The sequence below is a fragment of the Nicotiana tomentosiformis genome, chromosome 2, assembly GCF_000390325.3.
Source record: "Nicotiana tomentosiformis chromosome 2, ASM39032v3, whole genome shotgun sequence".
NCBI classification, from domain to species: Eukaryota; Viridiplantae; Streptophyta; class Magnoliopsida; order Solanales; family Solanaceae; genus Nicotiana; species Nicotiana tomentosiformis.
In genome coordinates, this window is record NC_090813.1 from 76440018 (window position 1) to 76512106 (window position 72089).

A 72089-nucleotide genomic window follows, 5' to 3' on the forward strand; every position below is an offset into this window, starting at 1 on the left:
CACTAAGGGACCAGTCCGGTCCCGGGCCGATCCCGATCTCTGGCGGGCCAAATGGTTCCGGACCTGGCGGGCCCAAAGCATAGGACCGACTCACAAGACCGGTCCAGACCTACTAAAACCGGCCCATACGGTCTTAGCCCGTTTGACCCCCGGTCCCGGGCCTGGACCGGCCCACTCGCCATTAATATTGAGTGTGAAATAAGCAGTTTGCCAGGTAAGACACGGGTGTCTAAAAGAGTATACTTTTGCCAAGTAAAAGTATTTATATGGTCACTAGCCAAGTTTAAATATCTAACTTACTATTTGTGCCAACTTTAAGGGGGCTATCTAGGTATTTGCCCTTAAAAATATTAAATTAAAATAGAAAGTACTAGACAATTTCTGGGTATATAAATGACTTAAATTATGAGGTAAATTAGGTAACGAAAGCAACACCATCTGCTTCTCTGCTTTTTCTTTGACAAAGTATACTTTACAAATCTTTTTCTGTCAAAACTCAAAGCATGATATGTATCAAACAACGTATTGCATATTCTTTTTTGTTCATTCTCGAAAGTGCAAAGAACAAATTGAAACAGTGAATCATCAACATCTAGAACAGCTTCTATTGTTCTAGCTTTTATTATTTTTTATTCAAATCTTTTGTTGTTACAAGAAATATCAAATTACGTTGGATGTCTACTCTTCCTTCATGATCTTCATCTCAAATGTTTAATGACATATTCAATGACATATTTTCTTCACTTTTCATGCCTATATAAAGGCCTTGTAATAGATAGAAAAATACACACAATTGAAGAAGAAATAAGAATCTCTTCTTTTTATCTCCATATATCTCTTAGCTTGTTTTCCTTGTTCCATATTGTTACTTTGAGTTATATTTTATAACACGTTATTAGCACGAAATTCTAGCCAACTGAGTTGTTATGATGTGGCTAGTGCCGGTAGCGTCATTTAATATTAATAATATGGTAAGAACGATGACGGTATAAGGTGTACAACGCCAGCATATATTCGGCCATCACGGTTAGCTTTTTCTAATTAGTTTTCAAGTTTTTTTACGCTTTGCTATTTATATTTCCATACATGAACAAACTTGCTTTACGGAAAAGTTTTTCTTGAAAGTTCATCAAATCATGTAAGGATTTTTGGTGTAAAGAACGATAAATATTTTTTCTATAACAAGTATTATGTTCCTATGTGTTAATATTAAGAAACACGAAGTGAACACTTTTGAGAGAGCACATATTTTTCCTTTCTATTTTGTCACATATCTCTTCCATCTTAAAGTGGGATAATTATCACAAAGAACATGTATATTTTAATTGATTATGTGTTTTTCTATATTTGCTTGATACTTTTTATTTGATTGAGTCCAGTTAATGAAAGTTCGCATATGCAAATTAAATTCAATCGCCACCAATAGTGGAAACCCATCCTATAAGTCTAAAATAAGACATGATGTTACCGTGGATGTATGAATGGATGTGGACGTGGTAATGGACGAAATTATAATCATCATCATTATGGTAATGAGAACAATAATTGCTTTTAAAATAATGCTTCACTTTGTGAAAGTGATGTTTGCCATTTATATGACATAAGATTTTATAAAACACGCATGGATTATTATGTTCCATTCCTGAAGTGAATGTGAAAACAGTGTGACAATCATTATGAATACATATTCATTCTTGCAAGAATATGAACGTGCTAGTGGTAGTAAATATACCACACTCACCACGAGAAGAGGGTTTAAGATGAAATAAGAAAATAATATCATTATTATGGCATGAATGGTCATTGGTCACGTACCCATTGTACGCCAAAATATTTTGGTAATGTGATTATTAAAGGACAACAATAATGCAAGAAATAGATCTTGCATGTAATTTTGACCATGACCATAATGGTATAACTTTCTCTTTAAAAGAGATATTCACCATATAGATGTTGATCAATATATGGTAGTACAAAATTAATTGAAGGCTCTGGAAGAGCTACTATAACTCTGCCTAAGGGAACAATACTTATCATAGAGAATGCAATGTTCTCCTCCAAGTCCAAGAGGAACTTGTTGAGTTTTAAAGATATCCGCCGAAATAGATTTCACATTGAGACAATAGATGAGAATAATCTCGAATATCTCATCGTTACCAAGAATGTCTCTGGCCAGAAAAGGGTTATTGAGAAGTTCCCATTTTTATCTTGTGGCCTGTATTGGACAAGAATTAGTGCAATTGAGGCACATTCTATCGTAAACCAAAAGGTTACTAATTCCAATACTTTTGTATTTTGGCATGATCGATTGGGACATCCAGGATTAATTATGATGAAACGAATTATAGAGAACTCAAATGGGCATCCATTAAAGAATTTAAAGATTCTTTTAAATAATAAATTTTCTTGCACTTCTTGTTATCAAGGTAAGTTGATTATTAGACCATTACCAACAAAGGTTAGGATTGAGTCCCCTGCATTTTTGGAACGTATATAAGGAAATATTTGTGGAACTATTCGCCTACCTAGTGAGTCGTTTAGATATTTTATGATCTTAATAGATGCATCTTCTAGATGGTCTCATGTATGTCTATTGTCATCTCGCAACCTGGCATTTACAAAATTAATGGCATAAATAATCCGATTACGGGCACAATTTCTCGATAATCCAATGAAGTGTATTAGACTTGATAATACCACTGAGTTTTCATCACAAGCATTTAATGATTATTGCTTATCAATTTGGATAAAAGTGAAATATTTTGTAGCTCATGTTCACACTCAAAATGGCCTTGCAGAGTCTTTGATTAAACGTCTGCAATTGATAGCAAGATCATTACTCATGAAAACCAAATTACCTACTTCAGTTTGTGTTCATGCCATTTTGCATGCAACAATACTAATTCGTCTAAAACCGATAAATTATCATAAATATTTTCCGTTGCAATTAGTTTTGGGTCATGAACCTAATATATCCCATCTAAGAATTTTTGGATGCGTTGTATATGTGCATGTAGCACCGCCATATTGCACCAAGATGGGTCCCCAAAGAAGGTTAGGAATATATTTTGGGTTTGAATTGCCCTCCATTATTCGCTACCTTGAAACATTAACGGGAGATTTGTTCACTGCTCGATTTATAGATTGTCGATTCGATGAGGCATTTTTTCAAAAATTAGGGGGAGAAATTGGTGAAACCAAACGTGAAATTTTGTGGAAAATACATCATTGTCTCATCTTGATCCACGTTCCTCTATTAATTTTGTGAAAAAATACATCATTGTCTCATCTTGATCCACGTGCCTCTATTTGTGAAAAAGAGGTGCAAAAGATTATACATTTACAGAAAATAGCAAATCAAATTCTAGATGCATTTACGGATCTGAAAAGGATAACGAAATCACATATCCCTGCAGAGAATGTTCCAATCCGTATTGATATCCATGTTGGACAATCTTCTAGTATCATAGCTAATTAGTCAAAAGCACGCCTAAAGCGTAGCAGGCCGTTGGGTTCTAAGGATCGAAATCCTAGAAAAATAAAAATAAATGATCAAGATGACACTACGAATGAATCTCATAAAGAAACCCATGATTTAACCAATCCTGAAATTCATGAGGAAATCAATGAGTCTGAGACTCAAGAAAATAAGGAATTATCAATAAACCCAATCGATATTGAGACAGATTTGAATCGATTGAATATAGTTGTGAATTATGTATTTGCATATAATGTTGCATCTAGCATTATGCAAGATAATGAGGATCTTGAACCTCAATCCATTGGAGAATGTCGACAAAGATGTGATTGGCCAAAATAGCAAGAAGCAATCCAATCTGAGTTGGATTCACTTGCGAAACGTGAAATTTTTGGGTCTGTAGTCCAAACACCTAATGGTGTTAAACCTGTTGGCTATAAATGGGTCTTTGTACGTAAAATGAATGAGAAAAATGAGGTACAAAGAAATAAGGCACGCCTTGTTACACAAGGATTTTCACAAAGGCCTGGTATCGATTATGAAGAGACGTATTATCCTGTTATAGATGGTATAACGTTCCGGTATCTCATTAGTCTTGTTGTCCATGAAAAGCTTGGCATACATTTAATGGATGTGGTTACAGCCTACCTTTACAGCTCACTTGATAATGAAATATACATGAAAATTTTCGATGGATTTAAAATGCCTGACGCACATAATTCAAAGTCCAGAGAAATATTTTCAATCAAATTGCAAAGATCTTTGTATGCTTTAAAGCAATCAGGAAGAATGTGGTATAACCGCCTTAGTGAATATTTATTAAAGGAAGGTTATATAAATGATGTCATTTGTCCATGTATTTTTATAAAGAAAACAACATCAGAGTTTGTTGTACTTGCCGTATATGTTGATGATATAAACCTTATTGGAACTCCTACAGAACTCCAAAAGGCAATTGATTATTTAAAGAAGGAATTCGAGATGAAAGATCTCGGAAAGATAAAATTATGTCTCGGTTTGCAAATTGAACATTTGGCAAATAGGATTTTTGTTCATCAATCTGCCTACATAGAAAAGATATTGAAACGGTTTTACATGGATGGAGCACATCCATTGAGTACTCCGATGGTTGTTCGATCACTTGATGTGAATAAGGACCCGTTCCGACCTCAAGAAAAGAATGAAGAGCTTCTTGGTCCTGAAGTACCATATCTTAGTGCAATTGGTGCACTAATGTATCTTGCTAACACTACAAGGCCTGACATAACTTTTTCAGTTAATGTCTTAGCAAGATATAGCTCTGATCCTACAAGGAGACATTGGAATGGAATCAAACACATATTGCGGTATCTAAAAGGGACTACCGATATGGGCTTATTTTATGGCAATAATTGCAGTCCCGATCTTGTTAGTTATGCCGATGCTGGGTATTTATCTGACCCACACAAGGCTTGATCTCAAATAGGTTATGTGTTTATATGTGGAGGCACTGCAATATCTTGGCGATCGACTAAGCAATCAATCGTGACTATTTCATCTAATCATGCTGAGATAATTGCTATTCATGAAGCAAGTCGAGAATGTGTATGGTTGAGGTCTGTAATACACCTAATTCGAGACAAATGTGGTTTGATGTGTGACAAACTACCCACAATTTTATATGAAGACAATGCAGCATGCATCGCTCAATTGAAGGGAGGATTCATAAAAGGAGATGGAACAAAACACATTTCACCAAAGTTATTTTTTCACACATAATCTTCAAAAGAATGGTGATATCAGTGTGCAACAGATCCGTTCAAGTGATAATATGGCTGATTTGTTCACCAAATCTTTATCAACGTCAACCTTCAAGAAACTAGTGTACAAGATTGGGATGCGAAGGCTCAAGGATGTGAATTGATGCTCTCATCAGGGGGAAGTTAATACGCGGTGTACTCTTTTTCCCTTATAAGGTTTTGTCCCACTGGGTTTTCCTTGCAAGGTTTTTAATGAGGCAACCAAGAAGTGTATTCCTAAACATGTGTACTCTTTTTTCTTCACTAGAATTTTTTTTTCTAATAAGGTTTTAACAAGACACATTATCTATGGACATCCAAGGGGGAGTGTTATAAGAAATATCAAATTATGGTGGATATTTTCTCTTCCTCCATGATCTTCTTCTCAAATACTTAATGACATATTCAATGACATATTTTCTATGTTTAATGACATATTTTCTTCACTTTTCATGCCTATATAAATGCCTTGTAATAGATAGGAAAATACACACAATTGAAGAAGAAATAAGAATCTCTTCTTTTTTTCTCCATATATCTCTTAGCTTATTTTCCTTGTTACATATTGTTACTTTGAGTTATATTTTATAACATTTGTGATATTTTTACTTGGTAGATATTTATAGCCTTTTTATATATTAGGATTTAATATGTCAATTAAAAAATATGAACCGAGTTGCTAAAAAATCGTAGATAAATTTTTAATAAACCACAAGTTAGAAAATACGTAAAATTTTCATATGGTGCCCAGTTTTGCGCCACCCATTGAATTTGTATATAGTTTTAAAAAAAGTTTAACTGATACCCAATTTCTGATAACTTCAGATACATACACTTTTCTCTTCTTCTTTATTGTTGTTTTCTTCTTCTTTGTGCTTAGAATTTCGTTGCTTAGAATTTCGTCTTCTTCTTATTTTTAGTTGTAAAATGAGTTTGTTAATGTATTATTATTTTGACTATTTGATGATTGAGATATATTCTTTATGATATTTGATGGTTATGTATCAAATTTGAGCTCATTAAGAGTAGATTTGGGCATTGAATTGTGTATTAAATTGTTAAAATTCGAAAAAATAAATTTATGTTTAAGAATTTAAGGTTTAAAATCTGAAGTTGCATTTGAAAGATAAAAGAACTTCATAATTGATTTCTGAAGTTGCATTTGAAAAGATAGAAGAACTTCAGAATTTATTTGTGAAATTGCATTAAAGAGATTGAACTATTTCAGATCCGAGCGGGTATACTTTACCAAATTTTGTACAATGTGGGTACAATTTCAATGGCGGCCCTAAAAGTAGGTATACATGAAAATGCCCAGAAAATACGAGCAAGTTACTAATATACTTGAGTCAATATAGTCCAAAAGAAAATATTAGTGAAAAATCAAATTTAGATACTCAAGAAAATCATAAATTTATAAATGATTCAAGGCCTCTGTTTTAGATTTCATTGTAGGCCACCGAATAGGTGAAGTGCGCAAGCTTGGCTGGTATACCTTTGATATAAAAAATCAAAATTGCCTTTACGGGGCATGACCCTGCTTAATCAAAATCCAAAAGAACCCTTTCAACCTCTCAGCTAAACTTTCTTTCCGTTTATTATTAAAAAATTTATTAAATTAAATCATTTCCCAGACACCACCACAACAAGCTAAAAGCCATGTAAAATTAATCCAATTATCTTCAACCTGGGATAGGCTTGCTTGTGTTATTTCATAACCACTATTCATTGTTATTTCATAAATGTACTATTTATAGTGTAGTAATGGTTGAGGATTTACCCCCTAAAATAGCCAATAATTTGAGCATGGCATTCAATTTTTCAACATACCAACCCAAAATAAAATACCTCAATGCATCATATAATATAATAGTGAAAAATAACTCACTGTCAGAGTGCCCCTTTTCTTCTCAGCAGCAACAGCAAGTGCAAAAGCTATTACATCAATCACAAAAACCACAACCAGTAACAGTGTTGAAGCCATCTTCCTAATGCCAACTTTATCTTTTTCCTCTGTACAACCAAAATCAAAGAGAAATATATTTATTGGCTAAGAAAGACAAAGAAGACCAAGACTTGACTTTTTTTAAAAAAAAATGGGCCCCGTTTTATTTTTCTTTTACTCGCTTAAACGACCTTAAACACCAAGTAAAATGAAAGCCAATTACAATATTCAAAATTTGGAGAAAATTTGGCCCCTTTATATTTGTTTTCTCTGTATCTTGTTGTTATTACTGCTTCTTAGACTTTTTCACTACTGCATATCTTTTCTCTATATTGTTGTTTGCTTTGAGTTGAGGATCTATCGGAAACAGTTTCTTTACCTGCATAAGGTAAAGTAAGGATGCATACTTTCTACCCTTCGCATACCCCACTTGTGAAATTACACTGGGTATGTTATTTATTTCTTTCGTTCTCTCTTCTTTGCTCTTGTGGACCTAAGTGTCACAGAACCGTTTTTCTGAGGGTTCGGTGAGGGCAACGAAGTTAGCTTGACCGCTACTTAGCTTCAGCCCTTTGACAATAAATAACACAATTGTGCTAAAGCGATGGCAATCACACAAAACAAGCAAGAAAGCTATGAAAGAAAGAGACTCAGATTTGGGAGGCAAGTGCCAATTTTTGGTTGTATTATGCAATATCTGATGCTTACAAAGAATGAGTATAAAGCCTATTTATAGAAATTAAAATGGCTATACAAAGGGGTGGTTGGCAGGGATGGTAAGGCTGTCCAGCAGCCTGGTGCATTCCAGCATGGAAAGCTGCCTGGTGTATTCCAGCATGGAAAGCTGGAAAGGCAGACTTAGAGGGATCCTGCTGTCAACCATGGCCCAGAAGGTCAAAGATGCCTTCCCACTTTCGGCTACTTGTCCTTTGGTCTGCTGGCTTTCTGCCAAAGGTGCCTTCTGATGGCATCTCATGATTTATGTATGGCCCTAAGTGTTTTTCCACAGATGGTTGTCTGAGATTTGGGCTCGGGCAAGCCACGCTGTCGCTGGAATTGTGGAAAATTAATAGGTATGACAGCAGGAACCAGTGGGCGAAGTCCCATCACTGTCCGAGAAACAAGTATTGAGGCTCCTAAACCCAAAGAGTTTCGGGGTGAAAAAAGCGCTCAAGACGTGGAAAACTTCTTGTGGTAGCTGGATGCTTATTTCGAACATGTAAGCATAACCAGCGATGCTGCCAAAATTCGAACGGCAGCCATGTACCTAGAAGAGACCGCCATACTTTGGTGGCGCAGGAATAAGGCAGATATGGAGAAAGGAACGTGCTCCATTGACACATGGAAGCAGTTCTAAGAGGAGCTAAAACGACAGTTTTACCCTCAAAATATTGTGCATGAGGCTCGCCGACAGTTGAGGGAGCTTAGGCAAACATCCTCCATCCGTGAGTACGTGAGGGATTTCACAAAACTCACCATTCAGATCCCCAACTTGACCAGTGAGGATCTATTCTTCCATTTCTTGGATGGCTTATAGTATTGGGCCAAACAAGAATTGCAAAGGCGACAGATCGACAATGTCGATGAGGCTATTATAATAGCTGAATCATTATCAGATTTCTGAACCGGAGCGTCTAAGGGAAATAACAACCGGAGCCAAGTTGTTGCTGCTCCAAAGACGGACACCCACCGAGGCAAAGGCAAATTTGTTCCCAACTGGAACAATGATAATAGAGGCAACCACAACCACTCATCTAATTACCGCAAGAATTATGATGAGAAGAAGAAAGGAGGCGCACAAAAGGCTGCTCAACGTGATGTTTGTTATCTTTGCGGAGATCCTTCTCATGCTGTTCGATTTTGCCCTACACTGAACAAACTAGGAGCAATTGTTGCAGCCCACCAGCAGCAAGGACAAACTGCTGCGCCTACTCACAAGCAACCCGAGGAACGTAGAGCACCAGCTGATGGTGCAGGACAAGGGAAGAACAAGGCAGTAGGTTTGTTAAATCATATAGCCTTGATAAACCACATGACCCTTGCGGCTGTTGCTGCCCAACCGCCTCGTGTGAGGCCCCGAGAATCATTATTTGTCGATGCCAAGATAAACGGCAAAGACGTGCGCATTATGGTTGGCACAGGTGAGACACATAATTTTGTGACAGAGGAACGAGCTAGGGAGCTTGGACTTGTCTTTATATCTAGCGACACACTGATGAAGACCGTCAATGCCCTTCCGACTACTATTTATGGCTTTGCTCCTAACGTACACATTGCTTTAGAAGGCTGGCAGGGATTGACGAACTTCACCGTTGCTCCCATGGACGTCTTTGACATCATACTGGGATTGGACTTTTGGTACGAGATCAACGCACTTATTGCCCCACGTATCAACCAGCTTCACATAAGCGATCTCGGAGGCTCGTGTATTGTGCCCCTTATTCGGGTACCACAAAATGGGATGCATCTGTCAGCGATGCAACTTGTGAAAGGTTTCAAGAAAGGGGAAGCAACATTTCTTGCCACCTTGACGGGAATCGTTGAGAATTCCCTTGAGGCAGTAGCATTGCATCCCTGCATTGAAACAGTCCTTGAAAATAATAAGGACGTGATGCCGGAAGAACTTCCCAAATAATTGCCACCACGAAGGGAAGTTGATCATCAGATCGAGCTTGTTCCAGGGGCAAAGCCACCTGCCATGTTGCCTTATCGCATGGCGTCCCCGGAATTAGAGGAATTGAGGAAGCAACTCGAGTTGCTAGAGGCTGGCCACATACGACCATCCAAGGCATCTTACGGAGCTCCTGTCTTATTTCAGAAGAAGAAGAAGGGTACCATGCGCTTATGTATTGATTATCGGGCCCTTAACAAGGTCACTGTGAAGAATAAGTACCTTATCCCTCTCATTGCTGATCTATTTGGCCGCTTGGGGCAGGCCAAGGTATTCACCAAGATGGACTTGAGGAAAGGTTACTATCAAGTGCGGATTGCCGATGGGGATGAGCCAAAAACAACTTGTGTTACACGTTATGGGGCTTTTGAATGGTTAGTAAAGCCATTCGGTTTGACTAACGCTCCTGCAACCTTCTACACTTTGATGAACAAATTATTTCATCCTTTCTTGGATCAGTTCGTTGTCATCTATTTAGATGATATTGTGGTTTACAACAACAATATGGAAGACCATGTGGAACACCTTCGCACGGTATTCAAGGTACTGATGGAAAATAATCTGTGCGTAAAATGTGAAAAATGCAGCTTCGCACAGCCCATAGTACAGTTCCTCGGGCATACAATCAGCCATGGGGAAATCCGGATGGATAGGGACAAGGTGGAAGCTATCCAGGACTGGGAAGCTCCAACAAAGGTACCGGAACTTCGGTCCTTTCTCGGCTTAGCTAACTATTATCGGAGATTCGTCTTCGGTTACTCGGCTATTGCATCCCCCCTCACTAACTTGCTGAAGAAAGACAGAGAGTGGGAATGGAGCAACTTCTGCCAGGAGGCATTTGAGAAACTCAAGGCAGCAATCACCAAGGAACCCGTATTGGCCCTGCCTGATTTCTCGAAAGTTTTTGAAGTCCAGACTGATGCGTCTGACTTTGCTATAGGAGGCGTACTGATGCAAGAGGGCCATCCTATAGCCTTTGAGAGTCGAAAGCTGAACGACGCCGAGAGACGTTATACGGTCCAAGAGAAAGAAATGACGGCAGTAGTCCACTGCCTAAGGACTTGGCGTCATTACTTGTTGGGGGCTCATTTTTTTGTCAAGACTGACAATGTTGCAATAAGCTACTTCCAAACACAGAAGAAGCTATCTACCCAGCAGGCCCGTTGGCAAGATTTCTTGGCCGAATTCGACTACACCCTGGAATACAAACCGGGGAAAGCTAACGTAGTTGCCGATGCTTTGAGTCGAAAGACAGTACTAGCAACCATTGTTAGCTCAGCAAGCAGTGGTATCATCAAGACCATCAAAGAGGGCATGCAACATGACCCCGTGGCGAAACAACTTCTTGTCTTGGCCAGTCAAGGCAAGACTCAGAGATTTTGGGAAGAATATGGTCTCTTGTACACCACTGGCAAAAGAGTATACGTGCCCAAATGGGAAAATCTCAGGCGTACTCTACTGAAAGAAAGTCATGACTCTGCCTGGGCAGGTCATCCAGGGCAAAAACGCACATTGGCCCTGATTGAGTCTTTTTACTACTGGCCTCGGATGCGGAACGACATCGAGGTATACGTGCGCACTTGTCTAGTTTGTCAACGAGACAAGGTGGAATCTAAGCTTCCTGGGGATTTACTTGAGCCGCTGCCAGTTGCGGAGAAGCCATGAGATAACATCACCATGGACTTCATTACGTGTTTGCCTAATTCCGAAGGATTCGGCACCATTATGGTGGTTGTCGATAGATTCAACAAGTATGCAACCTTTTCGGCCACCACTGCCGGTTGCAAAGCTAAAGAGGCAGCACGTATATTCTTGAGGGACATCATAAAATATTGGGGTGTGCCTAAGCACATCATAAGCGATCGAGACCCTATTCACCGGCGCATTCTCGAAAGAATTATTCAGTTTGTTGGGAACTCAACTGCACTTCTCAATAAGTTTCCATCCGCAAACAGATGGACAAACGGAAAGGATTAATGCCTTACTCGAATGCTATCTGAGGCATTATGTCAGCGCCAATCAAAGAGACTGGGCTAAGCTACTGGATATAGCCCAATTCTCTTACAATTTGCAACGCAACGAGGCGACCGGGAAGAGTCCCTTTGAGCTTGCAACTGGGCAACAGCCCAACACTCCTCAATCATTGCCCACCAACGTCGGATTGAACAATCCGGGCGCGTATCACATGGCCAAATTTTGGGAGGAACAAGCTGATTTAGCGAGGTCATATCTTGACAAGGCTGCCCGCAAAAGGAAGAAATGTGCAGACCGGAAACGTCGTCCAGTCAACTATAGGATTGGAGACAAGGTCATGGTGAAATTGAATCCACGGCAGTTCAAATCACTGCGAGGCGTACATCATAGTCTGATTCGCCGATATGAGGGCCCATTCGAAATTGTTGCCAAAGTGGGAATAATCTCTTACCAACTGGACATGCCGCATCATCTGAAAATCTATCCTGTCTTCAATGCTAGCCAACTGAAACCATATTTCGAAGACATGGAAGACAAGGATCGGGCGCAGTCCAGCCGAAGCCAAATTTTTACCACTCCACCAGCAACAGACAAGCAAGTGGAGGCCATCATAGATCATCAGTTGGTCCGTGGAAAATGATAGGGCAATTCAAGCGCACAGTTCCTTATTCACTGGAAAGGAACTTCGCCAAAGGAGGCATCATGGGAGAAGTACGAAGATTTGTGGCAGTTCAGGGAACAAGTCCACAATTATCTTCAGTTGTGTGGCGCCGGGGTCGTCGCCATTTCAAGTGGGGGAAAGTGCACCGCCCCGCCGTCACATCTATTAATTTTTCGCAATTCCAACGACGGCGTGGCTTGCCCGAGCCCAAATCTCGGACAGCCATCAGTGGGAAAACACTTAGGGCCACACAGAAATCATGAGATACCATCAGAAGGCACCTTTGGCAGAGAGTCAACAGACCAAGGGACAAGCAGCCGAAAGTGGGAAGGCATCTTTGACCTTCTGGGCCATGGTTGACAGCAGGATCCCTCTAAGTCTGCCTTTCCAGCTTTGAATTGCGAAAAATTAATAGGTGTGACGGCGGGACGGTGCACTGCCCCACTTGAAATGGCGACAACTCCAACGCCGCACAACTGAAGATAATTGTGGACTTATTCCCTGAACTGCCACAAATCTTCGTACTTTTCCCATGATGCCTTCTGTGGCAAAGTTCCTTTCCAGTAAACAAGGAAATGTGCTCTTGAATTGCCCCATCCTTTTCCACGGACCAACTAATGATCTATGATGGCCTCCCAAATCTGAGTCTCTTTCTTTCGTAGCTTTCTTGCTTGTTTTGTGTGATTGCTATCGCTTTAGCACGATTGTGTTGTTTATTGTCTAAGGGCTAAAGCTAAGTAGCAGTCAAGCTAATTTTGATGCCCTCACCGAACCCTCAGAAAAACGGTTCCGTGACATAAGGCTTGTATGAGAGCACATGGGACTAACGTGGTATTGGGACTGATTGAGGTAACAGTTGTTTTGTCTCACTGGAGTGATAACAAAGAAATAAGTGTATAGAAATTACTCCTAAGGAAATAAAAAACTACACCATTCAAGAAGATGACGACCTCCAACATCAAGTCAAGCACATGAACATGGAGCCATGGACTTGGGTATTCGCTATATTAGTCCAACTAACAAATGTTGAAGTTGGTAACCCTTGCCTATACTTGGAAATAAACTAGAAACAGAAAACTGCCAATGAGTAAAGTCCACAAAATAAGTAATGGAAATCAACCAGAAAAGGATAAGTAAAGTCAAAGAAATTCCATGCTATTCTAATCGTTCCAACAGAAATATGAACCAGAAACAATAGAATCAGAGAAGTCCATGAAAACCTAGATTATAATGAATATGCTAACACAGAATGGAAAATGGCAACAGGAATAATAGAATCAATCCTAGTTTCTAAGGTGGACATCGCAGCTTTTCCTCCAAGCAAAACCCTGCTCAACAACATTGTATATAAGAACTAACGAGTAGCAAGCAATACCTATCTAAATCTATATCCCTACTCAACAATTTTGGATTATGATTAAGGATGCACATAAGTCACAACACATAATTAGAATCTCTAATTATACCACATAACCAATATCACATTGTCATAATTCCAGCATCAAGGTGCAAAGTTTTGTGAGTGTAAAACCAAAGTCTCCTTCTCCTCAATTGGTTCACTTGAACGCGTTCATCCTTATGCCACCATCCATTCTAGGAGGAATGGATCCTTCATCTGCCTTGGAGTAGCTGACGTAGAAAAGCTCAGAGACAATGCCAGTGAAAACAATAAAAGCAGCGCCAGCACCAAAGACTCCCTTCCTCAAAACCTCACAGGACGGAGGATGTTGTGTCAAGTAAGTCCTATACTTTATATGGTAGGCATTCCTAACGGAACCCGCCAGTAAGCACACTTCAGCAATAAAGAAGGTGACCCTGAAAGGTCCAAAAACAAATATGTTCAGAGAGATAAATTTGATTCTCACATATTTGACAAGATTCTTACACACATCAGCGAAATTATTTATTTCCCTACTCCGGCTAGCAAAAGACCAAAATGCAGCTCATGAACCATGTTTAAGGAGAAACGTACCAGCAGGTGATAAATAAAAGAATAGCCCATGCTCTTGACTTTCCTGGTCGCAGCGCCCTCCCACAACATAAACATCGGCTTGCCAACATTATGAGTAGCTGACTAGCCAAAAGGAATAATAATGAACCTACACCCAAGCCAGTTGCAATATCTGATTCATACACACAGTAATTATACTCTGCATCTTTCCTGATAGTTGCCTGAAAATAAAACCCAAAAAGTTAATTTTATTATAAATTTACTAACAATATATGCTACAAAGATTAAATAACCTTATAGACAAAAGAGTTGTGTCAGAAATGTCTTCGTATTAAACTAAACATAAGCGATTAGCACACATTTTGATTTCTATCAATCACTTCTTCTCACTGCTCTGTGATCTCCTAAAGTTTCCTCTTAGGCCACCATCTCAAAGAGTCAACGAAACAACCTCCTTAGATTAGCTGAGTTATGCATATATATAGCACTCCTTCTGAGATAGGATCAACCGATTAACTTAATCCAAGAAGTTGGATGTGAAATTATCTCGGGTCACAGTTACAATTCTGTTCACGTGCTTTTATATATATATATATATATATATATATATATATATATATATATATATATATATATTTTCTTTTGACATGGTAAATTTTTATTCATAAACAGTACTAAGAATTTGCTGGAATTATGTACATTGTGCCAAAAGTGTGAAGACAAAAGCATATCCCTATCTAAATCTACAGGGATTCTAAGGGCTCTAAAATAGATTCAGCTTTATTTGCAAGTTCCATTCTACACCAAAAGTAAAACAAGAAAATGCTGTTGAATTTATCCTCTGGATGTGACTGTGCTTATCTTCAAAGCATCTCAAGTTCCTCTCTTTACAAACTGTCCACCAGATAAAAATGTGACTGCTCATAATGCTTCTATAATTTATTGACATAATCAAAGGCATCTAAGTCACCAACACCTTCATCCGGGTTACAATATTGACATGATATCATGACAAGCTTCAGCATATGCAGTTCTTATTCCAATAAGTAAACCTCACCATATACATAACAATAAAAAATGAGCTAGTTGCCGGGAAAATATTTGTTCTAAACTTAATTTCCTCCATAACGTTTTCGGCTTTTCACATTTTCATTGGCACTTACTGTTGAAAAATGCAAGGACTCATTTTTGTGTTAAGGTACATAATATTAACTATGATGCAATTAAAAAAAACGATGTTCAATGAACATACATCTGAAGACTATTATCCTAGTATATTCTAAAGTGAGCAAGAATTACTGGTACAACGAGCACTAGAAATCGAACATGGTGTTATCTCTAATTTCTTAATCCTCGTATTGGTCTGACTCATCCAAGGAAATTTCAATTTGGTCAAAAATTGAAATATTAATTTAACACAATTGTTCCAATTATGGAACAATGGACCGACCCTGGGTTCTCAAAATGTACTGAGAATGCACCAATATACCCAAAGTTTTATGTAAAACCGATCTATGATGAATATTTAAACATGCACTATCTCAGAGCTAGAGTACCTTTTGTTAAGAAGTACTACAAAGAGTAAAGAGTTTTAGGATAGAAGAAGTAAGATACAATATATGTACTGCAAGTTTAACTCCCATAAAAAGTATGCCGGTGAAGTGATATTGGAACGGAACGTGGCACCTAATACAGACAATGTAGATATGTCGGCTCAATCTTCAAGCAGGTCGGCACAATACATGAATATGTAGCACAAAGGATTAAAATAAAGAGAGTGTTCTGGAATAAAGAGAAACCTAACCAAGTGAAAGGCTAGGTATCCAGAACAGTTACGAGATCAGCAATGTTATAAATGTGTAGTCATACAAGATTGGACAAAATCAGAAATGATCACATTGGATGGTGGTTGCAAGTACACAGAGTAGAAGAGAAGGTTATATGATTTAGTCATATCCTATATAGACCTCCAAATGCATCAATCTATAGGTGTGACACTAAATTTATGGTACTAAAAAGGAAATAGATAGATCTAAGATCACATGCATGGGAAGTTGTCTATAAAACCTACAGTTTCTAGCAATCAACGCAGACTTAGCGAGGAATAAAACATAATGAAAGCAAGGATCCATATAAACAATACTGGTTAGACTAAACCTTAGTTCTTGTTTTTACGTTTACACTAGATCCAGGTAGGGATAAGAGTATATGGGTAAGTGTAAATTAGAAAACCTTCAGCTGTAGAACACCTCAATTTGCCTTGAAGACATTACTTACGAGCAAACAGAATGAGACCAAGCATAGCAGAATACATAGAGGACATATATATGCCAAATCCAAGAAGATTGGATTGCATTGTATTTGATCCATTGATTGATAAACATGGTAAAAGTTCTTAATTATAAGTTTTCTGATAGAAATAAGACTATAATTTGGTAGATTATCTAACGTTATTTTGTTCTCCTTTTCTCTGAGTGCTTTAAATTTTTGGAGCTTATCTAACACAAGTATAAATCATTAGAGATAGAAATATAAGAATCAATTCAGCTCATCTATATATCGGATCAATCTAGCCATGCACATCCGCAAATAACAAAACAACCTCAAACGAGGTGAATTACTTTTATAACAGCCTTTTTCATACTCTCATCAACATTGTTCCTCTGTCCCACATCTTGTAACAGGAGCGGAGCCAAAAGGAAAGTTACTGGTTCGGCCATACCCAGTAGCTTTAGTGCAAACATTGTATTTGTATTGTGAAATTCACTAAATATGTACAAAAATTAAATTCAGAACACAGTTACTATTACCTAATATCATTATCCTAAAATTTAGAACCCATAGTGTATAATCCTGGCTTCGCTTTTCTTTTCCATGCATATGTACACACAGACACACACACTAGTCTATACTGGCAAGGGTTGTAATCAGTGGCGGACGCACGTGGTGGCAAGCGGGTTCAAGCTGCGTAAATTTTGTATAAATATTTTATTAGAACCCACTTAACAACTGCTATTTTACGAATAAAGTTATGTACTTCTAAGATTGAACCCGCTTGCACAAAATTCTGGGTCCGCCACTGGTTGTAATGGACAACAACAACAAGAAGCATGTACCAGGCCAGCAATTGTCTCTAGAGGGGCATCACCCTGCATGTTCAAAATTCAAAAGAATCCCTTCAAAAGCTCTGCTAAACTTTCTTTCCCTTTTTTTTAAAGTTTATTAAATCAACTTCTGGGTCCTTCCCTGGACATCAACTCAACAAGCTAGAAAGTAAAAACTATGTATCCAATTATCCTCAACCTGGAAAAGGCTTGCTTGTGTTATTTCATAACGACTGTTCATAGGGTACAGATAGTTTTAAGAGCTGAGACTTTGTAACCCTAAAATAGCTAATAATTTGAGCATGGAGTTCAATTTACCAACTCAAAATACAAAGACTCCCAATACAATATATATATATAATATGATAGTTAAAGCTAGTAAATAAGAACTCACAGTGGCTCTTCTCTGTTCAGCAGCAACAGCAAGTCCAAAAGCAATCAGATCAAACACAAAAACCACTACCAGTAACAGCGTCGATGCCATCTTCCTATTACCAACTTTATCTTCTTTCTTTCTTTTTTTCCCCCTCTGCAGCCAAAATAGCGTAACTTTACTATATAAAAGAATGTTAGATGCGTATACGTAAGTTAGAAACTGAACATAGAAGTATACCAACAAAGAAAAAAGGAAAAGAGTGGGAGTATTTGAATTAATGGGGTACTTGCTGAGTAAGTAAAAGCTATGAGAGGAGGCTTCTGCCTTCTTGGAAGATGTCCAAATTACTTTATTCTTTTTCTGCTTTGTATACTCAGCTAGCTTTCCTGATTCTTCTTTAGACTGCTGCTTATTTTTATATTTCTCTTACTCTTTCTGTCGAGAGGCCACTATTTTAATTTTATTGAACCAGTTTAAAAGTTATTGAGTTCTAAATTTAATATTTTTATATATTTAATAAAATTTTTAATATAAATATATTGATTAAATAAAAGTTATTGGGTTCCGAACTTCTAACTTCGTCCCTGTTTCTAGCATATATTATTCCCACCCATGCTAAACCAACTATAGGATTTAAGTTACTTAAAGATTTTTTTACATTATTCCGTAATTTAACCAAATGGTATAAGTTAGTTATCTTTTCTTATCAGATTATAAATTAGTATTTGTTATAAAAATTTGTCTATAATTTTTGTTTGTAAAATAAATTATATTACTTAAATATAATTAAATTAAAGAAATATATATATATATATATATATATATATATATATATATATATATATATATGCAAACACATGACATGTATTTAATAATATCGTATAATCATTAAATGCGAATAAATTTTCACCATCCTTACAAATTTTGTTGTAGAAAGTTACTGTTTTCGTCTTTAAATAAAATGGTCACGGTTCCATTAAAGGAAAAGTAAAGTGGTCACGTGTGTTCCACCAGGTGCAATGAAGCGCGTCCAACTAATCTTTGTTTCTTTTCTAATTTTAGAGGCATGAGAGACTACACCCCTTTGACATCTTTCAAATTTTATCGGCTAATCTTTGCAAAAGTTTTTGAATTTGAATAAAGAGAAATATTGGAGAAACCTTATTAAAGAATATACATGATTGACCTATAAGGACTTTATATGTTATGCTATCTAAATTGAAGGCCTAAATCAGAGGCGAACCTATAATTTAATGACTACGAGTGCTATTACTTTTAATGCAAATCAGCTATTTGTGAAGGAGACTGTATTTAGTCGGTTCGATTCGTTTGACTTTTTTTTTCGATTTGATCCATTTTGAATTAGTTCATTTCAATTTATAAGTTTTTTTATACAAAAATAATTACGTTATCATCAAACCGAATAAATTTTATCAAGTCGATCTAATTCTCTCGATTTAAATTCTATCGAATAATGTGACTTAAAAATATAAAATAAATAAAATTTTGAATAGCAAATAAACCCCTTAATCTACATATAACTAGATTAGTATTATGTCTATATATATTGTATTATAAATATATAATTATCACGTGTGTTCCCATTGATAATTGGTTTGAATTCAAGGCAACTTAAATTACTGAATATCTCTTCTGTATTATTGTTTAATATCTTTAGATTTTTCCTTTCAAGCACTAATAATTTTCATTTACCAGTGATGACAAAACTATTAATGCCACTTTCTCCAATAACGAGCCCATCAACTTGTTTAGCACCAGCACTACCCTTTGTTGCCTGCGGGATACAAATGCCCGCATATTTAATGTGTTAAAACCATTTTCGTACAAGTTGAGGTAAATGTCTAAAGCAATATCCAGTATATTTTCTGTTTGTTTTAGCAATAAGCTAGTACTGTCGTTACAATTCAACAGTCCAGGGATAGCCCTTTTTTCCATCATAACTTTCATAACTTTCCACCGAATAAATATCTTACTGATACAAACTTAGAGACTCGGTGTCACGACCGAAACCGATGGGCCGCGACGGGCACTTGCTACCTTTTTCAACTGAGTACCAACATAACGTATCTTTCGTATCATACTATCATGGTCATGTGGTACCTTGTATGGTACTAGTCCATAAATATCGGGTATTATAGCCCGGACCGTATTTTTATCCCAAATTGACAATCACCAACGAAACTCATTTTCTTTGACTTGCTTACCCTCTCACCTTCGCGAATTTACTTATCACTTGTTTGAAATAGCATAATACTTATAACCTCAAAATAATCTTGTTCCCGAACTTACGTCGATTAACTTACGACGAAACTTTAACGTACGAAAATGCGGGATGTAACATCTCATTTCCGAACTTATATCAATTTACTTATGGCATACTTTCACGTACGAAAACATGGGGTGTAACATCATTCCCCCTTTGGAATATTTGTCCTCAAATGTTGACCGATGCACTTATCTTTATCATAACCTATAGCTCTTGCGAATACTTTAGTACTCTCCTTGCCATCTAGGCAACTGTTTTGTAAATAAATCCAAAGGCCGGGACATTCCCCCCTTTAGGCCTCTTTCTCACACCATGACTTGTGGTTTGCTACCAAACTCGAGGTTACTCTCGTTGCTTATACTATATATATAAATCTAAGTCCTTTAATGCTTCTTCATCACTGTTCATCTTAAGAATGATGGCATATTCTCATCTCATACTTTGTAACTTTTATCCATCCATTGTTGATTCACCTCAATATTGATCTGCAATCTACTACTGATAACTTGGCCTCTTATGTAATACTGCCGCTAGGGCTCACGTCTCCTCGGAAAATATCTGAAATGATTAGACTGATCCACCTAGGGGCGATACTATACTTCCATAATTGTATTTCATAGCATTCCAATATGATTCATCTTATGGGGGTATTCTAATCCTGTGTCGTCCATGAAATCCCTTTTTTCAAATCATTACTCAATCGAAGGTCCAAATGTCACCCTTTATCTATCACAATTACACATTTATTCTACTATCACGATAGCATTCCATCTCTTCTAAATGTTACTAGCCTTAGACTCTTTTGAGTTCATTCAGGCTATACTGAGCTTTCTATAACTTAGACAAACCATCAACTCTTTTGTTTTCATGGGCTTAATCCTGAGGACCTATCTATTCCCGTCAGCTTCTCACTTGCCATTTCTTATCCTTACTCATGTCTTCCTAAAACTTTATCGTTTTACCATACTTTAGCTTGCGGCCTACACATATCTATTTATACTACTCGCAAACTTCCTTCAACTTGCTTGCATCATAGATTTCCTTATGTCATCCTGAAATATCAAGCGAGACATCACATCGTCTCTAACTCTTCTTTACTCTCTTAATTAGACTTCTCGATACCTAGAAACCATAGGCTGGAAAATGTGCCACTGATGACGCCGCTATAATTCCTGGATACTGAATCCCAGCGCTTCTAGCCTTCTATCCGAAGTATGGACTATACATAACCTTCTGCATGTGAGTATCTCGTACGTTGTTTATCTTTACCTTACTTACCTTAAAATCTCGCATCACATCTTCTATCTCCTTCATGAACTTCCTTCCACATAGGTATAATTCACATCCACAACTTGAAACTCTATTATAATACTTGCAACTCTGGTCCATACACGATTCGGTAGAAGATTCATACTGACTTCTTATGAGGCTGATACTCTTCTAACTGGCTTTTTCGTAGGGCCATTATAGAATATGGTTGTTGTACTATCTCTCTTGTACCTCTGATATTAAGGGTGATCCTGCAATGTTCTCAATCACGATTTCTATAATTTTCTGGGTCCAATAATCACACTTCTAATTTACTTGGTTGATGTAACTCTTTAGTTTCATCTTCCTTCTGATCAGCCTTTATGTAGGCTTAAGCTATATTCCGCTCTGCGGCTCCTAGTATTAGCTATTTCTTTAGCCTTTCATGGGCGCTATGGAATATCCCTGATACAACCTTTTAACAATTCAACCATTTGTCTATGACCTGGACTTAATTCTTTCTTTTAACTTATACCAGAGTCTTCTACGACTGTATGATTGTCAACATATATGCTGCATGGATAATACTCTGAAATCTTAAGAGCATTCATAACGTAACCAACTCTGGATCTTTGATCGAATAATTTCTTTCGTTCCTTCCCAGCTTTCTTTAAACGTAAGCTATTACTTTTTCTGGTCTTTCTGTCCCCTTGTTGCGTGCATACTTAGCTTATCTTAGTTCTCACGCATGCCGGAATTTTCATACAACTCATATAATCTTGAATATCACCTTTTTATTTTTTTCTTCTTCCCGTTCATTAGCCACGATAGGTGCCACTTTCTTATGGAGTGCATACATTGTTGTTGTGAGACTGTTGTTACAAGACCATTTCCTCTTTAGGTAATTGTGCTTAGGTTGAAGCCTTCTTCCTTATTTCCTCAGGTAGTCTTTTGTTGGAGTACTTAGGGAAGACCTTCTGACTCTTGTAAAGCTGCGAGCTTATTACATCGTATACTTGACGGAATTTTTGATGTCCTTCCTCGCCTATAATTATCCGTAGTTACTTACCTCCATGCCCTTGTGCTTGTAGGGTTGCTCCTGAACTGATATTTTGATTGTCTTCCCAGTGACACTCTCTTTTATTTCCGTAACACTCATACGGTACATTTAACTACCCCAACTCCTATCTAAATATTTCTCAAGGATCACGATGTCATACCTGCGAGACTGAATTCTCCGTGTTGGGGTTCACTATGTTTATCTTGCATGATATGTTGATTTGTCTGTATCCTCTTGTCTAGCCATAACTAGGCTCTTCCTCAATCAACTGCTAACAATTCGTTGGCCCATTCTCATATCAACATTCTGCGTAATCTTTCTTGGTTATTTCCTTTGTCTTAACTTACGTCTCGCACTGGCTCCTTATCTATTAATAATATCTCGGGCAGGAACCCTTACTTCCTCTCCTTGACGTCGTGTTTGTATAATGTTCTGGAATCGTTACATATCTGTAGGATTTGAATGAGTGCAACCTCATCCCTTTTTCATTTTTATCGCATTCTCCCTTTACCATTCCATAGTTATTAAAACCACTTAATTCTGACTTAATGCCACATCACTCCATATTCTCCCCTTTAGGGGAGTACTAAGATTTAGTGCTATGACGATCTACCTATAGATATTTTACCTCTAATCTTTGGCGTCTTTTCATATCATCGATGAACCTTACTCGCCTTGCAGTAATCCTTCTGTACCAAGAATAACAAAATTCCTTACTCACGAGGGTGACACTTAGTGTAACTGGCACACATAGTCCCTTAAGCTTAACTTTGCTCATATTACTTGCTTTAGGCAAGCATCTTCATGTATGACCTTTAAAGGTTATTCTTCTGTCGTCCATTCTATTATTTCCGAAATGCAATATGAAATTCTCATGATGCTGACTATTATCAAATCACTCAATCCCTAATTCATGTTTAGTTTATCTTGTTCACCAGCCCATACTGATTTCTATTACTCTAGGGTCTAACTTTTTCTTTTGGTAATCACGATAGAGTCACAAACTTATTTCTCAAAATGAGGATATGACTTTATAGCCTATACTCTTTTGTTGTCTAAAGGCCTTTCACCTCTCGTCTTTTCCTTCACTTGACTATAGACTCTGTAATACTGTCATTTTTTTTTATCTACCGTTGTCATCCATGTATCACATCTTACTCATAATGCTTCATTAACTCTCTTCTTATTTTTTCTGCTAACATTTCTATCTATCACTTTATTCTGAAAACCTCAACAAGACATTCTTTTGCTTTTAGTTCCCCTTGCTCCATCCACTGGCTATTCGGATCGCCTAACGTTCTCTCTCTACTAGGAACGGGAGTTATACTAAGATAATATTTATCCCTTCCAGGATTCCAGTACCTATCTTTTTAATACCCATATCTAGTTGTACTATTTTAGAGTGCATCATCTGGGTGTCTTACAAGGAGATCTATTAGCACATTTGCAATATCCTTCAGAAATGTCAACTAACGCAAATAATCCATCCACCATTTTGGGTTACTCTAAACACATCTAGATTCTGATATCTCGGCCTTCTCTTAAACCATATATGTTAGCTCTCATAGGGCATAACTAAGATGGGTGTGGGCGACTGTACATACATCTATTATTGTTGAAGGTAACTCAAAAGGCTTATATTTCTCTGCCTGAATTGTAATATTGTTAATCTTCATTAACTGTGTAGCTCGTACCCTCCTTCACCTTACTTCTTTTATTTATTGAAACTTATATCTACCTTTTAAATCTCTCATTTCTTTTCACCATATGGGTGGGTAGATATTCTTGCCTTAAGGCTCCTTATTAAGAAGCTTTATATGTCTTAGTACATACATGATCTGCTGAAGACCTTACATTTACCCATCATAAGCATCATGTAAAAATCAAGTTCCTCTGATCCAACTTTTTCATGGCCACAGTCAATCTCTTACCAGCTGTCTTTTGGATGTAGGTATCATTGTATTACGAATAAAATAGAGTTTAAGAGTTTGAATTCATATAACTGAGCTCTACCACACGATCTAGAGTAAGAAGAAAGAGTGACAGTCCTAAATGCCCAGTAGCCTCCTGCTTATAAGTGTGGTGCACAACACACCCATAAATAAGACTCTACTAGATACGGCTTGTAGACTCTCTAGGACAGAACTGCTTTGATACCACTTTTGTCACGACCCAAACCGATGGGCCGCGATGATCACCCGGTACCTTTCTCAACCGAGTACCAATGTAATGTATCTTTCGTATCATACTATTATGGTCATGTGGTACCTTGTATGGCACTAGTCATAAATATCGGGTATTATAGCTTGAATCGTATTTTTTCCCCAAATTGACAATCACCAACGAAACTCATTTTTTTTACTTGCTTACCCTCTTACTTTCACGAATTTACTTATCACTTGTTTGAAATAACATAATACTTATAACCTCAAAATAATCTTGTTCCCGAGCTTACGTCGATTAACTTACGACGAAATTTTAACGTACGAAAATGCGGGATGTAAGATCTCATTTCCGAGCTTATATCAATTTACTTATGGCGTACTTTCACGTATGAAAACATGGGGTGTAACAGTATTAAACCACATAACGCACAAAAAATAGAAATTATTGTGCATGTTTGCTTGTCACCAATCTTCTTAAGTATTGCAGCAAGTTCTTGCTGTAAAATACACAAAAACCTCTTTATTAACTAGCCATGCAACAAAATTAGGATAGAAAGCAGCTGAGTAATCCAGCAAATTGTTCACTACTTAATCAGCATAAAAGGAGTGCAAATGCACACAGCAGGACAAGTCAACACTAGAAAAGCAATACTTAACTCTATTTCAAAATTAAAACTAAATGTACAAAGTCATCTTAGCATTTCATAAGCATCTGAATGATTCTGAAAATATATAAAAGAAAAATAACTCCAACAATGGACACTAATATATCAAACGACATTGTCAAAAGTTTTTTTTGAAACAAAAGAAAAAAAGAGAGATCAGTTTTATAAAAGAAATACCTAAATTGCATCGAAACCACAATTTTTTAACTTTCTCCGGCTAGGATGTGAGAAATTTCATGAAGGATATGGGAAAACTAAACATAAGAGTAATAAAAGTTTTACAATGGGAGAACTACAAAGGAAACGATTTTAAATAAAGCTAGTGGAAAGTGTAGACGAGAAGGAGAAGAGAGCGAGTAGGGAGCATTATAAGTTGGCTAATAAAGAGGCAAAGCTAGCAGTTACGGCGGCCAAAACTACAGCTTTTAGTCATTTGTATGAGGAACTCGAGAGCCGAGGTGGGGATAAGAGGTTTTTCATGTTAGCCAAGGCGCGAGAAAGGAAGGTGCGTGACTTGGACCAAGTAAAGTGCATCAAGGACGAAGAAGGTAGAGTTTTGTTGGATGAGGGGCTTATCTATCGGAGATGGCAAATCTACTCCCATAATCTCTTGAACGGGGAGGGGGACAGGAGCATTGTACTGGGTGATTTGGAAATATCTGGGAGTCATTGTGAATTTGGGTATTGTAAGTGGATTAGTATTGATGAAGTTGAGGGAGCTATGCGTAAGATGAGCAAGGGCAAAGCGACCGGGCCGGATGAAATTCGGGTAGAGTTTTGGAAGAGTGCGGGTAAGGCAGGCTTGGAGTGGCTCACCAGGATATTTAATGTCATTTTTAGAACAAAAAAGATGTCCGAAGAGTGGAGGTGGAGCACGATGGTTTCTGTATATAAGAACTTTCGGGGTATCAAGCTGCTTAGTCATACTATGAAAGTTTGGGAGAGAGTGATAGAGCTAAGGATGATGAGGAGTGTGTCTATTTTTGAGAACCAGTTTGGGTTTATGCTGGAGCATTCGACTACAGAAGCCATCCACCTTGTTAGGAGATTGATGGAGAAGTACAGGGAGAGAAAGAAGGACTTGCATATGGTGTTCATCGACTTAGTAAAGGCGTACGATAAAGTTCTGAGAGAGGTTTTATGGAGATGTTTGGAAGCTAGAGGTGTACATGTTGCCTACGTTAGTTTGATTAAGGACATGTATGATGGAGTAAAGACCCGAGTGAGGATGGTGGTGGGGACTCGGACCATTTTTCGGTTATGATGGGGTTGCGTCATGGATCGACACTCAGCCCTTTTTTATTTGCTCTGGTGATGGACGTAGTGACGCGCCACATCCAATGGGGGTGTCGTGGTGCATGTTATTTTCAGATGATATTATATTTATTGACGAGAAGCGAGATGGTGTGAACGCGCAATTAGAGGTATGGAGGCAGACCTTGGAATCTAAAGGTTTCAAGTTGAGCAGGACCAAGACAGAATACTTGGAGTGTAACTTTAGTAGCGAGACTCAAGGAGGGGAAGGGGAGGTGAGTCTGGACTCGCAGGTCATCCCTAGGATAGGGAGTTTTAAGTACCTTGGGTCTATTATTCAGGGGGGTGGGGAGATAGATGAAGATGTCACACATCGTATTGGGGCGGGATGGATAAAATGGAGACTCGCTTCCGGTATTTTGTATGACAAGAAAGTGCCACCGAAACTTAAGGGTAAGTTCTACAGAGTGGCGGTCAGACCAACGATGTTGTATGGGGCTGAGTGTTGGCCAGTCAAGACCGCTCATGTCCAGAAGATGAAGGTAGCAGAGATGAGAATATTGAGATGGATGTGCGAGCACACCATGTTAGATTGGATCAGGAATGACGTTATTCGCGACAAGGTAGGTGTGGCCCCTATTGAGGACAAGATGCGGGAAGCGCGACTTAGATGGTTTGTTCATGTGGGGAGGAGCACAGACGCCCCGGTGAGGAGATGTGAGAGGTTGACTTTGGGGGGCCCACAGATAGGTGAAGGTAGGCCAAAGAAGAGGTGGGAGAGGTGATTAGGCAAGACATGGCATAGCTTCAGCTGACCGAGGACATAACCCTTGATAGGAAGATATGAAGGTCGAGGATTAGGATAGTAGATTAGGTAGTCTAGAGTGTTCATAACAATAGTATGGGCACGCAGTACACCGCCCCGCCATCGCACCTATTAATTTTTGGCAAAACCAGCGATAGCGAGCCTTGTCCGAGCTCAACTCTCGGACTGCCATCAGTGGGCCATGGTTGACATCATATTCCACAAAGTCTGCCTTTCCAGATTTTCATGCAGGAATCCAGGCAACTTCCCATGCAGGAATCCAGGCAACTTTCCATGCTGAAATCCAGGCAGCTTTTCATCCAGGAATCCAGGCAGCTTTCCAGGCTGGAATGCACCAGGCTGTTTTAACAGCCAACCACCCCTTTGTATAGCCATTTTAGTTCTATAAATAGGCTTTGTTTTCATTCTTTGTAAGGGATCAGATATTGAATAAACACAACAGAAAATTGGCACTTGCCTCCCAAATTCGAGTCTCTTTATTTCAAAGCTTTCTTGCTTGTTTCGTGTGATTGCCATCGCTTTAGCACGATTGTGCTATTTATTGTCAAAGGGCTGAAGCTAAGTAGCAGTCAGGCTTACTTTGTTGCCCTCGCCGAACCTTCAGAAAAACGGTTCCGCGACAAATTGGTACCAGAGCCTAGGTTCTTGCATGGCTAAGAACTCACAACGTAACATTAAAGAAACCCACATTGAAGAGAACCCAGAACCACAAAGAGGCATGGGTCGAAAGCGCGACAAAATTAGGGCCAGGGACACATCTCCACCTGAAAGCAGAGTTGCTGCCCTATACTGCACCAGAAACTTCTCAAGCTATATCTCTAGATGAGAGAGTTTGTATGATAGAAAAGGGTCTAGAGGTCGCACATCATCGTATTTCCGCTGCAGAAATCAATATTTCACTTGAGTCAGTTGCCCTTGATGGACTTCAAGAAGTCAAAGGGAACGTTCAGGAGCAAGATGACGGGCTAAACAACCTTGAACTCAAGCTCACTGAGGCTTTGTCTTCCTTACAGGCAGAAGTTGAAGCTTTAAAACAGCGCCTAGAGGAGACAGCAGGAACCACTGGGCGAGGTCCCATCACTGTCCGAGAAACACGTATTGAGGCTCCCAAAACCAAAGAATTTCGGGGTGAAAGAAGTGCTCAAGACGTGGAAAACTTCTTGTGGCAGCTGGATGCTTATTTCGAACATGTAAGCATTACCAACGATGCTGCCAAAATCCGAACGGCAGCCATGTATTTATCAGAAACCGCCATACTTTGGTGGTGCAGAAAGAAGGCAGATATGGAGAAAGGAACGTGCTTCATTGACATTTGGAAGCAGTTCAAAGAGGAGCTAAAATGGCAGTTTTATCCTCAAAACGTTGTGCACGAAGCTCGCCGACAGTTGAGGGAGCTTAGGCAAACATCATCCATCCGTGAGTACATAAAGGATTTTACAAAACTCACCCTTCAGATCCCCAACTTGACCAGTGAGGATCTATTATTCCATTTCTTGGATGGCTTGCAGTATTGGGCCAAACAAGAATTGCAAAGGCGACAGATCGACAACATCGATTAGGCTATTGTAGTAGCCGAGTCATTGGCAGATTTCCAGACCGGAGCGTCTAAGGGAAATAACAATCGGAGCCAAGCTGCTGCTGCTCCAAAGACGGACACCCACCGAGGCAAAGGCAAGTTTGTTCCCAATTTGAACAGTGATAATCGAGGTAACCGCAACAACTCTTCTAATTATTGCAAGGATTACGATGAGAAGAGAAAAGGAGGCGCACCGAAGGCTGCTCAGCGAGATGTTTGCTATCTCTGCGGAAATCATTCTCATAATGCTCGAGATTGTCCTACTCTGAAAAAATTAGGAGCAATTGTCGCAGCACACCAGCAGCAAGGACAAACTGCTGTGCAACCCGAAGAGCGAAGAGCACCAGCTGATGGTGCAGGACAAGGGAAGAACAAGGCCGTAGGCTTGTTCAATCATATGGCCTTGATAAACCATATGACCATTGCCGCTATTGCTGCCCAATCGCCTCGTGTGAGGCCCCGTGAATCTTTATTCGTCGATGCCAAGTTAAACAGCAAAGACGTACGCATTATGGTGGATACAGGTGCAACTCATAATTTTGTGACAGAGGAACAAGCTAGGGAGCTTGGACTTGTCTTTATTTCCAGTGACACGATAATGAAGACTGTCAATGCCCTTCCCTCTACTGTTCATGGCTTTGCTCCTAACGTACAAATTGCTTTAGGAGACTGGCAGGGATTAACGGATTTCACCGTTGCTCCCATGGATGTCTTCGACATCATTCTGGGATTGGACTTTTGGTACGAGGTCAACGCACTTATTGCACCACGTATCAACCAGCTTCACATAAGCGATCCTGGAGGTTCGTGTATTGTGCCCCTTGTTCGGGTACCACAAACTGGAGTGCATCTGTCAGCGATGCAACTTGTGAAAGGTTTCAAGAAAAGAGAACTAACATTTCTTGCAACCCTGATGGGAATCGTTGAGCATTCCCTTGAGGCAGTAGCATTGCCTCCCCGCATTGAGCAAGTCCTTGATGAGAATAAGGACGTGATGCCGGAAGAACTTCCCAAACATTTGCCACCACAAAGGGAAGTTGATCATCAGATCGAGCTAGTTCCAGGGGCAAAGCCACCTGCCATGTCGCCTTATCGCATGGCGCCCCCGGAATTGGAGGAATTGAGGAAGCAACTCAAGGAGTTGCTAGAGGCTGTCCACATACGACCATCCAAGGCACCTTACGGAGCTCCTGTCTTATTTCAGAAGAAGAAGGAGGGTACCATGCGGTTATGTATTGATTATAGGGCCCTTAACAAGGTCACAGTGAAGAACAAGTACCATATCCCTCTCATTGCTGATTTATTTGACCGCTTGGGGCAGGCCAAGGTGTTCACCAAGATGGATCTGAGGAAAGGTTACTACCAAGTGTGGATTGCCGACGGAGATGAGCCCAAGACAACTTGTGTTACACGATATGGGGCTTTTGAATGGTTAGTAATGCCATTCGGTTTAACAAACGCTCCAGCAACCTTCTGCACTTTGATGAACAAACTATTTCATCCCTTCTTGGATCAGTTCGTTGTCATCTATCTAGATGATATTGTGGTTTACAGCAACAATATGGAAGACCATGCGGAACACCTTCGCAAGGTATTCAAGGTACTAAGGGAAAATGATCTGTGCGTCAAACGTGAGAAGTGCAGCTTCGCACAGCCCATAGTACAATTCCTCGGGCATACAATTAGCTATGGGGAAATTCGGATGGATAGGGACAAGGTGGAAGCTATCCAGGACTGGGAAGCTCCAACAAAGGTGCCGGAACTTCGGTCCTTTCTCGGTTTAGCCAACTATTATCGGAGATTCATCTTCGGTTACTCGACTATTGCATCTCCCCTCACTGATTTGCTGAAGAAAGACAGAGAGTGGGAATGGAGCGACATATGCCAGAAGGCATTCGAGAAACTCAAGGCAGCAATCACCAAGGAACCCGTATTGGCCCTGCCTGATTTCTCGAAAGTATTTGAAGTCCAGACTGATGCGTCTGACTTTGCTATAGGAGGCGTACTGATGCAAGAAGGCCATCCTATAGCCTTTGAGAGTCGAAAGCTGAACGACGCTGAAAGGCGTTACACTGTCCAAGAGAAAGAAATGACTGTTGTAGTCCACTGCCTAAGGACTTGGCGTCATTACTTGTTGGGAGCACATTTTGTTGTCAAGACTGACAACGTTGCAACAAGTTACTTCCAAACACAGAAGAAGCTATCTGCCAAGCAAGCTCGTTGGTAAGACTTCTTGGCCGAATTCGACTACACCCTGGAATACAAACCAGGGAAAGCTAACGTGGTTGCCGATGCTTTGAGTCGCAAGACAATATTAGCAAACATGGTTAGCTCAGCAAGCAGTGGCATCATCAAGACCATCAAGGAAGGTATGCAACATGATCCCGTGGTAAAATAGCTTATTGCCTTGGCCAGTCAAGGCAAAACTCAGTGCTTTTGGGAAGGAAGAAGATGGTCTATTGTACACCACTGGCAAAAGGGTTTACGTGCCCAAATGGGCAAATCTCCGGCGCACTCTGCTGAAAGAAGGTCATGACTCTGCCTGGGCAGGTCATCCAGGGCAAAAACGCACGATGGCCCTGATCGAGTCTTCTTATTATTGGCCTCGGATGCGGGACGACATCGAGGTATATGTACGCACTTGTCTAGTTTGTCAGCAAGACAAGGTGGAATCCAAGCTTCCTGGGGGATTACTTGAGCCGCTGCCAGTTGCGGCGAAGCCATGGGACAGTATAACCATGGACTTCATCACGTGTTTGCCAAATTCGGAGGGATTCGGCACCATTATGGTGGTTGTCGATAGATTCACCAAGTATGCAACATTTTCGACCACCACTGCCGGTTGCAAAGCTAAAGAGGCAGCACGCATATTCTTGAGGGACATCGTGAAGTACTGGGGCGTGCCTAAGCACATCGTAAGCGATCGTGACCCTCGTTTCACCGGCGCATTCTGGAAAAAATTGTTCAGCTTGTTGGGAACTCAACTGCACTTCTCAACAAGTTTTCATCCACAAACGGATGGACAAACGGAAAGGATTAATGCCTTGCTTGAATGCTATCTGAGGCATTATGTCAGCGCCAATCAAAGAGACTGGGCTAAGCTACTGGACATAGCTCAATTCTCTTACAATTTGCAATGCAGCGAGGCGACTGGGAAGAGTCCCTTTGAGCTTGCAACTGGGCAACAGCCCAACACTCCTCAATCATTGCCCGCCAACGTCGGATTGAAGAATCCGGGGGCTTTTCACATGGCCAAGTTTTGGGAGGAACAAGCCGACCTGGCCAGGTCATATCTTGACAAGGCAGCCCGCAAAATGAAGAAATTTGCGGATAGGAAGCGTCGCCCAGTCAACTACAGGATTGGAGACAGGGTCATGGTGAAATTAAATCCACGGCAGTTCAAATCACTGCGAGGCGTACATCATAGTCTGATTCGCCGATATGAGGGCCCATTCGAAATTGTTGCCAAAGTGGGGATAATATCATATCGACTGGACATGCCGCGTCATCTGAAAATCTATCCAGTCTTCCATGCTAGCCAATTGAAACCATATTTCGAAGACAAGGAAGACAAGGATCGGGTGCAGTCCAGCCGAAGCCAATTTTTTGCTACTCCGCCAGCAACAGACAAGCAATTGGAAGCCATCATAGATCATCAATTGGTCCGTGGAAAAGGATGGGGCAATTCAAGCGCACAGTTCCTTGTTCATTAGAAAGGAACTTCGCTAGAGGAGGCATCATGGGAGAAGTTTGAAGATTTGTGGCAGTTCAGGGAACAAGTCCACAATTATCTTCAGTTGTGTGGTGCCGGGGTCGTCGCCATTTCAGGTGGGGGAGCGTGCACCGCCCCGCCATCGCACCTATTAATTTTCGGCAAAACCAGCGATAGCGAGCCTTGTCCGAGCTCAACTCTCGGACTGCCATCAGTGGGCCATGGTTGACATCATATTCCACAAAGTCTGCCTTTCCAGATTTTCATGCAGGAATCCAGGCAACTTCCCATGCAGGAATCCAGGCAACTTTCCATGCTGAAATCCAGGCAGCTTTTTATCCAGGAATCCAGGCAGCTTTCCAGGCTAGAATGCACCAGGCTGTTTTAACAGCCAACCACCCCTTTGTATAGCCATTTTAGTTCTATAAATAGGCTTTGTTTTCATTCTTTGTAAGGGATTAGATATTGAATAAACACAACAGAAAATTTGCACTTGCCTCCCAAATTCGAGTCTCTTTATTTCAAAGCTTTCTTGCTTGTTTCATGTGATTGCCATCGCTTTAGCACGATTGTGCTATTTATTGTCAAAGGGCTGAAGCTAAGTAGCAGTCAGGCTTACTTTGCTGCCCTCGCCGAACCTTCAGAAAAACGGTTCCGCGACAAATAGTCTCGCTTTCTGTTGGTAGTAGGTTTCTGTTATTTTCTTTCATTGTTGAACACCTTACTATCTTGTTGTTTTATTCTACTTTTATATGGCTTTTTGGTACTGTCCCTTCTTGCCTATATTTTCATTAATATTGTTCTTATACTTTCCGGAACCGAGGGTCTATTGGAAACAACATCTCTATCCTCACAAGGTAGGGGTAAGGTCTGCGTACATACTACCCTCCCAAACTCCACGATGTGGGATAATATTGGGTTATGTTGTTGTTGAGCTAAAAGTATGGAAAGAATTTAAATGTGGAAGAGCTAAAATAAGAAAAAAGTCGAATAGTTAAAGGAAATATCCTGGCCCTTTTGTTAAATAAACATGACCTTATTCAATTGAAAAACTTTTTAAAAAAAAAATCAAAATTCAAAGTACAATATATACTATTCAGATATATAAGAAAGAAAATGTAATTCCTCTGGTACAAAATATTCCTTTACCTTTTTAACTTTGAACAAAATATAATTCCGAGTTGCGCTTACTTTCTTACTTCGAAGCAACTAAAGATGATAATAGACACTTATCATTTATCGCACAAAAATTAGCCGGAAGTATGGGCATATCATTCTTTACGGAAAAGGTAATCTAACCAAAAGATTGTTTATGAAAACGTTTGGGCGTGATCACACGACATAGTAATATCTTTTACCTCATATATAAAAGAAATATAGGTAAGTAATATTATGAAAATGATTTAATTATTCATCTTTGCAGGTAAAGATACTCAACAGTATTTTTCTTACCAACTACATAGCCGGAATCAAACGTAAAAATCGGAAGATTACAACAGTTAAGTGCCGTCATACAACTGACAACTCTCAACTACCTTGGCAGAACGTAGCTATCAATTGAGGCGTAACATACTAGATCAGCATTTCTGAAACACACGAGCTTTTCAATTAAATTAGATAATATCAAAAAGACATATTCAAATCGGTAGATATCTCTACAAATATACAGCTAACCCTGCCGGATAAAACCATTATGGTACACCTTGAAGTATTACATAATCTCCAAGATCTCAATAACACATCTCTGTCCCATAGAATTCAGATGGCAACGCTTGAGCTGAGTTTTCCTTGCTTTCCCCACCTATAATGAGCATGAGCTGATTACTGTGGTATAGTTGTTAAGGTGTTTCTCGACAAACATAAAGCAACATATGATGCGAGTTCACTGGGAATGTCCGAAGAATCACACACAACCAAAAGCTCTGCATCTAGAATTCCATAGATCCACTCTTTAGCCTTTCCATTCGTGCCTGGAGACCTGAAAGTGCCTTCTCATCCATAGGAAGAACCCCACTCTGAATGGAATTTTCAACGCTAGAATGTTCCATACCAGGAGCTTGACTTGACACCATGTGGCTGACATTACCATTCATGGACATTAGTGTTCTACTACTTGGGTCCGGGTTCCCCCCAGTTGCTGCTAATGACATGCTTTTCATTCTTTCACGGATTGCTTCTAGTGTTCCACTAGTAACTGCAACAAAAGCTAACTGGTAACTGACATTTGTTGCGAAAAGTTAATATATCAAAAAGGAAAAAAGAAGAAGGAAAAGGCTAGAGGAGAAATAGCTTAGCACATGCATACCTCCAGAAGGCAATCTATCATTTCTTTGTTCCCCCAATTGGTGCCGTAACTCCAAATGTTCAGATGAGAGCCCTCTTGAGAGCAGGGCATTACCACCCCTGTCATCTTCGCCATATGATGGTGGCAAACTAAATTGTGATGGTTCAACTTTATTGTTTACAGATTTTGCATCATTCAATGGGTTTGTATTTACGGGAGATAACTTGCCAAATTTGGGAGAAGACAGGTTTAATGAAGATGGGGGAGGAGTTGACATGGGTACACTAGAAGGCGTCCTTCCAGCCGCAGCATTCTTTTCCATCTGCAATATTATTTACACACAACAATTGCTTCATGACTGACAATTCTGAGTCTATAAATGTGTAGGTCAGAGATCCAATTCACACCTGGGCAAGACCATCTCTAATATATGTTCGGAATGCCTCACTAGCATTTTGCAGCTGAGCAAATATATCAACCTAAAGCAGATTGGACAAAATGATATTACAAGAAGTTCAGCATTATGGCAGGAACATAAGTTAACACTTAACAGGATGAAGTATTATACCTTGGGATACAATTGTGTGATCCGGTACAACTCATAAAGACCAATTGTGCATGTTTGCTTATCACCGATCTTCTTAAATATGGCAGCAAGTTCTTGCTGTAAAACACACAACGTAACAACTTTTTTATTTAGTACAAAAGAAAAGGGCAGCCCGGTGCAGGGAAAGGCCGCACCCAGGGGTGTAATATAGACAGCCTAACTTAATGCAATAATTAGTGATTAATTCCACGGCTCGAACCCGTGACATAGGTCACACAGAGACAACTTTACCGTTGCTCCAAGGCTCCCCTTCAACAAGTACAATACAACAAAATAGTATTTCATGTGATCTACTTACATGTAATAGATTGTAACGTGGAATAGCTGATGAACGAAGGAAAATTCACTTTTGAAAGGAAAACAAGCTAAAAAAAATGATGGCGAACAACACACTATACCTTCAGCTGTGCATCTGCATTATGTGTTGCAGGTGCTGGATTATTCGCTGCAGAATCACCCCAGTGAGTTTGCCCAGGTACAGACGGAGTCAACATCCTTGCAGCTGCCAAGGTCTGAAAGATTATTAACATCAGTTGGGAACTCCACATGAATGACTAGAGCATAGAAGCCACATGAATGCAAAAAAACTGCATGACCTGAAGGTTAAGATCAATGTAAGCAAGAATAATGGGTGGTGGTTGCATGTCTATCGGCACCATCGATAGGTGACCTTTAATGGCAGTACCACGAAGCTTGACAAGCTCATGCAACACAGTTTTCACCATTCGTAAAGGTTTATCATCGGCTCCCGCTCTGTCAATATTTAATAAGATGAGAATTAGGATACAAAGTCGCTGTTAATCCATATTGAATCACATACCCAAAAAGCAAAAAACTGAAATCTAATTAAAAGACACCTCCTCCTGATCTCATCCATTCCTAGTTCTTGCAGGTAAATGTGAATGCTCTGAAGGATCCGATCAAGGTCGACATCATATATGGTGCTTTGAAGAACCTATATAATGTGAAAGAAAAGATTAATAGCTAGCCACAATATCAACCTTCAAGAAAGAAACTTGTCTATTATTACTGCTGCAACCTGAGAGAGCTTGTATAGATTTTGCATCCAGAAAGTTACTACAAACATATTTGCATAAAGACGCAGATACTGATAGAAATTTCCTACACATCACAATCTAAAAAATCCAGGAATGTTGCAGTGAAAAGCAATTAAAATTACCTTCGTAAGTTTTATAAGACATTTCACAACCAAATCAGAGAACTTCTGATTTCGTATGACAAGAGATTCATCTGTTGCTGGAGATGGCCACCTTGATGGGTCCAAAGGCCTTAATAATTTAATCAGCACAACGAAGGATGATGTTCGATCAGCATTGTCCTAGATTAGGGACCAACGATAGATAGAAAATATTCATGACAAGTCCGCTAAAACAAAGGTAAACAAGTATTACATTCTAGTTGATGAAATTTCAAAATCAGAAATACCAAGATTTTTAGCATCAGAACGTTCAATGCTTTCAAGAGCTGACTGCCATCATCCATGCGGGGTACTCTCTCATCAAGAAGCCAAAGCAAAAGCTCAGTAATGAGGATATCTAGGGTACTCTCCTTTACGGCATGAGCAAGTGTTCTATTCTGGAATGTCTGCAAACAAAGAAACAACCACAGCTTGAGATAACTCCCAATATGTGTTGGTCCCATATCAAGGAATAATCAGTATTGGAGAAAAATTAACAGAATTTGGAAAACCACATACCTGCATGAGTGTGTTAAGAACATATTTGCAAGATCTTGATGATGCACCCATCAGACTGAAGTCAAAAGTTCTTGCTACCTGTAGTCGGTCTAGAATATGAGCAGTGTGAAGCATATACAGACAACAAAGAATGAGTCACAAAAAGAATGATAAGTATTGTGCCTTATTTGCCAAGCAGGAAACAAGCTTGTCTGCATCTTTGACAATGTCGTCCATGGCACTGCCTTCAGGATCGTTGGTTGCTACGGCCAACAAATGACACACAACTTTCATGCCTTCAACAGACTGCAACAAGGAAAAGGTTTGCTTGCATCAGTGAATAAATGACAGTTACTCTCCATCCTCTTTAATGATGCATCCACAAAAGCAGAATAATCAGGACATAGACAACCAAACAAACAAACAAAGAGAGAGATGCATAACCAGCCGTAATAAAAATGTGCAATATACACAACAAGTGCATCAAATGAGAATTTATGCCCAAAAAATAAAAGGATAAACAAACACCAGCAACTGAAGGCATTCAACTCCAGCAATTGAAATATGGATCCAGATTTCTAAATTTGAATGGAGACAAATACCATCCATATTCTTAAACAAAAACACAAAAACATTGAGCATCATATTAATATTGGCAATCATTAGAACACCCAATATTGATATATTGTAGTACTATTTAGAGTATAGTTATTTTTACTCAGCTGCTGGCGGACGTATGGAGTATTTAAGCATTATACAACCCTATATTTCTTTAAACACGGGGTATGACAAGTGATTAAGATAAAACCACCTCTCCTAATCCAGGAAAAAGCAAAAGGAAAAACAACCTGCTCCGGAGAATCAGATGCTATAATATCCAGAGCTTCATTCCAGTCAGAGGGACCCATTGTACCAGAAACTGGCCGGAGATTCACAATTCTTTCCATCGGAAACTCTGTATTGTTATAAATATCCCTGGAAAGAAGAGATAAAGCAAACATACAAAAAAAACCTTAGCAACCCAGATTCAGATTGGTAAGAGAAATAAGATGCAAGGATCTCTTGGTCACCTATTTAAGATTGGGCCAGCTAACGACCGTGAAACTTCACCACTCGGCTCCGCTATATCAGTCCTAGAGATCAGAAAATCAACATTTCCAATGTCAAAGAAGAAAGTAAATGGCTTAAGGTAACATACGAGCTCAATCTGGGTACAAAAGGCAGAACGAAAGCTCAAATAGATGTGGTTATTCTATAACCGGAAATTTTAAAATATAATTTTTTTCCCATAGAAACAAAACCAAAAACAAATTAGAACTTAAAGGAAGACCAGCAATTGGTAAGCTACAAGGTCAAAGTGTTCAATAAATATTTTGAGAATGAGGGTCAAAGTGTTCTATAATTATCCAGGTCCTAGACAGTTGATTGTTAATTAAAAGGTTGGATTTGCAGTCCTGGGAAAAGAGGTAATTTGATACCCCGCAAAAGTTGTTTTCTTGTCTAGTTGAAACGTTAAACATTGAAAGTACACTCCTCCAAAAGAAGTTTCTTGTCTAGTTGAAACTTTAAACATCGAAAGTACGTGGTGTGTATACCAAGAAAAAATATCCTAAGCAATTAGATACCCGTTGTCTCTCACTGAACGCCTTAAAGCAGCCCTAGCTTCCCCAGGTCTTCCCTCTCTTCTTTTGTCCATCTCTCTAGCCTGGAAAAGATTAGTGAGCAATTCTATGAGAAAGGAAAGAGAAGAAAATATGCAAGAAAACAAAGCAAAAAGAAGAACAGAGAAGTTTACCTTCCACTTGAATCTATCATCTAACATGCTTCTCTGCGCCTCCGTAAGCTTTCCAAGATATTTCCAAATGTCATCACCTGAAAGACGTTTAATTAGAACCTTAACCAACATCCAAACTATTCTACCATCCATCCAGTTCAATGAAAAAGGATCAGAAGGAAAAACACACACACCGGGAGCTCAAGGAATCTTACAACCAATAGCCAGCTAAACTCAACCTTATACCAGTATTAATAACTAATGAGCCTCAAAATGAACACAAATTTTACAGTTTTGGAAGCCTAGCAAGTTACAGGTCTGGATTAAGGGTGGCAGGCGGGTCGGATCGGGTCAGATATGGGCGTGTTGAAAACGGATAAAGCAAAAACGGATAAAATATACGACCCGGCTCATATTTAATACGGATAAAAAATGGGTTAACCAGCGAATAATATGGATATCCATATTATCCATGGCTTCTTAATTATGATCACTTTTGGGAGAATTCCTAGTCTCCAAACTTGAGGAACCCCCAATTTGAGTCTTTGCAAATGTAAAAGTTAAACTCATTGGTTATCCATATTTTAAGGGGGTAATATGGATATTTATCCATATTCGACCCATTTTTAAAAAGTTTATTTTCCAACCCGTTTTTTAGAGGATAATATGGATGGATAACTGTTTTTTTAATCCATTTTGCCACCACTAGTCTGGATGTAACTTGCAAATATAGCTGCCAGCAAAATCTTTGTGATGATGAAGATCCAGTTACCATTTCCAAAATTAAAGAGCCTCACAGAACACAAACACTCACCAAGAATCTTATAGCCAGTAGCAAGAGTATTCAACGCAGCCTTCCTAGTTTCACCATCTCGTTCTGCTGTTAAATTTGCGACATCTTTCAACGATTTTAATTGTCCACCAATCTATCAGCAGGAAATACCGTATGAGGATTAAGCAACTTCTAGAAATGAGAAGATCAATACACTCGGATCTTTACCTCAGCTTCATGATTATCCAGTAAGTAGCCAACAAGGTCAGCACATTCTATACGAGTTCGATTGCTCCTTGATCGTAAACCTTCCAAAATATAAGGAAAAGTCTTTGCAGCAGAATATGCGTGAATGATTTGCTTAGTTAGCTCTCGCATTTTTTCTCGCACTTTTTCAATGTTATGGCCAGACTGGAAAAGATTGAAAGAAGATATCAGACAGGTCAGTGTTAATGTGAAATAAATAGGAGGAGATGTTACATGTAAAAACCATCAGTTAACACACCTAAATATCCCTTTGTGTGAATGTAACATCAAACAATGTCAGACTACAATAAAAACCAAATGTCTAACATAGTCTGCTATCCGAAGGTAAACGCATACCAGAAAAGGCAGTTAGCTCGATTTACAGGTATGCCTATATACACACATCTAAAAGATGAATATAATAGGGTATTGCCGGTAATAAATAAGAAAATACTAAGGATCCAAGCTATCAATAATTATTTCTCATCTTACAATCGGTTGCTTTTCATGTCTCTCTTCTTTTGCCTCTGCAGGAGGAGAACAATGTTGATTTTGTGCTAAAGAAAAGGATGGAGTTGCCATTGCCAAATTATCATCGCACTCATTAACCACTTATCTTATGTCTTTGTTCCCTCTCCCGGCAAAGAATAAACAAAGAACTGATAAAATGGATATCTTACAGCATGGTACCAACGACAGGAAATCTTTCAACCTTGTTAACTGCAAATCACTTATCAATCACAAGATTATTGGGGGGACTAGGAATCAAGAATCTCTGAATACACAATAAAAGTTTGTTGATGAAGTGGCTATGGAGGTCCAACCTAGAGGAGCAAGCTTTATGGTGTAGGGTGATATCTGACCATCGTGCACCAAACCAACCAAAAAAACATGTGGAGTGTCAGTTTGGAGAAGCATAAGGAATCTATGGCCTGAAATCAGGCAACTTAGAAACATTAGGGGGGGAAATGGCAGCAAAACTGTGTTCTGGCAGGATGTGCAATGGTACCTTGAAGGACCAATTCCGGATCTAGACGAGTTACTGGTTTCCAACAATGCTACGTATGTGACTTTTGGGGATGTGCAATGGTACGTAAGGACCAATTGGGAATGCCAGAGTATGTGACTTTTATAAATGGAAAACTTTCAAGGTTGCTCACAAGGCGTAGATATATGAAATGGAAAGGCTCCTGCAAAGGAGAATTCTCAGACAAGTCTTGTTAAACCGTGGCCTTGGAAAGAAATATGGAAAGTCAAATGCTACTTATGTGGCAGCCAAACAGAAACCATTAGCGATCTTTTTTTGCACTGTCCTATTACAGACAAGCTATGGCAGCTAGTTCCCAACTTTGCTGAACCAAATGGTCCTTGCCTGGGAATACAAGGGATCTTTGTTGTTGTCGGAATAGGCAAGGGCTGGACAAAGCAAGAAATAGCTGGTGTGGTTTACAATTCCAGCTTGTATCTGGTTGATGATATGGAGAGAAAGGAACTCAAGATGTTTCGAAGAGAAGCAAAAATCGAGGATTAAGTTAGACTATATCATTTTATTTCACTTTTGGTGACTTGGTGTAAAAAGGAATATGTGAATGAGGCAGAAATTTTATTATAATTCATAGAGGTTTTTGCTCACTTGTACAGTAACACCAGCGCTACCTTTGTACTTTTTTTAATACAATTATTACCATTTCAACAAACATAACAGAAACAACCTGAATTAGAAATGCTGCAACAAATCACAAATGAACGTACAAATAACACGCATAAAGAACATCATAACAATTTTAAGTAAAGGAGCTCATTGGACAAGTACCTTCTCAACCAAGCAAGGAAGGAAAATGGCAGCTTCAGCTTCAGTCATCATGTATCCCTCGTTCCTTAACATCTCAAAAAGCTCAGGCAGAAATTCCAGAACCTGAGAAACATTATCACAGTAAAGTACAGAAATGGCTTTAGGAGAGAAAGCAACAAAGCTAAAAAAAATAATGTGATCTCATTATGGAAAAGGACAAATAAAAAGAATAGGGATAGAAATAAACCTTGAGCAGGCAGGAAGTGTTTGATTCACAAAACCTCAGGACAAACCATCTCAGGGCTATATCAAGAACTTCAATTAGTTCCTTCGCAATTGATGGAAGTGCCTGAAAAGTGCAAAAGGAATATGGTTGATGATAGTGAATTAAAAAAATAATGTTAATTTAATGATAAAAGCACCTTTTGCAGCATCTCTATTCCATCAACTTGTTTCTTGAAGTCTGTACTTAGAAGCCTCCGGTGCAAATCCTCTCTGAAGTACTTCATCAGGTCAGTCTGTGCCATTAAACATTAATGAGATTAACCAATCAAATGAAAACTAAAGCAAGAATTATAATACTACAAAATGCAACTTCTTGAAACCTCAAGATCTTGTATTTGTTCCAACCGTGGCTCTTCAAACTTAAATCTGCGAACAACTATTCTCTCTCTTTCACCCTGTAAATGCATTCGGTCATAGCATTACTGAACAAAAAGGAACAGATAACACAAATACAATATTTCCTGAAATTAGATATACCTTGTGCGAGTCCTTAACATTTATCAAAGCTTGTGACTGGACACTAATGTCCTGAACAGACATTAAGGTCTCTTGCCTTGAGTTCCTTGTAGGAATAGCTCTCTAGAGAAATAAATAAAAAGAAAGAAAATCAGTACTCCAGTTGCTCCCTGCCTTGAGCCGTTCAAGCACATAAAAACATACCGAAGCTCCAGCTCTGTTTCCATGCCTAGAAGCACGTTCAGCAGGACCAGTGGATTTTCCAGTCTTTGATCCCACCTTCGATGTTGTCCCAGTGGAAGATGTTCTTCCAAGATCAAAGGTTTCTGACAAGGAATAACAATTTATTGCAATCACGTAAACCAAAGATAAAATAATAGATTTGTAAAGAGCTACCACTACTAATGGACTAAAAAGAAAACATAAAGTTAGAACATAGCATATAGTGTACCTTGAAGTACCCCATATGGTCTCAATCGCTCAACAACGATAGCTAAAGCAGGTCCTTGAATATCTTTCAGGTTCTTGCTCACCTACATTAGAGAGAGACGCAATGAAAAAGAAAGACATATCAAGCAACTAATTGGAGTAAACAAGCAGAAAGAGCTTAAAACTATTTAAAGCTCATATACCATCTCCTGCCCGCACACTCTAAGAAGTTCTCCAAAGCAAGCTTCTGCTGCTTTCCGAACATCAGCTGATTTGTCCTAATATATAAAATGCAATCGCTTTAGAGCAAGATATAGACAATAAGGTCCAGTAAAAGGAGGCAGAGAATATACGCCAGAAACTGAACGATTAGGGCAAGAGCCATCAATTTACCGTCATAGCAGATGCAACAGGCTTTAGAAGGTGTACAGCATCAGGAAATTCTTTCATTACAGTTAGTTGTTTGGACAACCAATCAAAGAGATCTTTGCGGCCCTCCGCACCAAGTTTGGCATCAGTTAGTGCACCAGTAATGTAAGGCACCTACAATAACATGATTGTCAATGAGTTGAACAATGCAAACCAAAAACTAGAACATACTACAGAACTTGAGAGGTGGAGACCATTTTATCAAGATGAACAGCAGCAAGCCAAGAATCTAATGTATTCAAAGTGCACTCTCTCATGTGCTTTTTATTGTCACCAAGACATTTCAATATGTCCGACAGAATCCCCTGCAATGAAGAACATAATTGAATAATCAATAACAAGAAAAAAGACTGACACAACAAAATTGAGGTTCTGATCAAATTGAACCTTGCTCGACTTCTCAACTGCTGGTCCCATAGCTGAAGCAACACCACCAACAGTTGACAAAGTTGCTATGACTAAATTCTTGTTGCTGTCACATAGACGGCCCCTAAGAGCACCAAATAACTCTCCTGCACAGTTATGGGAAGAAAATATGAAGTGGCATTCGAACGCACACAAGTACAATTGCAAGATACCACTCACAACACAATAAGAACACCATACCAGTTCCAGTAGGTTGAATGCGCTTATTGGCCTCTTCCAATATCTTATTTACAGTTTCAATAGATTCTAAGCGAGCCTGAAACGGGAAACAAGAATTACAGCAGAACTACTAAGACACAAATTGCTGATAACATCAATAACATAGGGCGTACCTTCCAGTCAGAACTTTCCAGTCCCTTGAGCAAAGCAGGAGTTATCTTTCCACTAATGTCTTCACGAGGAAGACTATCTAGCCCACCGCTAGACAAAGATGGGGCATCTGATGTCTTCACAGTCTTCTTTGGGGCTACAGATGCACCCTACATATGGAGAAAAAGTTAAAGCCACAACTAACAAGGACTAAAAATGTCGAAGGCAATCAATCATACCTCAAATGGATTTTTGTCATATTCTGCATCAAGTGCACTAATAAGAGCAGGTTTTACATCAGACAAGAACCCTTTGATATCTGTAATTACAATAAGTACATTTCAGCTTTAGCCATAATCTAAAAGGCATGTAAGAATTATCCAAGAAGACAGCTCACCTGGACCAACAAACTTGTGTAAAGCACCAATAAGTTTAATGGTTGCGTTTCTTGTAGCAGCGGCGCTGGATTGTAAGCCAGTATCTTTGCAGAAATCAATTAAATCCTGTAGGAAAGATATCCGTTTTCTTAGATTAAGCCACCCTAGATTGTGAATCAATCATGAGTGGAGTCAGAAGTTTACAAGCTCAGAATACCTTTAGTTTAAGATGTGAAATACCGAAGTCATCGACTGCAGTAACCATCCACAATATGCCCTCACTAAGAACCTTAGGGTTCTTGTGCTCTTTCATAATTTTATAAAGCTAAAATAAAGCAGATCAAAAAGGTATTAGCTGAGTATTGTTACCTTCTCAAAAAAAAAAAAAAAAAGGTATTAGCTGAGTAACATACAAGTATAGACAAATCGTATTTCAAAAGCTTAATCCAGATATCAGTATTTCCTAACATGAAGTAAAACCAAAAAGGACTGCATGTACAATACTTTACTTACTCTCTCAAAAACAAAACCTGGACCAACAGCTTCACAAAATGTAGTAAGACATTTCATGGCCTGAGCACGAGTCTTAATGTCAGCAACTCTTTCACTTACCCCTGACAGAAATGAATTCTAACTTAAAATCAGCCCCAAAAAAATAAGTGTGGTACAGTGATGCAACTAGTTAGGATAAATTGCATGGTACAGTGATGTAACTAGGTAGGAGAAAAAAGGCAAAGGACAATCGGCCAAAAAAGAAAATAGCATGGTACACTGATGAAACTAGGTAGGTGAAAAAGAAACAAGGGAGAGTGACCTTGAAGGCAAAGGACAACACATTTCTTTGGATATTTTGATGCAGTTGACGCAATGTGGGTAATTATATCAATAACCAGCTGCTGAACCTGCACTTTGATATATATTGACAAAAACCAAGAAAGCATATGACTTTTCCAGATCAATTATCTCCACTCAGGACAATTCAGGTAAAAGAGAAAAACCTGGACATTCTTTTCACTCCAACCAGGAACAGCACAGAGCAGGCGGACCAAAATCTCAACTGAAGGGTCAAGCTCTTTTAGAGCTTCAACCTGTTCTTTGAATGAACTAATAGCTGCATAAGATAGTAGAGAAATATTATCAACTGTTAAGCTAAAAAGAAACAAACATAGCTGTAAGGAATACATCAAAAAGCATATTGCACTCTTAAGATGTCTTCACATCAGATCCAAATGCAAGAAAGAAGAAACTGCAGGGACTAATAAAGAAAATTAGCAAGTTAAACAAACGAAACGAAATGCTTTTTAAAATAACTACCACAAAACTTGGCAACATTCGAATAATTGAAAGTTCACTAAAGTGGATCCACATCTTACATGGACGCATGCTAACTGCTATAGGGGTACATACATATAGCAATGACTAATAAAGAAAACTAGCAAGTTAAACAAACGAAACGAAATGCGTTTTAAAATAACTACCACAAAACTTGGCAACATTCGAATAATTGAAAGTTCACTGAAGAGGATCCACATCTTACATGGACGCATGCTAACTGCTATAGGGATACATACATATTTTACTAACCTACAGGATCCACTAATTGACATTTACTTAAAAATTCTGGTAGAAGGAGCTATAATAAGGGGATCAAACGCCACTACAGTTTGTATGGGTTAAAAGAAAGGTAGCACAGCATTCACCTACTTTCAAAGAAGTGCCACAGCAACAGAACACAGAATCAAGCAGTGAAAACACAACATTATCAATGTTCCTAGTGCAACAACAGATAGTGAAACTAAGACAAACAAAATCACAAAATAAAGTAGATACTCTCAGCTGGAACTCTGGTAGTTGTATGCTTCAAGTCCTCATTCATTATTCCATATTAAGGAGAAAGTAGGACTTAGGCCATATGTATATCCAGGGTTCCATCTTCTTCCTCTTCTTTTTGTGTGAGGTGTGGGGAGGGGTTGTGGGTCCATCCTTTTTTACATCCTAGATACGCACAAAATGATTCGACAGAGAGACAGAAAAAACCTTCAAGCCTCTCTTTCCACACTGCACTCTTCAACTGAGTAATCGTCTCCGGCTGTATAAGGGAGCCTAATTTAATTTCAATCTCTTCGAGACTCATCTCTGCAGGCTGTTCATATATCAAAATTGATTTATTAATCACGTGTGATTTCTACAGTATTAAGAATGATAAAAGGATGCTAAGCTAAAAGCTAAATTTGGATTAGAAATCACCTCAACATCTTCAACTTCAACAGGCTTAGATGCCTTTAACTGAGTAGCTCCATCACCCCTCTTACTTGTACCAGATTTTGCAGAGGTCCCTTTCTTACTAGGAGGCTTAGAATCATAAGGAGAAAAAAATGAGGAAGAACAAAAAGAAGAAGAGCAAAAGAAAGATAATTAGGAGGCTCTGAGTAAGGAAAACTTATGGCAGGAAATAGAATGCAAAACTTACAGCGGCCTGGACAGGTTTCTTTCCACTAAGCATGCTCGCTGCAGACCTCTTAACAAGTGATCCAGTTGAAGGCTACAAGATGAGTAAAAGTTTAATAAGCTTAAAACTGAAAGAATACAGACTAGAAATGATATAAGAATAAAATAGGGAAAAAGATATCAACAAACAAAATCCACCTAAGACTGATAAGGACAGATGATTTCAAAATATTGAATACCCTAAAATATTTAAAAGAAAAAACAGAAGAAAGCAAAAAAAATGACGTTTGCCATCGTATGACATAGAGAGTGTGGGATCTACTTGAATACAACTCTAAAGACAAGAAAAAAACTTTTTAAACAGCCCCAACTAGCTAGGAACCAAATGTCAGTGTACCAACGAATGCTCCAAATAAAAATACATCATCTGGAGTTAGAACCAATAAGTCAAATTAACTTGCGAACTTATATTTACGAGTGTGGTAAAGTAAAGCTGAAAAGTGTGCCCACAATCTCCCAAAATAACTCAAACAGTATTGATTACTATATGATAGGATAGTCACCTGGGTGGAAGACATAATTCCTCCGGATGATGGGACTGCACCTGAGAGTTATTTACAATTGAGCATGTTAAGACAGTCATGAAAGCAATAAACAGATAATAGTACAGCATATAGAATGGAAAACTTTTAGAAGTAAAAGAATTTCAAACCAGAGCTGGATGTGGAAGCTGGATCACCACCAGAGCCCCCAATCATTTCGGATAACTTCTTCTTTCTAACATCATCTAGTTTCTCCAACGACTTTTCCAGAGGTCTCATGCCAACCGACTTGATAAAGAAGGAAAAACACAGCAAGAGAGGTCAATGGGACAGTTGAGTGAGAAGCTCTACAAATAGAGAGAAAAATCCCAGAAATAAGTACCTTGGCCACAGCTGCCAAGGCCGAAAAAGCAGCATCTCTAACTTCTGGTGTTCCATCATTCAGGCTCTGTGCGACATAATATACCAGTATCATCAACTTGGCATCCATTCAAAAGAGAAAATACAGGTAAGACGAAATAATCTAAGAGAGAGTGTATCAGGAGATGAAAAGTAGCAACGTCACTGCAACCCGTGTAGGTCCACCTCAACATTCAAATAAGCAACGAGAAAAGGTAGCAAGTGAATAAAACTTCCAATCAAAGGAAGAAAAGATAGGGAAGACTTGACGAAACCATCTAAGACACATGCTATCAGATGATGGAAAGGATAAATGTCCTTGCAACGGTAACTATCCAAAAATAGAATTCAATGAAGCCACATGATATATTGCAATTGAAAATAAAACAGCATCTTTTTCTTAAAAAGGGAGGAAAGATAAACATACTCCTCTATCAAATTTTATCTGACAATTTCCTCTAAATGGCTAGGCTACCCCGACCTGTTCTGAAATTTTCCGATGAGCAAAAATTGAATACATGTTATTTGGGCATCGAAGATGCTCTTTTATACACATTAAACTTCATTTTCATACATATTAAATGCAGTTTAAACTTCACCAAGCTATTAAGGGCAGCGGGGTACACAAAATATCCCCTATGCATGGGGTCCTAGGAAGGGCTGGACCACGTTGGTCTATTGTACCAAGCTAAAGAAGCATTCAAATATTAATTGTATACTGAAACATCCTAGAACATTCTATATACAAAAAGATGACAATCAGATAATTTCATCCCAAGGAAAACAATACATAGCCGAATGTCATCAAAGTAACAAACCAAAATCTTTTCTACCATGATTTAGAAGCTCAACAATCATGTTTCAATAATGTGATGTCAGCAAAGAGAATAAAGCAATCTGCAGAACAGCAAAGGATTACCAGAAAATACAATTGTACTCCCAAAACAAAGTCCGCCCAATAGTTCATTTTGTGTATGCACGATACAACAACAACAACAACAAACCCAGTAAAATCCCACAAGTGGGGTCTGGGGAGGTCAGTGTGTACCGAGACCTTACCCCTACCTGGAAGGTAGAGAGGTTGTTTCCGATAGACCCTCTGCTCAAGGATTTTGTGTATGCACGATGCAGAAGTTAAACCACTAATCATACTAGAGTTGTAAAGAAAGGAAAAAGGTAAGACTTGAGAGTTGATATCACAATCAACAACAATTTATCAAAAGAAAGACTAGGCACTATTAGAAACAAAAGTACATAGTAACCCATTGAACTAACCTCCATACAAATAGGAACATATTCCTTATGTGCTTTTAGAATAACAGCCTTGTTGCTTGTTTCAATACAAAATGTCACCCAATTTAAAGTCAGTGATCGCACTAGAGGAACTTTATTTTTCGTGGCAGTCTTGACATCTGCAAAAGTACATAAATCAATAATCCAATATTTCACTTTAGTGAAATCAATTTACAAGGCAAAGGACAAGATATCCAACCCCTCCATCACAAAAACATGAAGTATTTCGACCAATGCAGTGAGAGAAAAGTAAAACGTTTGGAAGGACACCTTTCAAATAATAGCATAAGAAGCCCCATCAACTTTTGATGATATATAATATTAGTTCACTGGTTGAATTGATGTAGACAGAAAAGTCTCCGCTTAAACAAAGTGGTCAAGTGTTTTGGGATGGAAAGAGCAAAAGAAACATGAAAAAGCAAGAAATAACTCCACACTACTACAAGCCCTTCTGGAAAATCCCCAGGCTATTCAATAAACAAGAAATGACCAATAACCAAAGCGCTTCCTCAATGTAGCATCTGGGGAGTGTTAGACAGTAGATGCAGCCATATTGTTATGGATGCTGTTTCTTGGACTCATGACAATCACCGCCAAATTCTTATTCAAACTTTGACAGATTGTTCATTCAAATTGGGGACTAAGTTGTAGCTAATGACAATTGTTAGAAGTACTATTATAGTAAATATTGAACAACGTCAGTAAGATAGACCAGATGCATGATTGGATGTTTGTCATCGTCACAATGTAAGACATGAAAGTCTTCTAGTACAAATTCAATATAGTTCTTTACTTATTTTACAAAAAGATGTCTAGGAAATAGATAGTGAAAGTGAGTATGTCATCACAATGGACACTGCGAAGCAATACGTTACTACCAAAAAAAAATTCACAAGTTAAATATATAAAATCAGTTGCGGCATCTTAAAGAATATTTGCAGCATCTGAAGAAGGCTTCTTAGGTTTGAAAATGGAACCTGCCTTCAACAATATCAGTGAGAATTAAGCACCCTGATTTGTGCATCGCCTGGAGTGTTTGAGTAAGTGCATCCGTCAAAGTTGGTTTTTTCTCTTTCAGTTTTTCCTATAAAGAATAGAACAAAGAAGAGGGAAATATAACAGCTTTCCTTTTTTTTGATCATCTAAAGGAAGAAAGTTTCAGTTAAAAGACACTAAACAAATATCTAAGAACAGACTACACAAATTGGTTACATGCATGATTTACTGATAAATGCGATGTGCTATAACTATGGGTGTGTCAATGTATCCAATAAGGACATGAAGGGTGTTGTTATTTTTTCTCTCCCCTCACTTGGCATCCGATTTCAATTACAGCAGAAAGATACCAATAAAAAAGAAGGATAATAGGAGGTCGAAACAGAATATATGAGGCAGTGATGTACGTTAATGCTACAAACACCTCCAGATCGACAATAGGGAAATGCATCCTCCTAAAAGCCCCAAGTTTCCTTCGTCATGAAAATTAGTACAGCTGAAGATTTCAGTCTCTAGATCAAATAATAAAAAAACAGGCAACTGCATCGCGCTGATGTTCCTAAAGTTGCAGAACAACCCTAGAAATTAGGCATTCTTATCATCCGTAAAAAGCCCTCAAAAATTGACCATCTCCTCCATCAATAGCATTTCTATTGTTTTGTTCTCTAAAATTCTCTCCTCCCTCGAGTCAGCTAATGAGGAAAATAGCATGTCTTGCTAATAACAGTCAGCAATCAACAGAAACAAAAGCAGCTATATTGAAGTATGATATTTATATCCTCAATTATACAGATTTTGCTACCCCTTAGTGCTCATTAATCACATTGATAGTGTCAATTATTCAAAAGAAAAAAAAGGAGAAACGGCATTCAAGGGAAGGTCTTAATTCATGCCCATTTCAACATCAACATACCATGAGCGTTTCCATCCTTAAACTACTGCTTTAAGGGCTGCTGTTCTGATAATTTACATATCTGTTAACAGGGGGAAAAAATTTCCAAGCTACACCAAAGAAGTTGCAAGGCACAACATGGCTACCCCTCAATGCTCAACTGCTCATTGATCAGATGATTTATATATCCTCACTTTATACATGTTTTGCTATCCTCAGTGCTCAATAATCACAATGAGAGCCATAAGCTTCCGTAGGGCATGAAAGAAGTGAATGAAGGGTGAATGCCCGTCCTCGTATACCTGTCTTTCAATTGCACGCCCCGCAAGGGACAGGATTGAGACCTCAATTTCCAAACAAGAGAACTAACTTAAGGTCCACGAACTAGCAAGTTCATACAGTCAAATAAGAGAACCTAGTTCTGACAAAAATAGATATATATATATATATATATATATATATATATATGCGCCAAATATATAACAAAGAAAGACATTCGTCTTAAAGCCACATGCTTACCAGTAATACAGGTAACAAGAAGCGAGAGCTTCCGGAAAAATGTGTTCTCAGTCCCCTTGCAAGATTTCCAATTGCCTGGATGGCTTCAACTGCAACGGCAATATTTACATCTGTGATGAGCTGCAAAGTCACAAGACAACAGTCAATTTCTAGTGAAAGACGGTGCATGACCGAATGTGCACTGTGAAAAAGATAAACAAGAGCAAATTAGCCGCCAATATAATGCCACAAGCATACACAGAAATACACAACCAAACCCAAAAATAGAGAGAGTAATCAGCCCAGGAGCTAAAAAGTTAGAATATGAATTAGAAGAGAAAGAGAACTCCTCATGGTTCAAAACACCCATTGAACAGTTGGTAGCACCGCAATGAACAGCAATATGACAGACTGAGGTGAAATGACACTAGCAAATAAAACACTGTTCACTATGCTCCTGCATAAGTTTCAATTCAGCTTCTTGATGCAAAAAACAGACATCCATGAACATATAAAGCAAAATCTACAGAGCCCTTGCTCATATATACACAGCTAGAACCATTTAATCCTTTAAGGGATGAGAGATGAACATCAGAAATAAAGTAAAGGTACTCCTCCTAAGCTTGCAGACCAAGACCCAGTAGATCCATCTCATTGTTAGCACCACTGGTTGATTTGGCCTCCAATTATTGTTAACTTTTTATCCTCTTTGAATTGAATTTTTCTTGAGATTATGATGATTCCATACTGATCAAAGAGCCACATAAGTATAAGCATCATTCTTATCATTCTAGACTTTCCAATCAACAAAAAATACTACTGATTAGACTCTGCATCGGCTGAAAGATCAACTTCTTCAATCAAGGAGAATGAAATTATATACCTTCTTAAGTGTCCTGCAAATTTCTGCGAAATCACCAGGTGCAATTTTCTTGGTAGATGCAAGCTTAGTCAGCTCTGCAACAGCCTCTTTACGCTCTGACCACTTGGCTGCTTTCTACACAAAATCAGTTGAAATACAAATCAATGAATGACTAAGTGCATGACACTCATAAAGAAATTCGTCACACCAGAAATAAGATGCAACAGAATTTTAGCCAAAAAAATCTAACAGTTGAATGCAATAAAATGTACATGAAGCCTAAAAGAATAAAAGGAATCACTAACCACTCCTTCCCAAAATCCTGTCTTCTCCAGAGGGGTCAAAATGTCAACAGGATCCACAAGGTCATACTCATCTATCTCCTGCGGAACTGAAAGAAGGTGTGTCAGGTGGGATAACTCAAACTACAAAGAAAATTTTCACATTGAGAAAAATAGTTCAAACATTGAATTAATGCCAATTAGTTTAAAATCCTTGGTTTTAATAAATATATACATTTAGTTTCCAAGTGACAACAGTACAATTTCCAGTGCGTAAACAAGGAGTAAAACAGCAACTAAGCCAAACAAAATGGTGATACGGATTAATTCAAGGAAGAGGAGGCAGATAAATTGGGAGGAGACAAATCATCAACTATTGCATTAAGATAAACGTTTTTCTTTTATATATTGAAAGTTCTATTATGTCTTTCCCTCCATAAAATCCAAAATAACACAAAAGATCGGCATCCATAACTAGAGGTGGCAAAATGGTTAAAAGAAAACAGTTATCCACCCATATTATCCATTAAAAAATGGGTTGGATAATGAACTTTTTAAAAACGGGTCGAATATGGATAAGAACCATATTATCCACTTAGAAAATGGTTAACCAAATGGATAACTAATGTGTTTAACTTTTACATTTGTAAACCCTCAAATTGGAGATTCCTCAAGTTTGGGAGACTAGGAATTCTCCCATAAGTAATCGTATTCAAGAAGCCATGGATAATATGGATATCCATATTATCCGCCGGATAACCCGTTTTTTATCCGTCTCAAATACGGGTTGGGTCGGATAATTTATCCGTTTTTTGAATTACCCGTTTTCGACCGGCTCATATCCGACCCGACCCGCCCGTTTTCCACCCCTATCCATAACCAACCATGCAACTAGTTTCATGTCACAGATATGACCTTTCATTCTCAATGTTTTAAATTCATGGGAGTTACTAATAGACTTCTAGTTTGTTATTGTATATGGTACTTAGCAATCACGTCCATTGTTTTTGAAAATTGCTACTGGGATTGTTGCTCCCTGATTATTACTATTTGATACTACTTTTTCTCCCCGTTTACTGGATATTGTTGCTCCTTGATGGTTACTATTTGATGCTACTTTTTCTCCTCATTGCTTATCGTCTTTTGCCTCCCTCTTCCTTCTTTCTCCCCCCTCTTTCCTCTTCTTCTCCCCTATTCTTTCCTTTCAACCTTTTCTTGAGCTGAGGGTCTATCGAAAACAACCTCTCTACCTCTCCAAGTAGGGGGTAAGGTATGTGTACGCACTACCCTCCCCAGACCCCACCCGTGGGATTATACTGGGTATGTTGTTGTTGTTGTTGTTGTTGGAGCTACTAATAGTAGTAGGTGAAGCAAAGTCAAATAGGCGGTTATGGAAGATCTAAGTTGCTCGGACTCTTCATTTTCAATGCCGCACCCGTGTCGACACGACGTGGGTGTGGGTGTGGGATCCGTACCGGATTTGGTTAACCGATTTTGGGTATTTTGACCAAAATCGACGGAGAAATTCGGGACATATACAATGAATTTTTAAAATCAAAATAAAAGTTGGGGTGAAGTTGAAGAAAACAAAATAACTTGTATATAGAAATTTTTATGTCAATCATTTTTCCTTTTATCTCCTACTCGGATTCTCCTCTTGATCAATATTTTTTCCTTCTTAGAATACCTTTAAAGTTTTTCACATAATATCTCATAATTTAGATATATCTTTATGCACTCAAGGGTGTGGCCTAGTGGTCAATGAAGTGGGTGAGAACCATGAGGTCTCAAGTTCAAATCCCAGTGGAGGCAAATACTAGGTGATTTCTTCCCATCTATCCAAGCCTTGGTGGATAAAGTTACCTGGTACCTGTTGCTGGTGGGAGGTGGCAGGTATCCCGTGGAATTAATCGAGGTGCGCGCAAGTTGGCCCGGACACCACGGTTATCAAAAAAAAAAATTAGATATATCTTTATAACTCTATTTTAGCACCCAAAGGTGTGGCCTAGTGGTCAATGAAATGGGTGAGAACCACGAGGTCTCAGGTTCAAATCCCGGTAGCAAAAAACACTAGGTGATTTTTTCCATCTATCCAAGATTTGGTGGATAGATTTACCTGGTACCTATTGCTTGTGGGAGGTGTCAGGTATCCCGTGGAATTAGTCGAGGTGCACGCAAACTGCCCCGGACACCACGGTCATCAAAAAAAAACTCTATTTTTAAATATTTGAATTATTTTTAGCCGAATCTCTGCACCCGTATCCATGCCTGGATTCGTACCCCAAATCTTAAAATTTAGATAATGAAGGATCCGACCTCTAAATATGCACCCGTATCGGACACCCGCACCCAAGTCCGAGCAACTTGGTGGAAGATTGGCAGCAAAAGTAAGGCATCTTGGAGAAGAACACCAATATATTTGTCTTGTTTTGGCATAAAGGAATATGATAATGTTCCAGAATACTGAGAGTGAAATTTTTTTTCTAAGTGTAAATAAAGAATTCCCTTTTGTGTAGACAGCTGTGTTTGACAGAGATATATTTTTGTGATTGAGCCACATACACAATTCTACATACTTCTGACACTACTCGTGTTGTGCTCATAATAGACTTTTGACTTACCTAGAAAATAATGATTCAAATAAACTAGGATTCTTCAGTTAAGTTACATACCCTCTGCAGCAGATTCTTCAGAAGGGCCAGCAGCAACTGCATCAGAAACCACTTCCAGCTCTGGCTCCTTGTCCTGCTCAGATCTTATAAAAAAATAAAAAATAGAGGTTAGAAAGAATGTTGCTAATCATTGTAATATTAATCAGGCATGCAGACATAAATACACATGAATAGGATGGTCCTGACAAGCAAATTTTAAGGTGATCCTACACATCAGCCCCAATTTTTAGAATGAAAATAGTCAATTAACATCAAATCGAAACAGTAAAACCAGCATGTTTCAACAGAATGTTGATTAACAAGTACATGATTAGGGAGATTATAAATATACTTGCAGGAGACAGTCAAGTCTGGTCACATTTTGACACAAAATTTTACATTCTTTTTTTCCTTTTTTTTTTTTGCACGGAGGCCAACTTGCGGGCACCACGACTATTCCACCTGCTACCACAATTTTAACATTCTTCCATTTAATAACAACAAATATTGTATATTCCACTTATCAATACTGCAACAAATAAAATGGGAGCTGGTATAGCTTAAATTCTATTTGCATGCTCTTAATTGATTGTTCATGACTTTTTTTCTTGTTTCTACATTACGCAGCCCTTACAGTAGAGGGTCATTCCTAGATAATTCAAGGTGGGAACTAGAAAGCTTCTTCTAATTCACCTGCTATGGTAAAAATCACGAGAAGACTTGAGCAAGTAGCTCCTGCAAGGTCAATCTTTAACAAATCATATGGTTAGGTGCAATCTCTCTTTATCAGTGCCTGTCACCTAATTAATTTACCTTTGCCTTCAAAAATAGATGATCAGTAGAATGAGAACTGTGAATCAAAAGTTCTATTTGTGTGCTCTTAATAGAGCTTCTTTATCAAGGAAAATATTGTATATTCCACTTATCAATACTGCAACAAATAAAATGGGAGCTGGTATAGCTTAAATTCTATTTGCATGCTCTTAATTGATTGTTCATGCCTTTTTTTCTTGTTTCTACATTACGCAGCCCTTACAGTAGAGGGTCATTCCTAGATAATTCAAGGTGGGAACTAGAAAGCTTCTTCTAATTCACCTGCTATGGTAAAAATCACGAGAAGACTTGAGCAAGTAGCTCCTGCAAGGTCAATCTTTAACAAATCATATGGTTAGGTGCAATCTCTCTTTATCAGTGCCTGTCACCTAATTAATTTACCTTTGCCTTCAAAAATAGATGATCAGTAGAATGAGAACTGTGAATCAAAAGTTCTATTTGTGTGCTCTTAATAGAGCTTCTTTATCAAGGACCTGTGACTTGATTCCTCAAAAATAGATGACCAAGCCAAGCCTCCATCCCACACAATCAGAGAAATGAAACAGAAGAACCACAAAAATCAGCACATTTAACACACCTTTCAAGCTAAATTTTGGATAAACAGCTATAGAATAAGAAAAAAGAAAAACTAAAAAAATTGTCCAACTAGAGAAAATACCTTATTTTACGTGTTGGCTTAGCAGTCCCCGTAACGTTGACAAGCTCAGCTTCCAATTCTTTTTTCTTAAGAAGAAAAAAGAAAGAAAAATTTAAGGTGAAGTTTCATCCAACAAACCATAAAAACACCAGAAGTTTTCTAGAACAGCAGTATACCATTGTATCACGCATTTTCTCAAACAATATAGATTTCACTGTCTCTTTTGAAATCCAGCGGCAGAGTTCCAGTGTCAGCCCCTTGGATGAAGCACGAACATTCTGATCTTGATGGTCAAACAGTTCAGGGAGCATCTTCAAAATTCTTTTTGGTGGAATAATCTTCGCTCCAAATTCACTATTTCATATTGGTAAAGCGTCATAATCCTTTCAGGAACTAAGAAAAATAAGCTAACACGATAAGACAGATATTCACAAACCTCAAAGCCTGAAACATGACATCGATCGCAGGAACCACAGCTTTGGCAACTTTATTTTTAATTGCTTTCTCCATAGCATCCTAAAACATAAACTATATTAATGAGAAAGGCAACTAATAAAACGTATAGCTGGAGGAAGCTAGGAACAAAAATGAAAAACTGCAGATAAAGACCGCAAAATATAATATTTTTGCTACATGTTCAGACCCGAAGATAACATATGCTGGAAGGGCAAGAAGGACGGCACATTTCTGTTAAATCACGCTACACACTCTTACTTGACACACAAAATACAACATCACAGTGACCTAGGAAACAAATTTGGCAAAGCGTTGCCCCTTATAAAGTTCAGTCTCACTTGCCTAGTGGCTAAAAATGCATGTCTAACACAGTCTAATCTTCAAAAAAGAGGTCTGAAAATTTGCAGCAGATGCCCAAGAGCAAGCAGAGGATACAAATCACCTGTTACTGCACAGCTGTGGGATATGTTTTTTAGCATTTTGGGCCTGAAGAGGTCTAAAAGTACATTATACACCTATGACCTATCACTAACAACAGAAACCGTAATCTTAGTACATATAAAATAGAGTTATAGCAATTATAAAATTTCTTATTTCAAAATTAACATGTCTTCTTATTTATTTATCATGACTTTTCTATACAGGAATTATTTAATCATTACTTTTGCCTACAGAATTATAGATTCAAAAAATTTGGCCACTATCATATGTAGTAAATTTGAAGCACAGACACTCCCCGTACTAGTAAAGTTCTGGTCTTGGATTCCAAGTGTCAATCATCTTTTAACCCTCTACATGCAACTCTAAAGTGCATGATTTAATATCAGAAAGAAAAAAAAAATGAATTTTACACAAAATGATAAGATTCAACAGTCTTTAGCAAAACAGCATCATTCATGTTGCAGGAATGAAACAATAACAAAAATTTTAAAAGAGGAAAAAGAAAAGGTAGCTTTCTGAAAGAATTTTTAATGACCAAAACTTTTAATTCCACACTCTTTGCTGTTTTACTTCCACTACTTCAACTCAATTACACCTAGCAGTTAGCAAAAGCTCAGAAGAGCCTAAACGGTGCTTGATTTAAACAAGAGTAACTATCAAGTACATTATAAGGAATTCAGAAATGCATAGTATTGTTGAGTTTAGCACATACCAAAAACGCCTCGACAGCCTCCAACTCTATCCAAAGCAAAAAAACCATCTGTGCCTTCTCCACTGTCTTAGGCCTCCCCGTCAAGCATTTAGCTACTACTGCATCACATACTTCTTTCGCATATCTACTCATCATCCAAAAGCACACCAAATTAAACTAACCAACGCAACTAAAATTAAAATTAAAAGTAATTAAAATATAAGTAAAGCTTTACCTCCCAGCATCAGCATCGGCAGCTTTCAAGTAACAAATCAAAGCATCAAGAGCCTTCTCCTGAACTGGCGCATTGGAATCCGCTACCGTCTTCCTAAATAATGGACCTATAAATATCCACACACAAAAATTCAAAAACATAAAAGCTATCAATGAATATGCAATCACATTACATAAACAAAACATACAGATCGCCATAAAAGAGATCGCAAGCAAAGCAAATGAAACCAGATCTAACGGAATCGAAACCCTAAGTGAAGTAAACACTGACCGAATTCACGTAGGCGAGGGTCCTTGGGATCAGTAATGGAGTCGCAGACGGCGGCGAGGTCAATGTTAGCGTCATTTCGGACCTTCCAATTTTTGTGCGCAAATCGCTCGTCCCACGGCAATTTCTTTGCCTCTTTCAACAACTTCTCATCTTCCGACATTGTAACCTATATATCTATGTATATACACAGAAGGTTTTCGAAAAATGTATATGAACTTCTCGATGTTCAGATTGATCGGAAAAGCGTCCGTAGCAAGAGGAAGCGGTTGTTTTGTGCTTTAGTTTTTGCTTCTTTATTTGTCCTTTAGGTCTCAGCCGAGTGCCGGCGAGTTTTTGGAAAAAAAATGGGTTGAAATCGAGTGCGATAATACGTTTTATCTTTCTCGTTTCAAAAAACACACAGAGTGTGGGTAAGAGAGGAGAGAGAAGGGGGGACGGGGCTAATTTATGTTTTACGCTTCAACGGAAAGAAGTACCCACCCTCGGAGGAAGGAGCGTGAATATAGTAGGCAAGTTACATTTTACTGATTTACATTTATATTATGTTAATTACTTGTTTGAATTCAAATATCTTCTTTTCTTTTTTATAATCCTAATGTCATAGTGAGTACTTGCAAGTTACTAACTCAATCACAAGTACCAAGTAATTTTGTTTGTCAAGACTTGAATATATTGAAAGAAATCACCTAGTAATATTTTTACCTTAGATTTGAATCGATAATTCATGATTCTCATCACACTTTATTGATCACTTGTCACATTGCTTCAAATACCAATATATTTTGATTCAACAACAATAACACACATATCAAGTATGATCTCATAAGTGGATTCTAGGAGGGTGGGATATATGTAGATCGTACCCCTATCTTATACAGGCAGAGAGATTATTTTTAATAGACCATCAGCCCAAAAAAGTATTTTCAAGACAGATTTGAATCAATATATTTTGATTACAAATTTTAAATTGGTGTTTCAACTAAATTTTTCACCTAATAATTACTTTAAATTGGTGTCGAAACAAATTTTTAATTAAATATTAATTTTTAATTTAAGTAATAATATTTATGGAATTATATAATTGTTGAGATTCTCAGTTAAATAAACAAATGTTGTGTCATAATTTAAATTAAATGAAGGTGTATGGTCAAATTTTAAAAAATTAAATAAAACAATCGAATGCAAACTAGTCAAAAGTTAATATAAGGATTTTGATTCAAATTCAAACGAATACAATAAGAGGCGCGTGCTTGATTAAGCTAAATATTTGTTGTGGTTGAGCGGTGTATTTTTAAGAGGGGTTGTGGTGGGTCCCAAAAGAATAGTACTTGTAAAAAAGTTGGAATTCAAATTGAGGAGCAGTTTATTAATCTGGGATGTGTTCTATTGAAATGAACGTCATGGTACGCATTTACAACACATTTATGGACCGTACGATGACAACACTTTGTAAGGTCTTATTTTAAAATTTTAATCTTACGGTTAAAAATCCGATTAGTGAGTGGGAATACCTAGTAATGACTGTAGAAAGTTTGTGATTAAGTGGCTAATTCTTAATTTACTAGAAGGTTTAGAACGGCTATTTTACTGTTAATGATGGTGGGGGCAAATATTCCCTGCTCGACACCATACGCAAAAGCACCTGTTCTCACGTATCGGTTCGCTGAGAAGTCATTTTTTGTCTTCTTTCCGTTCCATAGTTTTTAATTTCATTGTACCTTCATATTCCATTCTTTATAGTATTAATAACTATTCAGTTTTAAAAATATAATTTTAATCTCCAGATTGTGACAACAGGTGCGGCCAAAGTTTCCATCATGATTTCAGTTTTGGGAAAAATAACATGTTCCGTTGCCTTCTTCTTTTTTTAGATCTTATATAAATAGTCGGTCTGATAACTATTTATTTGTTTTAGCTAGTTATAGCATATATAGATTTTATATTAATTAAATATGATTATAAGCAAAATTATACATGAATTATATATACAGTCAAACCTCTCTATAACAGTATCGTTTGTTCCGATATTTTTTTACTTTTATAGTGAATGGTTGTTATACACATATAACAACATTTGACGTTTAAATATATTTTGACTGTTATAAACAAAAATTATCCAAAAATCAAATTTTTTAACAATACATATATAAGATAAAAAATATTATTCAAATTTAATTACTCAAAAGATGTGTAAATTTCACTAATTAAATATTAAAGAAATATAAGATATTATTAATATATTCGTAACTAAATGAATAAAGATTTAAACTCTAAAGCATACATTTTAAAACTATCAGAAGATTCAAATATTTCAAGAGTGATCGAAAAACTCTGTAATTGTAGCTTGTTCCGTAGATTCTAGTCTTTTACTAGTGATATAACGCTTGAATTAGCAAAAATTTGTGTCCAAACTTTCAACAAAAGATATCTAATAGTATTTCCTTGAAAGCAATCTAAGAGGTTAACAATTGAATCTTCTACCTCGGTCCAAGTAGTAGTAAGTTGAGGTCAAAGTCTTTAAACTTATTGTTGGTGATCTTGTTATAGATTCTACATGGATGTTATAGAAGAATAATTTTTATAAAGAGCGAACTGATGTAAAGATGGGTGTTGTTTTTATAGATAAAAAGTTGTTATAGAGAGGTAAAATATAACATAAAATTTTGGTTCCGAGAAAAACTTGACTTATTATATGAGTATGTTGTTATAGATAGTATAACTATATATTGCATATATATTGACTATTTTTAATTTAAGTTATTTGGTGGACGACTATTTACATTAATTTTTCTTCTTTTAACAAATATAAAATATTACATAATTTATTTTACCTTCCTAGATTTTTGATGGTTAACCAATGATTGTGACATTAGGAGATATAAGATATCTCGTAGAATAGTAAGGGTGTGCAACTTAGCTCAACATCATTGTTATGTAAAAATGACAATCGAAACTTGCTTCTTTTTTTTTTACAGTTTGATATCAATGAAATACAACTCGCTATCAAAATTAATTAATTAAAAATTCAAATAAAGACTTTTATTAAACTGAATCAGCAATCGGCACGCTTACAATAAAACTAGAAGCATACTCTCAATATAAATGGCTAGCATACGTTTTAGGTTCTCTTGCCAAACAATGATAGATTTGCTTGCCTTTTAACCTAAACCAAAGAAATATTAGAATTTTTATGTAACAAAAAACGAAAATAATCTAAAAGCACCCCAAACTCTAAAATCTTTACTTGAAGAGTTACAAGAAAGTATAATTTTCTTAACACCATATTCAACTATACACTGGCCATCAAAATATTGAACCAACTTGGCGAGAGCAAAATGTAAATCCAATAATTTTAGCATACCTAGCGTTGGCACAACCTCGAAGGACCGAAGAAGCTGCAGCTACAAACTGACGTTGTTGGAAATAAGATGAATGAATCTATTTATCATATGACTTGTGTGCAAAATTTGAGGTCAATCGGACTTGATTCGTTAGGTTTCGGCGTCGAATGTAGAAGTTGGAAATTTCATAATAGACTAAGGTTTCAAGTGAGTTTGCACAAGACTTAACTTCAAACGAGCACACCTCTCTTTATATAAAGAGTTATATGGTGTATTACCTATCAAAAGAAAGGTCTATGTGTCTAGTTTCCAACGCTTCAAACCGTTTGTCATTTGGACATTCCTACAAGAAGTTATGACTAAATTACCAAAGGCTGACAGAATGCGATTATGAGACCACTATGCGACCATTATGCGATCGCAAAATGGTTATGCGACCGCAAACGGGTCGCAAAATGATCCAGAACAGCCCAGTTCTGGGCATCGATTTGTGCGATCATTGTGCGGTCCATTGTGCGACCGCATAACTGAGTTCGGAGGGTTAATTTTCCTATTTTTATAACCCTACCCCATTTTGATAAATAGGCTTTGGAGTTTATTTTTGGGGCAATTATATGAGGTTTTTAGAGAGAAGTGAAAGTTTTCTAAAGAGAGAAAGTAGATGAAGTGTTTTGTTCATCAATATCTTGTCCAAACTTTGAAATCCAACAAGAAAATCTCACAAGTTCTTCATCTGAGAGGTAAGGTTCCATACCCTAGTTTTCAATTTCGAATTTGGGTAAAAGATGGTTGATTAGGAGTATGATTCTTGGGTATGAGAGTATTATTTATACGTGTATGTACCAATAAGATTTGTGGAAAGATTGTTGGGCTAAAATAAGTAAAGATTGGGTTTAGGAGTAAAGAAAATCTTGTAGAAGAACCTTGTAGCCAAATTTGCACACCTAGTGATTGATAGAATGCTCAAATGAGATAAAACCATGAAAAACTTCCTAATCATAGTTCACTTTTATTATGTTTCTAAATAGATTGAAGTTACTAGGATTTCCGGAACCTCGTAGTAATGTAAGGAAGGCTCGAGAAATATTGGAGCCGTCCGGAGGTCAATTCACGTGAGAAAACTATTTTGAAATATCAACCTAACTTCAAAAAGGTAAGTATCTTGCCTAACCTTGAGTGAGGGAATTACCCCTTAGGCATTGAGTCTTGTGTGAAAAATTGTGTAATTGAAAACCATATACGCGAGGTGACGAGTACGTACTTGGTTTATATGTGCATATTATATCGATTGAAATTCGTAGATGTCCTTAAGTATTAAATTGAAAAATTATTGTAACTTATTAAATCCCTTATTTGTCATGCCCCATCCCTTATTTGCCGATATTGTTTTTATATGATAATTTGGTGTAAGTGCCACTTAACTTTTATGTGAACTCTGTGTTTGTTTGAGTTGCCATTTTTATGAAAAACACTTTTATTTTTTATTTTACCTATAAATAATTTAAATAAAAAATTTAGTTAATAAGATGAATGAATCTATTTATTTCTTGAAGTTGTGATTTAAACGAGGTGTTGTTCCTTGATGAATTACTTCTCCGTTCACGTTGTTGAAAATTTGGTATTGAATTAAAAAGGTCGTAAATCATATTGAGGCAAAGTGCCAAATTATGAAATATTATTCGGTTGAGTTGTTCACTCCCGAACATTTTATTAAGATGTTGTACACATTACGATCGAGTCGCGGGCTCCTTGTGGTGGAAAAATGATGTATTATTGATTTATGTGCAATTTATGATACGTTGTAATATTTGAGCACTTGATGTGCAATTTGTGATACGTTGTAATACTTGAGCACTTGTCACGATCTGAAATTCCCACCTTCGGACCGTGATGACGCCTAACATTTCACTTGCTAAGCCAACGTTAGAAAAATATTGACCAATTTTTAAACAATCTTTACATTATTAATAATCAAGGAACCAAAAGCGAAAGCAAAGTTTGAAATATAGTGAAATAATCCATAAAAACAACGGTGTCTAAATACCATCTCAGAATTGGTGTCACAAGTGCACGAGCTTCTAGAATAAAACAAATAAAGGTCTGAATAAAATAAAGCTGTCTGAAAATAAACACACAGCTAAAGTAAAATAGACGGGGACTTCAGAACTGCGGATGCCATGCAGTTATACCTCAAGTCTCCTCTAAATAGCTGAAATCCGAGCAAGTCTATGGCACGCCACTGGGACCAACTCCAAAATCTGCACAAGAAGTGCAGAGTGTAGTATCAATACAACCGACCCCATGCACTGGTAAGTGCCGAGCCTAACTGTCACGATCCAAAATTCCACCACAGGCGTCGTGATGGCACCTAGTCTCTAAGACTAGATAAGCCGATTTCTATTACATTTTGAAGCCTTTTTTTTTTATAAGTAACCAAAACTAACAACGGAATAAATATGAATATACAACCTCCCAAGACTGGTAGTACTGAGTCACGAACTCTAACTGAATACATGGGATAATCACGAGGACCGAATATACAATACTGTTTGATTAAAAATTAACAGTACAATGAAATGAAAAGACTCCAAGGGACTGCGACGAACAAACAGCTCTACCTTGAATCCTTACGGTCCCGCTTTAACTTTGATCAAGTCCGATATCTCCAATACCTGGCTCTGCACAAAAATATACAGAAGTGTAGTATGAGTACACCACTGTCGGTACCCAGTAAGTATCAAGACTAACCCCAGTGGAGTAGAGACGAGGTACAGTCAAGACACTCACTAGTCTAATAACCCGTGCAATATAGCAGTATACAATAGTACTGAAAAACAACTAGCAATGATAACAACAACTCAACTAGTGATATAACAACAAGGCAACAAGAAGATCATAATTATTACTAAGGCGAATACGGAACACAAGTACAATAAATAAGTCAAGTCCTTCAAATATAAATCCTTCACATATTATTCTTTAAGATAAATATCTTTCGTATATACTTCTTTTGAATAATTATCTTTCGAACATACTTCTTTCAAATAAATATATTTTCAAGTAAAAGTCACCATGTGACATCTCATTTCAAATCATAAAAATTACGGGTCTCAGCCCACTTTCATATTTTCCACGACACATCGTGCCCATATTTCTATCACCATCACACGGACAACTCACGTGTCAATAATAAAATTATCATATTTTTCCCCGGCACCTCATGTCCATATTATTTTCATAACTGCACGGACAACTCACGCACCAAAATATCAATGTATATAAGATCCGTAAGATCAATTTATTTTCAATAAATAAGGTTAAAATATTTAAATCAAGCAAGAAATCAACAAAAAGATAAGTTTATTTTAGAAATCGTCTGAGAGAGGAAAAATGACATTTCCTTTCAAATAAAGCATCAGATACACTACTGATTTGGATATAAAATTTATTAAATTATACATACTGAAAATTTTCTTTTATTTAAAACAACTCAATCATCAAACACAAGTACAACCCAAAAATACAAATCATCAACGTCTCGTACGAAAAAGTCAAGGTCAACACAATATATCAAGAAATACAAAATACTTAATATTAAGTCAAATAATACATTATCGAAAATATAAAAAATTATAAATTACGGAAAAATAAAATAACCAAGGGCAAGTGCAAATATAGTCCCGAAGTAAGTGCTCAACAGGGGATCTCCCGAGGTACCGCCTCGTAGTCCCAAAATAAATATGCAACAACAACAATGCCCCCAGGCCATCATAAATCAATCCCCGACAGAGCCCCCTTGTCTCGCCACGTGTGCAATAGTAAAGTAAATCCCCGCCTTGTCTCGCCATACGCGTATAATAATTTTCCCACACTTGTCTCTCCACATACGCAGACTCATATATACATATATATATATAGCCCGTCTTGTCACGCCGCATGTGCATAAATCAATAGTAATAATAGCACGGCAGAAACCTCGTGCAAACACCCGAACATAACTCCCACAATATAATGTGCCAATATCACATCTCATAAACTGCACCTCAAGTGCTCAAATATTATAACATAGCATAGATTGCACATCAAATGCTCAATTATTACAACTTATCACAAATTGTACATCAAGTGCTCAAATATTATAACTTATCACAAATTGCACATCAAGTGCTCAAATATTATAAATTATCACAAATTGCACATCAAGCGCTCCAATATTACAACTTATCACAGACTGCACATCAAGTGCTCAAATATCACAACTTGCCACAAAAATCAACAATATCTTGTTTTCCACAATAAGGAGCCCATGGCTCGACCATAATGTGCATATAAATCTTAACAAAATATCCGGAAGTAAACAACTCAATAAAATAATATTTTACATAAAAATCAAGGTGGCAATCACACCAAATCATCATGTAAAAATAATTTCAAAAAACAAGGATATAGGCATGACAAATAGAGGATTTAATAAGTGCCAATAATTTCCAATTTAATACATAAGGGCGTCTAAGGATTTTTAATCAATGAAATTTGCACATATAAACCAAGTACGTACTCGTCACCTCGCATACATGGTTTTCAATTACACAAATTGCACATAAGACTTAATGCCTAAGGGGTAATTTTTCCACTCGAGGTTAAGCAAGACACTTACCTTTTTGAAGTTAGGCAGATATTCCAAAATCGCCTTCTTGCTTGAATTGATCTCCGGACGGATCCAATCTTTCTTGAGCCTTCCTTACATTACTACGAGGTTCCGAAAATTCTAGAAACTTCAATCTATTTAGAAGCATAACAAAAGTGAACCGTAATTAAGAAGATTTTCATGGTTTCATCTCATTTGAGCATTTTATCAAACATTAGGTGTGCAAATTTGGTTACAAGATTCTTCTACAAGATTTTCTCTATTCCACAACCCAATCTTTACTTATTTGATCTCAACATCTTCCTACAAACCTTATTGGTACAAGCATATATACATAATACTCTTACATACAAGAATCATACTCCCAATCACCAATCTTTTACCCCAAACTTGAAATTGAGGACTAAGAGTTGAATCTTACCTCTTAGAAGGAGATCTTGTGATTAGCTTCCTTGATTCTTGAAGATTGGATGATTAGAATGTTAGGCTCCCTCCTTCTCTCTCTAAAATGCTATTACCTATCTCTAAAACCCTCAGCAAATACCCCAAAATAAGCCCCAAAGCCTATTTATCAAAATGAGGTCGGGTTATGAAAATAGACAAATTAACCCTCCAAAAGCAGGTCTGCTGTCGCATAATGGACCGCAGAATAGGTATGCGGGCCGCACAATTGATCGCAAAATTGGTGCCCAGAACTGGGCTGTTCTGGTCCATTTTGCGACCAGTTTTGCGATCGCAGAAGCAGTTTCGCGATCGCATAACAATTTTGCGATCGCAGAATCGCATTTTTTCAGCCTTTGGCAATTTGGCCATAACCTCTTGTAGGAGTGTCCAAATGACGAACGGTTTGAAGCGTTGGAAACTAGACACATAGACCTTTCTTTTGATAGGTAACACACCATATACATCTTCATATCAAGATAGGTATGCTCGTTTGAAATTAGGTCTTGTACAAACTCACTTGAAACTTTAGTTTATTATGAAATTTCCAACTTCAACATTCGATGCCGAAACCTATCGAATCAAGTCCGATTGATCTCAAATTTTGCACACAAGTCATAAGTGACATAACGGACCTATTCCAATTTTTAGAATCGGATTCTGACCTTGTTATAAAAAATTCAACCTTCGATCGAACTTTCCGAAAATCGTCTATTTTCCAACTTTCGCCAAAATGCGTCGAATTGTCCTACGGACTTCCAAATCCAAATCCAAACATGCGCCTGAGTCCAAATTCACCATACGAAGCTATTGACATCATCAAAATTCTATTCCGATGTCGTTTGCTCAAAAGTCAACTCTTTGGTCAACTTTTTCCATTTAAGCTTCAAAATGAGAATTTCTCTTTCAATTAAATTCTAAATCTTCCGAAAATCAAACTCAACCCCACCTGCGGGTCATAATACATATTATGAAGTTTCCCGGGACCTTAAGTCATTGAATGGGACATTAATTCTTAAAACTACAAGTCGGATTATTACATTCTCCACCTCTTAAACATACGTTCGTCCTCGAACGTGCCAAAAATCTTTCAGGGACTTTAAATTACTGAGTGTATTCTTACACACATACTTGTGGGTGATTCTATGTTCCCGCAATTTAACACGGATCCGATGACACCATCTCAATTGAGATTATTTCTTTTCTCCATTCTTATAAGCTTTAAAGCAAATTCCCTAACTCTCCAATCATTTTCAAAAGGCCTGATTTTTACTTCGACACACGATATTAGTCTCAACTGGCTATAGTAACTCGTGCCTACGCACACATCAACTTTCTTGATAGTGTTGAAGTACCCCGGGGTGTTACATTCTTCCCCGCTTAGGATCATTCTCCCTCAAACACATAACATATTTATCTTTTCATTTGCAAATCTCAATCCTCCAAATTTTACTAACTCCCAAATTTTTCAGAAATTTCGGCAGAGTCCCCCTTGTAATTGGGCCTATCCATCTGCCAGAGTAACACCAAAACCACTCCTAACAACACATCCACAACCCAACAAAATACCATAAGGTATATATCAATAACACCAATCTCAGCATTACAAGCACTACATTATCATAATGATATCAGCACACGAAGCACATCATGTGTATGCTCATCACCACATCTCTGGTCTTAAAAGTTGTTCATAATTAATTCCAGCATCATCAATTAATCTCATATTAACCACCACCTTATTTCGAATTTTCACAACACTGACAACAGAATGTGAGGCATAAAGACCTCATGATTACTTATTCAGATTAATGAGTCACATTTAACACCACCTGGGCACTCATCTCATAGGTTAAAACTCAATGTTTACAGCACAAAATGGCTGAATATGCACAAAAAATATACAAGAATTATCAGATAAGCTAACATGTATGACTCCTTATTAATATTATTGTACAATTAAATTTCACAAAGAAAAAATTTTAAACTCATAAATATTTCACCACAAGGACCTCGTCCTTACATAACTTCCATCGCGGCTTGCAGTCCGGTTTAAATATTTCACATCATGTAAAAATGCGAGGATCTCGTCCTCAACTCCGAATCACAAGTATGTTGCACATTGTGCCAACTGAAATTTTCAATTTCCTTTCTTTCTTCTTTTCAATATATTTCCTAAATAATTTTCACAACATATAATGAACCCTCCTACCGATAGGGCATATAATTCATAAAATTGGAATAAATTACTCCAAAATACATCAAACCCACTATAATGAATAATAAAAGTTACTTCTGGACTTATAGTCCTCAATGGTGCCCAAAAATAAAATGACAGACACGGGCTCACATCTTCAAATCTCCCAACAGGGACAAACATATAAGAGGGTCACAAAATTTACGAAGCTCACCCATAAGCGGAGCATAATAGGAGGACTCACCTCAATATTCAGAACCGAATCAAATAAAAGGAAAATATCCTTTTATAACAAATCGGGACCGTACCTGTAACGACATCATCGGGTGTATCGGCCTCAGCCAAATCATAACGATTATATTAACGGGTCGGGTCTCCACCTCTTAGGCGCCCACTACCCGCCTATCCTCCACCTCTAGCTGACTGTACACGTGGAGTATTAACTGGAATAAAGCTTGTATCTTGAATCCCACCTCTTAATCATATACAAGTTTTGGAGAACTTTTCAATACCACATAAATACATCCAAGGTCCCAACTGATATAGCACATGACCCCGCAATCTGATTGTTGATAGTGGACTCCCCTCACTTGGCGCGAAACCACAGGACACATTCCCATGATCCACAATACTAAACTTTATCGCTCGTAGGACACCGGTCATAAGACGCCTCAAGCCATTTATTTGGCGCATGTCATCCTCGCGACAGTTAAACTCGCTTCCTCTAGTGCCTTGGTTGTGTACGTACTGTGAACACCTAATTTTTGACCGCACCCAAATTCTATACTATTTTAGTGTAAATATTTCTTTTAGGTCTAATGATAATATTTTAAACTTTTATCTTACTCTTAATAGGTTTTACTAAGAAGAAAACTACAAAATATAATCACAGTCTTAGAGTATAAATTATATTTCTAATAAACAATAAATAAACAATATAAATATATATATAGTTTACTTATTAAAATTTTAATTAACAAAAATCAAAATTCACACACATCTGAAATATAAACTATAGTGTAAATATTTAATTTTCTTATATCTATAATATATAAGTCTAAAATTAGTTGGCTAATATTTTTAGCTATTTATTTTTAATTTCTCTTTTTCTTCATTTCACACAAAAAAGGAGATTTCTTCCTATCTGATCTAACTAACTTCCTTACACTTCCCACATACTCACGTCTCTCACCCTCAACCCCTCACGTTCACTCGGCACACACTCCATGATTCCCTCTATCTATAAGTCTCGTTTGAATTGACAGAAGACAATATATAATAGAGGGGCTTGTATCATTAGGAAAAAAAAAAAAGAAAAACGAAAAGAGAAAGAATTGTGCAAGTAAGAAAAAAAGAGAGGTGAGGAAAGCAATCTGGAAAAAAAAAATCCGGCAACAAAAAAAAACTGTTCTTTGAAGAATAAAAAGAAAAAGTTTGGCTAAGTTATTGAATCGGAAGACGGAGTTCAGGATTTCGTTCGTGGTTTCGAGTTCGTGGGTTCTAGAAGTTTCATAATTAGTAGATTAAGTCGATTACTGACTGAATTATTCGCAAAAAGGTAACACTCGAATCTTCTTAGTAAAGCGATATAATAACATGAGATCCATGTTTTCTTAGTGTAATTTGAAAAGTTTTAGCAATTGAATGCTTCATTACTTATTTATTTGATTTCATGTTTAAGTTATAATTGTACTTAGATTCATTGTTGATATGAAGCATGTGATCATCTAAGTTAAGGCAAAACTTGTATTGAGTTAATTTCTATTCGGAAATTATTGTGTCGTAGCTAGTCATCGCATAATTTTAATGACTATTAGGCAAAATAATCAGAAGGTATTTTTTGTTTAAGTTGTTTTAGATGTAAATAATAGTTATATTATATATCACATAGAAATCGTAATTTTAAGAGATATCATCGATTAGAAAAGCGAACAAGAATAGTATTTCAGTTTTCTCAAAGTTAAGGCTCTAAAAATATTTTGTTAGTCTGAGTCTTTAACGGAAGAAATCCTTTTCATCGCTACTGGGCTTCAATTTCATTATAGTTGAATGGGTATATTGGAATTTCAAGTTGCAACAAATTGATTCTTTAGTCTTTCAAATGAGATAACAATAGTTGGTATCATGTCGATTTGTGTTTACATTAGCTTTAAAGCATATAAAGTGTTTGGTTAAGAATTCAAAGTTTAATTTTTATCTTGAAAATAGTTAGTCCCTTCTATTCTAATAGTTGGTGTCCAGAGTGTTAAATAAATTTTTTAAGGATATGTACTTCTTCCGATTAAGTTTTAAATTTTTCCCATGATGCTTGAAAGTCAGTTTATAAATTCATTATTGTTTGGTTGGTTCTCAAAAATCGATGTGTTGGATTTGTAGTTTTAGATTAATTTTTTAAATGCCCTTCATACAAGTTTTTTTTTTTT

General features: G+C 37.7%; 2 protein-coding genes and 1 pseudogene across 3 annotated transcripts; 1 reads left to right on the forward strand and 2 right to left on the reverse strand.

Annotated features, from left to right (window-relative positions):
- Positions 1 to 13641: 13641 nt before the first annotated feature.
- On the reverse strand, positions 13642 to 18291 carry LOC104115557 (uncharacterized). The gene is made up of 4 exons (XM_070195610.1): positions 18176 to 18291; positions 17957 to 18091; positions 14480 to 14679; positions 13642 to 14322 (listed from the first exon to the last, which is right to left on the reverse strand). Exons 2-4 carry the CDS (start codon positions 18044 to 18046, stop codon positions 14064 to 14066), a joined length of 549 nt encoding a protein of 182 aa, XP_070051711.1. The 5' UTR covers positions 18047 to 18091; positions 18176 to 18291; the 3' UTR covers positions 13642 to 14063.
- A 6803-nt stretch (positions 18292 to 25094) lies between these two features.
- LOC138905098 (uncharacterized) lies at positions 25095 to 33142 on the forward strand (annotated as a pseudogene).
- Positions 33143 to 34097: 955 nt separating this feature from the next.
- LOC104084742 (protein MOR1) lies at positions 34098 to 59508 on the reverse strand. Of its 2 annotated transcripts, XM_009588690.4 has the most exons (54): positions 59040 to 59508; positions 58770 to 58875; positions 58556 to 58679; positions 57383 to 57462; positions 57123 to 57300; positions 56968 to 57032; positions 55497 to 55579; positions 52849 to 52934; positions 52565 to 52678; positions 51703 to 51822; positions 50277 to 50379; positions 49278 to 49414; positions 47986 to 48051; positions 47774 to 47891; positions 47625 to 47665; positions 47084 to 47155; positions 46861 to 46965; positions 46651 to 46756; positions 45612 to 45724; positions 45428 to 45515; positions 45127 to 45227; positions 44831 to 44938; positions 44634 to 44739; positions 44476 to 44555; positions 44260 to 44406; positions 44108 to 44183; positions 43889 to 44013; positions 43696 to 43806; positions 43466 to 43615; positions 43276 to 43350; positions 43095 to 43176; positions 42848 to 42969; positions 42665 to 42766; positions 42508 to 42582; positions 42325 to 42420; positions 42150 to 42251; positions 41924 to 42025; positions 40093 to 40275; positions 39907 to 40018; positions 39114 to 39190; positions 38944 to 39023; positions 38389 to 38451; positions 38167 to 38293; positions 37502 to 37624; positions 37340 to 37417; positions 37069 to 37227; positions 36803 to 36961; positions 36480 to 36577; positions 36219 to 36375; positions 36021 to 36134; positions 35584 to 35679; positions 35423 to 35494; positions 35037 to 35337; positions 34098 to 34925 (listed from the first exon to the last, which is right to left on the reverse strand). In XM_009588690.4, exons 1-54 carry the CDS (start codon positions 59197 to 59199, stop codon positions 34660 to 34662), a joined length of 6090 nt encoding a protein of 2029 aa, XP_009586985.1. In that variant the 5' UTR covers positions 59200 to 59508; the 3' UTR covers positions 34098 to 34659. The 2 variants fall into 2 exon arrangements, with proteins under 2 accessions (XP_009586985.1, XP_018622388.1); XM_018766872.3 differs by lacking the exons at positions 56968 to 57032; positions 57123 to 57300; positions 57383 to 57462; ... (1 more) ...; positions 58770 to 58875; positions 59040 to 59508 and adding an exon at positions 56169 to 56217.
- Positions 59509 to 72089: the final 12581 nt, after the last annotated feature.

Bases quoted from the DNA above. Each gene is read 5' to 3' on its own strand.
- LOC104115557 (XM_070195610.1), bottom strand. From the start codon at position 18,046: ATGGCATCGACGCTGTTACTGGTAGTGGTTTTTGTGTTTGATCTGATT. The intron at 14,680-17,956 runs GTGAGTTCTTAT...TTTTATTTTCAG, and splicing joins CTGAACAGAGAAGAGCCACT to GCAACTATCAGGAAAGATGC. The intron at 14,323-14,479 runs GTACGTTTCTCC...TGGACCTTTCAG, and splicing joins CTTTTATTTATCACCTGCTG to GGTCACCTTCTTTATTGCTG.
- LOC104084742 (XM_009588690.4), bottom strand. From the start codon at position 59,199: ATGTCGGAAGATGAGAAGTTGTTGAAAGAGGCAAAGAAATTGCCGTGG. The intron at 47,892-47,985 runs GTACTTATTTCT...TTCTTTATCAAG, and splicing joins CCTTGGCAGCTGTGGCCAAG to TCGGTTGGCATGAGACCTCT. The intron at 35,338-35,422 runs GTGTGAATTGGA...ATAATATTGCAG, and splicing joins TTAGAGATGGTCTTGCCCAG to ATGGAAAAGAATGCTGCGGC.